The 72,089-nt window shown below is 32.8% G+C and overlaps 4 protein-coding genes across 4 annotated transcripts; 1 reads left to right on the top strand and 3 right to left on the bottom strand.

Moving 5' to 3' along the window:
* Positions 1 to 32,700: 32,700 nt before the first annotated feature.
* On the bottom strand, positions 32,701 to 36,483 carry LOC108780556 (uncharacterized). Its single transcript, XM_018548312.1, has 4 exons — positions 36,438 to 36,483; positions 33,209 to 34,789; positions 32,978 to 33,107; positions 32,701 to 32,857 (listed from the first exon to the last, which is right to left on the bottom strand). The coding sequence occupies exons 2-4, from the start codon at positions 34,779 to 34,781 to the stop codon at positions 32,701 to 32,703; spliced, it is 1,860 nt and encodes a 619-aa protein (XP_018403814.1). The 5' UTR covers positions 34,782 to 34,789; positions 36,438 to 36,483.
* A 1,949-nt stretch (positions 36,484 to 38,432) lies between these two features.
* viaf (viral IAP-associated factor) lies at positions 38,433 to 39,865 on the bottom strand. Its single transcript, XM_018548407.1, has 5 exons — positions 39,658 to 39,865; positions 39,256 to 39,397; positions 38,939 to 39,167; positions 38,653 to 38,861; positions 38,433 to 38,583 (listed from the first exon to the last, which is right to left on the bottom strand). The coding sequence occupies exons 1-5, from the start codon at positions 39,658 to 39,660 to the stop codon at positions 38,450 to 38,452; spliced, it is 717 nt and encodes a 238-aa protein (XP_018403909.1). The 5' UTR covers positions 39,661 to 39,865; the 3' UTR covers positions 38,433 to 38,449.
* Positions 39,866 to 41,440: 1,575 nt separating this feature from the next.
* LOC108780645 (synaptic vesicle 2-related protein) lies at positions 41,441 to 43,989 on the bottom strand. The gene is made up of 7 exons (XM_018548419.1): positions 43,824 to 43,989; positions 43,152 to 43,336; positions 42,874 to 43,070; positions 42,726 to 42,789; positions 42,507 to 42,632; positions 42,211 to 42,419; positions 41,441 to 42,077 (listed from the first exon to the last, which is right to left on the bottom strand). Exons 1-7 carry the CDS (start codon positions 43,987 to 43,989, stop codon positions 41,465 to 41,467), a joined length of 1,560 nt encoding a protein of 519 aa, XP_018403921.1. The 3' UTR covers positions 41,441 to 41,464.
* Positions 43,990 to 45,512: 1,523 nt separating this feature from the next.
* Positions 45,513 to 52,348, top strand: LOC108780555 (ATP-dependent RNA helicase DHX36). The gene is made up of 14 exons (XM_018548311.1): positions 45,513 to 45,718; positions 46,884 to 47,411; positions 48,072 to 48,261; positions 48,371 to 48,545; positions 48,800 to 48,948; positions 49,636 to 49,768; positions 49,848 to 50,043; positions 50,326 to 50,590; positions 50,697 to 50,989; positions 51,058 to 51,484; positions 51,567 to 51,775; positions 51,861 to 51,943; positions 52,027 to 52,118; positions 52,258 to 52,348. Exons 1-14 carry the CDS (start codon positions 45,658 to 45,660, stop codon positions 52,346 to 52,348), a joined length of 2,892 nt encoding a protein of 963 aa, XP_018403813.1. The 5' UTR covers positions 45,513 to 45,657.
* Positions 52,349 to 72,089: the final 19,741 nt, after the last annotated feature.

The following is a 72,089-nucleotide window of genomic DNA, read 5'->3' as shown; positions in this document are numbered from 1 at the left end:
AATTTACATATTTCAGGTTTCCGATGCGTCAATTCGATAGCACGAATATCAATAGCTCAAAAAACTAACAGCATTTCGCAGCATTAATTTGAATAATTCAGATTAATTTTGTTGTAAAAAAATATACAAATATTAAAATCAATATTAAAAATAAGGGAATCGATGTGATGTGTTTAAATATTTTGACATGATCTAAAAACTTTTTATTTGGATTACTTTATCTCTTCAATTTTTTCCTTAAATTATCGCCTCTCTTATTTAGATTAATTAATAATAATATGTAAAAAAATTGAAAAATTCCACAAATTATTGAGATGCTTCCATTATATAATTCACAGAATATCGGAATATTTTCAAGATAGACTATCTACCACACGCTATTTCTTTCGCGCAGAGGTACTATATAACAAAATCATATCTAGATGTGTTATCTTGTGGACAAGAAGAAAGAAGGGAAAATATTCTTCTATTGTCATAGTCCCCCTTGTCCATTTATGGATTGTTCACTATGGATTTGAAGGGGATGTGTTGTCAATATGCAGCTATGTATATTGACAACAATCTCTCATTATAGATAAATAAGGCTGTACGTAAATGTCGCAAAATAACATGAAGTAGATATGTTTTGGAAAGTTCATATGAAGATTACTAATATGGCCATGTAAATAATTCAATTTTCCAGATCGATATTGACACGTGCCTAATTATTTATCTGCTACAACATAGATAAGGGTGTGGTTTTATTGGCGAATGACCACACCCGAATACATTCTTTGTAAATCATCCCTCTTTTATGTATATAAAAATGCAAGCGGTGCAAAACAAATATACATTAGATATGACGTAAAAATAAATCTTGTATTCCGCACGAAATTGTTAATAAACGTCAAACTTTCAATTATTTGTTCGTATTCTCTAAATTTTTATTTCTCACAAACGCTCAAACAAAAAAAAAAACCTGTGTAAATTTTAATTGAGTTTACCTATCTTTCGTTTGCATATCTGCCTTGCTTAATAGTTGCTGAAAATTTTGCGCGGAAACGCAAACTCGCGCTTTCGGTCGAACGGATCGAGTTTATCAATTTCTGAGAGCACGATCCAGATTAGAGATGCAGGCAAATATCTCGCTCGTTCACAGCGCAGATGAAAAACGCAGATGCAATTGTCGTGTGCATCCGCAAGGAAATAGCGACGAATAGCAAAAAAAGAAATACGAAAACAATTTAATTTCAAATTTATGAAAAACAAATTAACTAATTTTTATTTTTAAAAAAGATGATATCAAAATACTCTGGAAAGAGCTACGTGCGATGAAAAGGTGCGAAAAATCTTCTGCGCCCTTTTTGACTTTGAACAGTTTATCGGTGCAATTTGTCAATGTGTACCGATATTCCTACCCAGAAAGTCGCGAAATGTCGAGGATTTGGCAGATACGGAGAAAACGATGCGATATATCGTCAACTTATACTTGCCTCTAGAGTCGATATTTTCTATTCATGTAACGCGCTACAGTACGTGTTACGAACATATGCTCGGTGTTTCCCGCATACTTCCAACAGATTATCCGCACACAAAGGAAAACAAACTAGACTCGTCCGTTCTAAATTCCATAGAATTACATAAGGGATATTGAAAAAGCGATTAAGTGCGCGTAAAATTTGACTACCATCACGTGCATCTAACGTATCAAAATTTTTACGTAACAATTAAATCATCTGACAAAATAATTTTCAAAGATAATCTTCAAAAATCCTTGCAAGGCAATTTGATTACTTTAATACAATTTTAATCCAAGAATAATAAATTCACGACTTATGTACAAAAGAGGAAATAGTAAAAAAACTTACATGAGAAAAAAAAACAGATAAAAATAAGATTTTCGCTAACAATAGATTAATCTTGAATCAATAAAAAAATTTGCAGTTTAATTGCAACTACATAAAAAAAGATTTCTTTAAAATTCAATAAATACAGTTGTCATTGAAATAGTACAAACAAATCAATTTTTTAAGTTAAGAAATGTAATTGATTATATTCAAACTAAATTTAATCAAAATTAAATCGTTTCAATGCAATAAACGTAAATAGAAGCTTTGAGTCCAAATAAGTAAACTCATTTTCTCTGCGTAAAGATAATTTTAAGACACTATATATATATATATATGTGTGTGTGTGTGTGTGTGTGTGTGTGTGTGTGTGTGTGTGACAAAAATGTCAAATATTCTAAGTATATGTAAAATTAATTCTATCACTTGCAATCTGATGAAATATATTTTTTATAGACACAGAAGTTAAGACATGAAATATATTTTATTCTAATATAAAAATGTAAGAGTAGATCAGGTTTACAAAATATAGATACAGAATATAAAATATAGGATTTTTCCAACATATATATATTAAAATTTGAAACTTTAATAGAAAAATAATCCCTCTTATTTCTCTTTCAGATTACGAGTAAGAATAAATATATCATTGGATCTTATATAATAATATATTATAAATATTATATATATATATATGTGTATATAAAACAAATCGAATAAAAAATAGGTATTTATATAGTTGATAATGCATGGTTCATAAGAGCTTAAGTTTTCTTTCAAAAAGTTAAGTTAACAATATTTCCTTCAAGAGTTTACTCAGAAAACTGACAACTTTAAGTGAAGATTATTCAATTTTTGTTAGAATCACATACCCGTGAACAAACGTAAGCATCTTTGTAATTAAGTTACGTTGATATTAGGTTAACTAATTCTAGATTAGCGGTACGCTATCCTTGTCTAGAGGATTAATCTTACCTACCTATCTATTGCGGAGAGAGTGACGAGGAAAATTTAGTTAAACAGGTTTACCGCTAACTCGTGTTAGTACGATTCGTGTGACTCCAAATGCGATTTTGTGCAACGTTATTATGTATATATAATATTATTACTGGATAATGTACACAGTGTACACCGCCTCTTCAGGTATCGTACATTGTTTGAGAACATCTCGAGCATTACAGAAGAGATTATTAGCCCAACTCTTTGATACATTTTGTCTTATATGTCTCTCAGAAAAATAAAATAAACATCGCTAACTTTATAAATAAATGTGAATTGTGAACAGAAAAATCAAATACAATTATTCGTGGTTAATAAGTTACAACAAACTGGAAAAAAAGATTTTGCCTAAAGTATAATTTTGTTAAATCATCCAAATAGTTATGATTCTCAAGCTAGTAGCTAGAACGTCAAAACTTTTTGTAGCATTTTTCATTATACTTTAATATTTAATATATATAATTTTAATAGTCCAATAAAATTATTTTCAAGTTTGTATCTAATTAAAAATTTTTAGATACTTTAGTAAAATTTTGTTCTTTCTGTGATAAATAAAATAAACATAGAGATTAGAAAAAAAAGGAAAAACATCACATTTTTATAATTACTGCTATAATTATTGTTATAATCAATAAAAACAGCGCTATTAAAATTGAAATAAAGTACATGATTGATAAATAATTGTGTATCAAGTGTTATGATAGCATGCTAACAATCAAATCTATATAATAACAAATACGCTCATTACATAGAAAACATCGAAAAGATCTAGACATAATGATGTATCCGTCATTTAGGGTAAATTGTTTCATCGAAAGCCGTTTTTCCGATGATATAAAGATTAGTGCTCGACAAATATTGCTCAAAAGATTATGTATCGATTTATAGACGTTTTTCACTTATTCTCAAAGAAATTAAAGATATTGCGGAAGTATTCGGAAATAAATTCAGAGAAAGAACAAATAAACAAATTAAAAACAATATTTTCACAAATTAACATATTTTTTCATATAGCAGTATACCGCAATACAAAATCATGAATAATCACACGGAAAGAAAGATTTTGTTGAAGTATTTAAAAAGAACGTAGCTCATAATACAGATATGAAAATAATTTTATTGAGCCATAAAAATAATTATATAGAAAATTCAAGCATATTGAAGCAAAAATAGCATAGTAAGTCATTTGATCGTTCTACATAATTTGGATGATTAAACAAAATTATTTTTAAGTCTATATCGAATTAAATTTATAGATATTTTTATAAAATAGTCCTTTTTTCGTGCAGTAAGACAGAATTCTATACCACTTAAAATTTATGTACTAACACAGTCAGTATTTTATTCATCTCTCCATATAGAAATTCTTTTTATTCTAATGATAACGGATCTTAATAATAATAACCATTCCAATCATAAACGCTTCTTTGTTTTTATAAGTAATTAGCTTTTGGATATATTGATTCATTAAATTGTTGATTGAATATTGAATAAAAAAATTTAATAAACAAAAAATCTTTGCAGAGGTGATAAATTAACATCCCCTATAACAAAGATCATCAGTGAGGAATTATTATACGTAAAAAGAGAAAGAGTGCGGTAATCTGAGCGGATCACTAAGCCGATAAATCTTCATCGCATTTCAACACACCGCGGCGTAATAAATAAATTGGATAAAGAAGAGATGTATGTATACCAGTTATTCAAATCTAGCATGAATCCATAAATTTTTCCGCACATCTATCGCATGTCTACACGCGATTATTTCACGTTCCTTTTTCTTTTCGACATCCACAATGAACAAACAACGATACTATATAACTATTTGTGCACTATATTCTGCGTTTTCTAATTCGCGACGTATTGTTTTTTATTTTCTGACCATTATAAAAATAATCTTATCAAAATTATAATAATTCGGCCATTTGTATTCGTGAATTTCCGTACAATTTCAAGACTTCTTTTCGCAGTTATATTTTTCGATCCATTCGAAAAGCCCAACGAGTCGGTTCAACTTGTAAAATAACATCAGCATTATTGATAAGCACATCAACTGCAAAATCACCACGAAAATTGATTTTTGTCATCTACTCTTCAATCGTATTGCACGTTATTAAAAAAAAGTGCAAACACTCAAGATGATAGCGCTCGTTAATCACCACACATATTAGACGGTCAACTATATTTCAAACCGAGTGATCCACAGCTAGAGAGAGGGGGAGGGGAAACAAAGAGAAAAAAGAAAAAACAGATAGAGGAAAGGGAAGGATAGAGAGAGATTGAGAGAGAGAGAGAGAAAGAGAGAGAGAGAGGAGGGAGCGGTTGGATAGGTCGAGTGGCAACCTACACCTAGACCTACAATTGCCAATATCGTTGTAAAAAGTAGAATGCTTTTAAGAGTACTTTGCGAGGACACCAGCACCTCAAGTAGTTTATGAGTTTACAAAGAGCGACGACATCCCTGACTATGATTAACAAGACGTTTCAGTGGTAATGCACGAGAAAGAGACAGATGTACCTAAGATTTGCAGGAGGCATATCTCCCTTGACAATCGATATAGACAATTGAATTTTCAATTTAAATTGATCTACGTCCAATTTCAAATTAAACGTGGATTTATGCAGTGGCTGTTCGTTTTCTAGATGAAAAATAATCAATGCCGCGACGGTCGATTATTAGAAATTTAGTCGATTAAATGTGGGAAATTACGAAATCGATAACAGGTGCAAATATAGAGCTTCCAGCAGAGATGATTGGAAGCCGAGTGTCGAGTAATCCTTCGATGGCGATTGGTTAATGTAAACGAGCCACGTATATAGCAAAAGTATGCGCATGAGGAAAGACGAAGGAGATATTTGTATTCTTTCGCGCTAAACCGCCGAGCCCGATGGACCTGGTAGGTCCCGGACGCGAGCGTGAAATTTTGAAACGAACAACATGACCTATCTCATCGTAACATAACTGGCGCACGCGATATTAATAAACTTATAAATCGAGACACGCTGTCCGTGGCATGCAGAAATAAGCAGTAACTACTAGCCTCCCTTCGGCGAGAGGTTATTGCTTAACCTTCGAACTTTAATATTAGCGGAGCAATGCTCGCGTCAGGTAGTAGCGTTAACGGGTCTCTAATCAAACAAGCTCGCGGTTAGACGCTCAGAAGCTGGAGCGAGGCAAAGCCTTGAACAGTGTTTGCCCCAGCGGGTGAGGCCTGTTGACATTCGTCCACTCCCTGCTCACTGATAGATAGGCAAAGGACATTTCCAGCCAAATAGCCTGTCGAATGGAACGTCTCCTCGCCGACAACAAACCAATTAATAGGAGAAACTTGTATTTATTAACAAAATTGGAACATTGATGTGTGAATACGTAATCATATTACGAATAGGAAAGAACACAGAGAGAAAGAAAAATGCTATAAATGTTAACGCTATGCCACAATGGCAAATTCTATACTTTATTCTTTTTGTACTCGCTACAAAAATTAGTTGCAACAAATATAACATATTTGTCAAATATGCAAATTTGTTTACTATAAACAGCAAACAAATTTTTAATTTTGAAAACCTTTTGCGTTTATAATAACATTATTTTTCTCCGTAAAAATAATTATAACGACTAAAATGCTTTACCACTGAAGTTGTTTAATCTTCTTATACCAAATATGAAGAACGTAAAACACATGACAAAGGTACCGCAGATGCAAGAAAGACAATGAATGAAAAAAATTCTTCTACTGAAATCTCTTTACTCTCACAAGTATAAATTATATCATCAATTCTGTGCACGAAAACGCGAAAGATATCGGGAATGATGGAAAAACTACGGCATAAATATGAACATACGTTTTCTTCAGAGGAAAATGTTATACTGAAAAAAGTCTGGTAATAGCTGCCAAATATTGAGTGAAATAATATCAATCAATTGTTCGGTTCACACATAATCAAAAATAATTTTATTTTCTTAAATATTCAGTAAGTATAACCAAACATAATAATATAACCATTTGATATTATAAATATGCAAAAAAGTAATACAATATTATTTTTGGTTACGTAAATCGAACACTCGATTGGCAATATTTCACTGAATATTTAGTAGCTATTACTTTATTTTCAGTAATGATGCTTTGAAATCTTTAAATCTCGATAAAATGAAGAAATGATATTTACAATATAATATTACTCTTTCCGCTTCGCTTACGAATAAAAAAAACTCTAATTTTTTACATTCGCTAATTAAATTATTTAGCAAAACTGTAACAAAATTATGAAATAGAAAAATATGCCAAGCACAAACTGGATTAAAATAATACAATATTATTAATAAAAATAGAAAGAAGAGTATAGAATATCTGTTTAACAGAAATAATAACAGAAATAATGTCAATTATTACAATTAAAAAAAAAAACAAAATTGAAATTTAAAAATATTAAAATATATATCTTAAAATGCTTTTAGAATTTTCCTGAAAAATTCTCTAGAATTCAAGATAGATGAGTTATCACAGTTTTAACATTACGGATAAAGCTTAAGAATATTTTTTATTAGATTAAGTTGTGAGATGCTATCAAGCAAGATGTACACAAAACAGAATTTTGTTTGCTTCGCTGCCATGTCGCTCGTCTTTTAAAGCTTTCAAACCGGGCGTGAGATGGGAATTTATGTCAGAATGAGCTGTCATGTGCGAAATGTATATACAATATTTAAATTATATTGTATATATAAAATATATGTATGTATGTATATGTACAATTCAAACTTTATATCTTATATTTTCGTTTGTGTAACTTTATTAACAGTGTTTCCAGGCGACGCTTCGAGAGACAAACTCGTTGACCTCCACGATCCGCCTAGACATTAAATGCGAACAAGAGTTCCATTTGTGCCGTAGGAACTTCCTAATTGTCGAGGTATAATCCGCGTCGTCGGCGTATTTAGCACCGTAAGTTTATCGACCGGGTCCAACTTTCCCGAGATACATCTGCCTTTTATTCGCCTTTGTTTAGCCAGTTTAATACGCGGTCTTCGGCCAAAGTTGCTGTCGGAAATGACGTTGTTGTCGAAATTTTGTTGCAGTTTGTGAACTTCACGTTTTACGTAAATTACTAACGATAAAATTCATTAACTCCTAGAACTTTTTTATGAGAAAAGACCGAAAATATAGTAACTTAAGTATTGTAAAAATTTTAAACATTAAGAGACTCTAAAGTGTAAATCTAATGTACACTTACATATAAAAAAAAAATATATATTTTTTTAAATTGTCATCTTTCAAATATTGGCCTTATGAAAGATATTATAAAAATAGATTATATATTAAATTTCGTGTAAATTTATAATTATTATATATTAACATATAATTGTAAAAAGTACGTAAGTAGTTAACTACAAATTAAAATCGCATAACAGAGCTATTAAATTACTTTGCAATTTACTCAATCATAGTTTATAAAATTTCTTATATGTGTGTATGAAACTATCGCAATTTATCGATTCTTACTCTTTATTTCATTGGTCACTAATAGCAAGCTCGATAATTCCAATTACCGTTTAACTCGGCGAGTGCTTATCATCGCGACTTTAGATCAGGAAACTCCTTCGTTTCCCGTCGTGCTTGCTATGATAATTGCCAACCAGATAACAGAAGCGATTCTCGGCGACCTTTCTTTTCTTCTTTCTAGCAATTATCCTTCTGCAGAAGGATTTATGGCCATCAATAAGAAAAAAATTCGCACCGAGTGTATCGCACGTATTATATATAATATATAGTCTATTTTTTGTAATATTTTACGTGTAGAACATTACTTAATTAAAATATTTTTGTTCCAATTTTATAAAGCCATCTTTCTACAAATTTTTCTCAAGTATGATAATACACAAAAAATTAAAAAATACACAAAAATTAAATTAAAACATTTACATTATAATATTTCTATAATAAAAGAAAAAGTACACACTGGAAAAGTGTAAATACGTATATTTCATTGTTAAATTTTCAGTTTTGATTAATATCCCTCAATAGTTTCTTTCTATTCTTATTATAATATCGATAATATTAGATATTTAATTCTATATTTTTCTTTATTTTGGCCTAGATAGTTTCAGCATGACCATCGTATCGTATTTCTATTGTTGCATGATTCATAAATTAAAACAATTATCAGACGCGAACACCTGCGGTTAATGAGTACCATCTTTATCTACGATATAGTTAACGATCGATGAAAAGTAACCGAAGTAACGGACTAAAATATCAGTAACTATAAAGTGATTCAGACAAGGGTATCTATAAAATATGCTTTTTAATAGGCTTGTAGCAAAAAAGAAAAAGAATCATTAATTCTTATTAGATACATTGTTATAAATTTTTCGATTATATTAATTATACTAATATTCGGATTTTATATTATATATACAATACATATATATGTATGTATATATATATTTTATTCTAATTTATATTTATCATAATTTTTGTACATACTGGTTATGTATGCATATTTTTATACGATATGTACATATTATTATATCTATTTTGATTTTGTATGTATGTGAATCTTATAATTTTATATAATCATTGCATTGTAGTGTATATTTCTTAAATTTAAATAATATATATTTTAATATTTCATGAAAATGTTTTTGTGCCTTTTTTCGAGAAATTTTAAATCTCAGATTCAAATAATATAGAATAAAAAATAGAAATATATATATATATATATATGTATGTATATTTCTAAACTGACGATAATTTTACATTTTCTTTATTCATTTATTCAAACAAAAGCAGCTTATCAATTTACATCAATATTCGTTAGGATATAAAATTAAACATCACACAATTCGTTTCACAGTCGCTTTCGTATAAAATTCCTTTTTAGATGGAATAAAAGGTATACCGAAAAAAGAGGAATCGTGTCTCAAATATCTGTCAAAGGGGGGCTTTAAGGGATTCGACGTTTCTTCCGGGTCGCACGGACAATAACGAGATATATATATATATATATATACGAAAAGGGAGAAAAAAAAGCATTTCACGCCAGTAGGGGAAAAAAAAGTAAGACACGTTCGACACAAACGTGCCCGTGCGTGACAATGCGTATCATGCCGGTCAGCGTGTCCACGCTGACGCACGCGAGTATGCAGATATCGAGAAACGATATCCAAAACCACCCCTCGGAGTCACGGCTATATGTTGATGACGTCACGGGAGGCGCGCACGCGCGAATCTCGGTACGTGTTGATCGTTACCCACCTTCTGCAGCCAGGCTGCTGAAGGTGCGTTCACACGCAAGATGCCATCGAGAATCGCACGGAGACTACGATATCTGGAATAATGCAGTGGTGCAAAGAGAGAAGGGAAAAAGATTATGCAGCATCCAGGACACGAATCTTGAAGGAGAAATGTAAACGTGTGACCGTACTTACATAAGACTAGTTAATTTACTAGGATTACAGTTTCTCGCTAATTATAAATTCGCACATGCTCGCGATTATGTATGTAAGAGGTTGAATGCAAAGGTCGAGAGTAAAGCTGGAGTCCTAGTGTTAAGGTACACACACTACCGGTTAATTTATTAAAGCCATAGTCTTTCAGCTATTGTAAACTTGCTTTCACAACAGCAAGTCTATATTGAAGCGGGGAAAGAGGTAGAGAGAAAAAAAAAATGAATATTTAAACTTATGACCACAATCTTGCAAGTATTTGCAAGTAAGTTGCTCGATGGTGCGACGTAAAACATTCTACAAAGCATTTACGAGTATTTCTTAGAAAGAACAAAAAATGTAGCAGAAGAACGTAATTAAATAACAAAATTGCCTTTAAAATTTAACTCAAATGAAGAATAATATCAGGGTAGAATGATTAAAATAAAACATGCTTACGCCGTGCCTAGAATCATTTATATATTTACGGCGTTATGATTAACAATGGTGATACACGAAAATGAAATTCAATTGCTACAGGTAAGGCTAACAATGAGATGAATAATTCCTCTAACGTTTCAGCTTTAATTAAGAGAGCCAACCGATTGCCATTCCATTCATTATTATTTTCGATTGTGCTTAAAAATAAGTTACATGCTTTTCAATGTTTTCTGACATTTTAAAGTTTGTACTAAAGAATTAATATAGGTCAACAGTTTTGAGGGCCGGACTCCGGAAAATTCAAAGATGGATTTTTTAGGAAAAAGGTCATAGGATGCAAGAAGATAGAACAATTCTTATAATAGAAAAAAAAGACCAGTACGAGCAACTCTAACGAGTGTTGGTCAGAAATTTGTAAACTTTATATAATATTAAAGGGACAGTGTTTCGAATGTAGAACCATTCGATGTCTATTCTGTATAATTAATTTTTTTTGTAAATACATAATCAGAATTGAGAACATATCTATTGTCCCCAATTACACATTGTTCTAATAAATTGAGTTACATATAATAATAACTAATATAATTAAAAATTTAAATATAGGTAATAAATTTAAAAAAATTTATTCTACCTTATTATTTAAAGAAGACAGAAGCTTATAAATGTCACCTAGAGCTTCATTATTTAAGCTAAATTGCACTTGGCAGCTCAAGGATATTGATTACAAGTTTATTTAGTATCGGTATTATCAAGTAATAGTAGCACCTCTTAATAGCAATACCCAGTACTATTATTACATGAGATGTAGAATAATACCTACTATTTAAAAATGATAAATATATATATATAATTATTTTATGAGATATAAAATAATGTAACTTAAATGATAAACATATGCTATTGTATTATATCGCGTGAGAAATAAAATAATATCTATTACTAAAATAATAAACATATGTACTCAACATGCGTATCACGTCTTTTAGACGTTAAAAATGCTAATTGTCTGATATCGTGTATCGAGAAACGACGCGTTCCACCGAACTGACACTTAAACAGACGCTTAAGGACATCGCGAATCGGATCGCTCCATCGCTTGGAAATTTCCGCGGAAAATTTTGCCGGTCCCTGCAAGTCACTCGCTGACGCTCGGCTAGATTCCGATTTTGCGCGAGGTAGACAAGGGTGCCCGTTGATGCAGTTAAATTTGCATCCTGTATACATTATGTAAATCGTTGGTCGCTCGAACGTGGATATCTTGGAACCGTATTTCGGCTTCCTCGGTTTAATCTCAAGCATCACGATTCTCTTGATCAGCCGAAACCGGAGGTGAACACCCCCAAATCCGCGTTACGTTTCACCGGCTAAGATCACTTTTCCGCGCTGATAATATCGAGCGTAATGTACTATTGCGACAGTAACGATTAATTGGATGTCAATATGCATCGCATCGGTATGTTTATCGTCGAGCATTCCGATTTGAAAGCAAATAACGATACGCGCAGAACAAATTATATTAAAATATGTTCACGTATTCATGTAAATACACGTTTGTTTAAGTTAATTTACATTCTAGATATGCAAACCGATATTATCGATGCAGCGCGTAAAAAAGTCGCAATCCAACTGTTTGCAATCCCGCTGTTGACGAGTGCGCATGGCAGTCGCAGTTCTATTTGCTCGAACAATTGCATACCGAGCGAAATATCTGTAACGCGAAAGGGCTAAACTTATTCCCCAGGAGCAATGAAACTGTGACGTTTACCCGATTCGCCGTTTGTCTCGCTAAATGACGACAGTTAGTTTAGTCCAGTTGGGTCACCGAACGAGAGACCGGGAAAAGTGTAAACGGAAAAAATGTTCGGTTAGGATGCGGAAAGAGAGTCGTCCTCTCTCGAAGGTAATGGCGTGCAATTTATCAAGGATATCGTACTATCAACTATCCTGAATTCTACTATAGCCTTTCATCCATTTTGGATCGATAATCCTGATATAGATCATATAAAAATCAGTAATTTTATTTTTCGAACTGTCGTAATAATGATATATCTGTAATAAACTTTTTTTCTTTTTCGAGAGCAAATATAAGTTTACCATCTTACTTCGAAAAATATGTGGTATAAGTAATTCAGTAATTTAGTCAGAAAACAAGAGAAAATTGGCATTTTAAAACTCGTGTCTCGCTTATAAAAGTAAGAAACATGCACTAATTATTTTCAGGAAAACAATTTTCCGAAAAAGAAAACAAATTGTATAAATTTTGTGCAAAATTTGCACATGACAAGTTTTTTAAAATTTGAATCACTTTATACTTTAATAAGTACAAATTAATTTAAAGTTTAATTTCAAATATATGCAATGTACATTGAACTGAATTATATCGATATAAAGCTTGATCTTTGTATTAAAACGAAGAAATCTAATAAAATCTTGTATAAGAAGCAATATATAATGTTTTTATTAAGGATTCCGAAATTGATTTTAATTTAATAGTTTATTATTAAAGCAACTTTAAATGCCACATAATAGCATGGTGAGAAATTCAATTATAATTTAAAATAACGAATTTTATGTATATAGCTTAACAACAATTATTGAAAATAATACTTTATTTCAATCCACACATATACAAAATTGTAGAACTATTTAGACAGAAACTGTTTCTCTTTCTAATCACACAACAGTGAACATTATTATCAGCAAAATTTTTATTAAGTATCATAAAAAAACATTTAATACTTATTAAATATTGAGAGCGAACTCAATCTACCGAACGCCTTTCTAAACATTGATTTCTTGCCAAATGTAATATCGATTTTTCTCTACTAAAAATAATGAAAGCCACGTTTATCTCTACATTTCCAATTTCCAATATTAAATATTCCAATAATTAAACCTTTAAACGATATTTCTGTTAATCTGGAATCAACTTGAAGTTAAAAGAAATGAAATTTATATCAGCTACTTATCTTTAAAATTTAAGGATCCAAAAGTCAATTACCATTTATTAATAAATTTCGTAAATATCAGTAATCTTTAATATACTTTGAAACGTTAAGTTTTCTTTTACGTTGAAAGAGTATCTGATAAGTTTAACAAACTCTAAGTATATTAAATATGTACATAAATTAGAGAAATAAATGTTGGCGCCTGTTAACACACGTTAACTTTTGTAGCTGTCGCGAACACATCATGATTGATTTGTTATATCAACGACAGCATCGATTTATTTTCTATTCTTCGAGAAGATTTCCGATCATGCACCCTCACTATTCCTCAGATCGTAAAGCTTCATCAAACTGTTAATCGCCTGCGGATAATTTTTACGTAGGATTTAATTTTCGTTCGCTCGCATCGATAGATCTTACGTAGATTGACCCGGAAACCGCACAAAGCTACAATATTCATCTGTATATAAGAATTAATATCAAAATAAATAAATAAATAATCTTTAAACGCGCGTATTTCTAAGTCATATACATCATAAGATGTGATTCAACCCGTTTATCTTGTATCATATTGTCTTGTATTGTCTTGTACGATTATTTCTCCGGGTTGCATGAGTTTACGGAGTCATAGAAATATCCTTACGCACTTTAATGTAAATTAACATATAACATCAAGGTTCTTTGATCATTGCGATGAAGGAGACAAAACTTTATCTTGTTATATTTAATGAATAGACGGAAGAAAAAGAGAAAGAAGAATGTAAAAGGTTGAAACTCTGAACCACTACCGCAAAAGTGGATTATGACGTCAAAAGCGAGAAAGCGCAAGTAATATTCTCATACAATATATGTCAAATAGAACAATTTTTCCATTATTTACCATCGATAAAAAAAATATATAATAAATTATATATCGATTCTTCCGCGTGAATAAATAGACGTATATTTATTTTGCATGTACTCCCGTGATTTTCTAACTACGATTAATTAATTTTACAGCCGTTTATTAATTCACAAACACAATTTGTAGGAAAAAGCAGAATTTGTATGTGATTTTTTGACTCTGACGTCATATAATCCAGTACACCTATATGTCTAGTTCCGCAAGCTGACTCCAGAGTTTTAATCGAAGCGCATCAAAGATAGATTTCATTACCTAATGTAAACTCAGGCGGTCCCTTCTTGCACATCCTTTCACCACCCAAGCATTATATTAAATTTCATTTCGCCATTTTTATCAGATCGAATCACCGTTATTACTGGCGAGCTTCCAACTCTCTCAACCACAGCGAATCATCTTTTCACATAGAATAGGAAAGTTAGAAAACGGAAGAATACTTAAAAATTTTCCAATAATGCGACGGAAAAATTTATAACCAGATACCGATGCCACTTATGCAATCATAGATTTCAAAGCTTCTCGTTGTACTACAATAAATTTGAAATATGCACACCAAAATATGCGTATAAATTTCAAACATAGTTCAATATAAGAAACAAATGATGCATGTATTTACAGAACATCCGTGTAGATAGTTGTAAAAATACTATGTAGATACATTTGAAATGTTCCATATACGAATTGAAGAAAATAAAACTACTTGTTTTTATTTCCTATTCCGATTCTATCTCGGCTACATGTATCCTGTCTTAAGTAGACAGAAACCAGGAAAGTGTGATATTAAGAGGAAGAGTAAATTTTGCATCATAATGGTGAACAGCGAAGAACAATTTCTTTTGCATCGATCTGTACGTGAGTTGCGGCATCAAGCGCATACAAGAAAATGCACTCAGAAAGTAAGTGGTTGGAAAATCATTCGACATAAAGTTGATGTAAACCATTTAACGCTATAATGTAAACATCTCCACGATTATCTTCTCTAAATAGTAAATATTCTCGCGAAATTACGATAAATCTAATATATTTTATTATATATATCGTGATCAGTTATAAAAAATATTTTGGATAGATTTCTAGCATTAACATTTGATGAATAACATAATCAGATTTGAATACTCAGAAAAGGTGAAAAGAGAATATAGGTAAATGTCAGTACCGTTTTCTCCATAATTTAAAATCAATAAGCAAAACAAAAGTTAATTAATAAAATTTAACTTTTGCTCAATGTATATGTATGATATAACAATCAATATTTTTTTTAAGTTTTTTCGTTGGCATTAATGTTTCTTCTTTGAAATAAATATGATAAATGCACGCGAAAAGTTTCAAAAGCAAACATCAGCGAGAAAATGGACATCTAAAAATGTAAACCCGTTAGTCCGCAATATCATGAAAATTGCAGAACAGTCTTTGTTCGAATGACAAATTGATGCGTAAATTTATTGAAAACTATTGCAACTTCTAAGAATCTAAGATTACCGGAACTTAACTTATTTCATTTGCTCGCAATACTTTAGTAAAGTAACTAATTAAAATTCACGCTTTTAAATAGAAGAAATAGTTAATAAATCATTGTATCTAATTTTTATATATAGAGGTAAAAAATATTATTTCACGCACGTTACAACAAAAACAATATGATTAAACATGCATATTTTATGCTCGTTGTATAAGAAACAAGTTACAACGTTCGTTAGAATTTACTTTTGCACAGTGTCGAGAGTATATTTTAAAAACATGAAGTAGTCGACGCTGAATCGCATTAATTCTCTCTTGCATTCGTGAGCTGTCCTTGTTACGGAGATTCGTCTCTTATATTTGCTGTGGAAAGTTCCAATCCGAGCAAAATGAGAAACTTAATTGACAAATTACGAACTTCTGACCGTTTCGGACGACTAGCTCGCGGCGCATTGCCGTCGTTAGCGAATTGCAAAAAATGCATGCCATAGTATGCCTCGATCAGTCGTGAAACGAACAAAATCTACAAAATAATCGAACAAATAAAACAACAGAAATCTGCTTTTTATGTACTTAAGAATATTAACAACCTTAGGAATATCGCGATAAAAATTAATAATTATTTTTTCATACCTATGAAACACAACTTGTGTAAGAAACAATATCTTGTGTCGATTTAATTATCTACAATCAAAATAATGAAAATTTACTTGTAATACTATAAAAACACAAGTAACTCAACACAAAGTAAGTCTAAAAATATAAAAATGTAGACAAATTAAAGTCTATTGTCTAAGCACACCTCATTTTCTTAATACAAACATGAATATTAATATCGATAGAGTATACTACTATTACGCAATTAAAATTAGCTAGAGAGAAAATAACCACAATTTCTCATTATTCAATGCTATAGTACCGCAACAAGCAGGTTCTCTGCTCAGTAGCATCAAAGCTGATTCCTGCCTACCACAATAATTTATTAAGTGATTACATTGCACTACGTGTTTATCCATCTTTATTACATCTATCATGCAACATTCTAGAACGGATGTACTATCCTTATTGTATTAAGTCTTTTACACCTACGCAAGAATTATTTAATCAAAATTAATAGTTAATAAAGCAACGATATACATCAAAAATATCACACGGATTTCTGTCATGATTAATAACGAGGATAAAGAAATAATATGTAAACAGACATTTCAAAATGTAAATGGAAGAAATACGAACGGAATGTCGTTGATGTAAAAATAACGTTTCATCATTTGTAATTTTTATTTGAAATGCTGTATTATATATTTAGTGCCTATCAGTACGCAAAATATTTTACGAGACTGTAGTTTAGATAATTATATAAAAATATAATGAAATAATTAAGCAAATTTTAAATAAAAATACGAGACGTATGATGTTCGCACTCTATCATCATTATGAAATTGATTTCCATTCGTCGAAAAGAATTACGTATGTATATATATATATATATAAAATAAAAGAAAGCAATATTGATGGAAAAACAAATAATGAATTTACGTACTTAGATAAACATTAATTATAAAGCTGTCTCTATATGTAGACGTACAGCTATAATAATAAACTTAGTGTACCTTGATACAATATATTATGCCCTGAGCTTTTTGCTACGTGTAGCAAGGACGGCAAAAAGCGAACAGAGAAGTGGCTTGATACGCAGCGCGGTCTCTTTTGACGTTCGGTATAAATGACTAGATATAGAATTCCCTTCTTATATTATAGAATAATAAATAATATTATAGGTTATTAAAATCAAATGCAGAAACGATTTCCAATAAAGTCTTTCAAGTGTTTCGACATATAGGATTGCGCAAGCATATTCTCTTCGAGCACGATTATAAAAATATCACACAGATTTTTTGCTAATAACAATTAACGAAGAAAATTGCTAAAATAAGAAAGGCAAGGGGATAAAAAAGATCATCGATGCGAGTAAACTCGGTCGAATGCACAGGAACGAGTGGAGGATGGGACATCAGGAACAGACATAAAAATAATAATATTAAAGAATTAAAGTATTCTTCGTATCTGAATTGATTTCGATAATGCTTAAAGATAGAAATAATCTCGTTATTTGACAAGATACAACATACGCGCGACAATTTTTCTTTAAGATGTAATGCTCGAATATGTAGTTTTTGGGCAACAGATTGGGCTTGTTGAGAACAATCTCTATATAAAGAATCAAGAGATTAACTTTATATCTTCTCGATACAATAAGAATGTACAATAAGAAAGGCACTGTCGATTGATTATATCATATTAAATAGATAAGTTTAAAAAGCTGAAGTTGTTATAAATAATGAAACTTTATATGAAATATAAATATCGTCATTCAGTCAGTCACACACACACAAATCCTGTCAGAAATTAAGATAGATATTAAAAACCGAAATAAACAAAAAATACAGAACGTTTCAATATATTCATAATGCTACGGCGTCATGAAACATTAAAGATTAAAAAATTATTCATAAAAATATCGCAAAACGATTATATAATTTACACCCAATTTTCCTCAAAAATAAATTCGTCTACACGGCCGACAAAAAACGTCTTTTTACGTATGTACATTGTACCTATTACATTTAGGTTTATCATCCTCATATTTTATTATATATCCATACGCCATAAAGAGAAAGAGAGAGAGAGCGAGAGAGGAAACAAAAAGAATAGTTCAAGCGCGAGTATCATGTGGGTATACACAGCGTTTCGTAATGCGAGTTTAAATTCCGATAGAACAGGCCAGTGATGGGATTACAGTTTTAGCGTAGCAACGTATATGCTTTACATGCATTATCAACGTCGCTGACAAAGGCACCGAGCCGAGTATAACGATAATATGGCTAGAGAGTAAAGATGTGAGCACGCATCCGATTTGGGACGCGGTCGCAAATACGACCGACCGAGTATCGTTTAGCCGGTATTCAACTCTCGATGAATTAGCCGCGCTTGTAGATCGCGGCTGGAAACACATTTCGCGATGCCGCGTCCCGGAAAAATACCGACGACGATACGGCTATGCAATTTTCCGTTGCATCGCCAGACGGACGCGGGGCGCCGTCTGGACGCCCATAATCATCCCACCTCCTCAGCATCCACGCGCTTTTTCGCGGCGTGCCTCACGCATGGATGCGCGGGAATGCACACGTGCAGTTCACAGATGCAAATTTATAAAATCGCCCCATATGTGAAAGTTTCACCGCGGAAATTTTCCTATAGAAATTGTGCGACAGTGGTGCGAGATTTTTTCACATGTAATTTCTGCGCGCTTGTTGAAATACGATTTCAAGGATTAATCACAGAACTGGGTAGTCTTGAAGCAAGATAAGACCGTGCTTCAATGCAAGCTAACGAAATAGACGTGCGCTATACATAAATGTACGTGCGCTGAATTTCTATTATTAATGCCAGGTTAATTCGGGATCAATTTGAGCCAGGTAACGTTGAAAATCAGACGTATCTATTATGACAAGTGAAAATCTGAGTTTCATTTCAGAGAAATTCAATTTACGCTGATATCTCAATAAACGCAATTTACTTCCGATTAGTTTTCGTAGTGGAATAACGCGGATTAAAATCGGCCAATCTGAAAGCGACGAAGAATATCATAAAATCTGAACAAAATTATGAAACCGGTTAAAATTATGTTCGTTTTACTGCACAATTTGCAGCAGCACAAATCTCAGTTTTTTTATTTAACGTTGCACAACAAGAGAATTCTAAAGAAGCGTTTACGAGCGTCGCGCATGCTATAGAAATAATAATAACCTATAACCGCAGAGAATTTAATATAGAAAGCAAAAATTGAATTGCAGTTCTTATCCATTGTGGAATCTCTATCATGCTTCAATATCTTTTAAAGTACTTATCTAAGTCACCACTAATAAACAATAGCAATAACGCTAACAAATCAAAAATATCAGGCAAAATCTTACTTCAAACAAATAAAAATCTAACAATTCGTGTAAAATTGTTAAGCGCAATTTTCTTAAATTTTGTAAAAGAAATTAATAAAATCCGCGTAAAATATAAATATCATTTTAAATAAAATTCAAATTCCTTTCTTCATGCTACTATTTCAAAAACCTATGTCTAAAATTTAACTGTAAATGAAAAAAATTTATTATTACATAACTTCGACAACTACATATTCATCAACTGTTCCAAAGCCACTTGATATACAGATATCGTTTCATAACAAGGTTGTTCTTCATAATCACTAATTTTATGAAACTACAAGTAAAGTCTAATTTGTTCTTTAATCAAACACAATATCTTCCATTCTATCTAAATAACGCATAAGCACAAATCTAAATAGAGATATCACAATAAGCTTAACACAGGATTGATTTGCGTCACATCGTGTTATTTTGTGTTTATGTGTGTGCAAAGAGAATATTTATAATAATAAAGACTGCTACGTTCGTTGAAATAAATACATTTAACGCAAAGAAATACAAAATTTATATGACGTCTATTTCGTAAATACCTACAAGTTTTATAAAATTCTATCAGTATTTGACAATCATTTAACTGATAATTTATATAAACTTTTATATTCATAAAAAATATTATTTTAAATACTGATTAAAAATAAAAACAATATTCCGTTAAATATATTATATCATTACTGCAACGAATTTATAAAATATATAACTCGATTATTAAATTATTATATTTGTTATTGTTGGTCTATTTTATAAAAACTGCAATATATTATACAAAAATACACAAAATTAAAAAAAAAAGTAAAAAGTTTTGTTTGAAAAACTTTAAAATCTCCTCTTTGTAATGCCACCCCCAATAAAATAGATACATATACATACATATTGCGTGATGTTTTCCTCGAAACCCTTCAACTTTGCATATCATATTTACATGAATTGATTAAAATGGGAAACCCTGTATAATGGACCGAATATAAATAAAGAAATTTATTTCTGCAAAAATCAAGCCTGTAGTTCAGTCCTTCAATTTTGCAATATAAAACCGACGAATTGTCAGCAATGAAAAAATATACGAATAAATATTTCTAAACTTAATTTCCTTCGTGCCGTATGATTAGACATTGTTTACCACGTAAAAATGACAAGAACGTCAGATTCGTAAGAGAGATTATACCTAAGAAGATATCGATCAGCGTCACATGTGATCTTCGCCTATATGCCACGTTTACATCGAAGTATTCTCGTTTATCGAGTCTCGGCCCTTTCCTATCAACAACCCCTCGTCGAGATAAATAAGTTCTTCTTTCCTCATAAATAATACGGTAACGAAGCACTCTTCCTTTTTTTTATCGTTGCGCGGTAGAGGCTGACAGTAAAGGTGAAATTTGCTGACTATGCGGGTGCTAGTCGTAAATTTTATCCGCGAAATTAAGCATTTTTTTAGGTAGTAGGATGTGTAGGAAGATGTATGGGCGGGCATTTATATTTCGCAGAAATGCCCATACTTCCCTTATTTTGATAATGCATCAAAGGAAGAACTCTATAGTCGTTTTTTACTGTCACATTTAGAAATCACAAGATATAACATATACAATCTAATCTCTATAAGGAAATAGATAATAGAGAATATAAAAATTTTATTCTTTTCGCAGCAGATATTGTGCGTCACAGTTTTGTAATCTTATATATCTTGCTTTAAAAAGAGCTAAAGAATGTTTAATCATCATACGAATAATTTGAAATTGATTAATTTAAAAAAGTATCGCATACGCGCAATTTAATTCGACAGATTTCTTTGATAAGCGGAGATTAACGCGAATCGTGTGTTAAAATCATATTGCTATTATAAAAACAACACGAAATTTATAGGTAATTGTCATAGGAATGTGTCACCGTGACGATTCAATTGTACGAAACTTTTCGTTTCACTATATTTCTCACATTAATCCTATACAGTTTAAAAGTAAAGATTACATAAGAAGTTCATAAAAGTCAAGTTAGTCAAGTATTCTTTGTTCTAAAATTTCTTTTATTCAAAATAAGAATAATAAACGTTTTAACCCTTTAGTTTAGGATTCTCCTCGGTATACAAACTACTAATAAATAAAACGTTCGTAAACCTACCTGTTATTACAAAAGTTAGTTATAATATAAAAATTAGTTATACAGGAATTTAAGAAATTATGCTTATTGTTAGTCGATCATTTATTGAAAAAAATAAAATAAATATTTTTATTCAATAAATGCAATCGCAATTGTAGTGAATATAACTATTTCGTTAAATATTTATTTATTATTTATGTGATAGCAATAATAAAAAAAATTTGTTTAAAAACTAAAGATTTTCAAGCTTTGTGTGTGTGTGTGAGATTGTTATTAATAGTACAAGTGATTATATTTGCGTGGTTAAAAACTATATATTGCTATGATTAGTAATATATATAGTTGTCCTCAAAAAATAACTATAAATTATAATTCCAATCATATTTTCTCTCTAGCGTTGATTCGCGTTAATAAATGATGTCATATCAATTTTGTCGTACGCCAGATGGATAAACCGGGCAAGAAGCAATATTTCAGTTAGATAAACTACTCCTTCTTGACCAGCTTATCCATCTGGCGTATGACAAAACTGAGATATGAGATCATTCATTTATGCGAACCAACATTGAGAGAAAAAAAATAATTAAAATTATCATAATTTAACTATATCATTTTTATATTCCTGTACTCTAGTTTTATATTATCAGGTTGTGATAATAAATTTACAAAGGTTTTATCTATTATAAGCGACTTGCATATCGAGGAGAACTCTGAAAGATCAAAACGTTTATTATTGTTAATAATATTGAGAGAAGGCTCGACAATAATATATAAAAATTAATAAAGTGTAACGAGCAACAAGTCGAAATAAAAAATAAATTTCAAAAGACATAAATATAATATTATTAAATGTACAATAAATAAGAAAAACAAACGTTTCGACACCAATCGGGTCATTCTCAATATTAACAACGATTAAATTCTTAATGGAAATTTTATTTATCATTATACTTAACGGAAAGTTTATTATTGTCATTTTGAACAAAAGAACACTTGATCAGCTTTCGTATTCTTTGATTAATTTTCTCATTACAGCTTAAATTCTATATCAATTGTATAAATAAAGGAAAGATTTCAAATAATAATAAAAAGTTTGACAATGCAATTTCTAATACTTTGGAGAATTAATTTTGATAGATCGTGTGAATGCGACCGCTAAGCAGTTTGTTAGCGCAGCCAATGCTTGTTAGAGCCCGAACTTACAGCCATCAGTGATAACAGCACGCGTCGCGTCAGACGCGCACGCGACAGGACGCACCGCGCGGTACGGAGCGGCGCGGCACGGCGTCGCGACGCGTCGCAACGCTATGTATCATCGCGCCGGTCGAGCCGATGAACACCGTCGCAAATCGGAGCCGATTTGGAACGTGAACTAAATTTGGCATTGCCGGCTAGACACGACCGGACGAGTCTCCGATGACCGTTTCGGAGCGGCGCGTGACGAAAGGGGGATAAAATTGCTTTTATTTTGCAATGGGAAGGAGAGAAGAAAGAAAAGGAGAAATGCGTTAGGCAAGCGCTCTCTTACCTTCCCACGTCACGGCGAGATACACGCAAAATCCGTCCACGCCATTCTCTCTCTCGAGCACAGCACCGCACTGCATCATACACAGAGCACTACTTGAGCAACACCTCTTCCACCGGTCGGTCTCTATCTTGTTCTGTATCCCTCGTTCCTTTCCTGCAGTCTATCTTTCTGCCTTTATCTTGGTCTACCTGTCCGTTCGTCTCTCCCTCTTTCTATCTCGGTCTATCTCTCTCTCTCTTCCCCTCTCTTCCTCTGTGTCTCTCTCTCTCTTTCTCTCTCCCTCTCTTCTCCTTGGTCACGCCGGCAGGCGAATCCTTCGTCGTCGACCTCCCTTTTCTACGGCACCTTCTCCTTACTCCCGGGGGCGACGATCGGGCCGTGTCAATGAGCGCGACGTCGCGATCGGAATCGACGACGGTGACGGTGACGACGGCAACGACGACGTCGCCGCCGATGGCGAGGGCGACGCGAGACGTGATTAGGAGGAAGAGGAAGAAGAAAAGGAAGCGCCTCCCTGCAGCACGCGCGCGCGCGAGAGAGAGAGACGATCCAGCATCCAGCTACGCCCGTGACAGCGTCTGGGCAACTACTGAGGAGAGGATCTGCGCGGTTCCGGCGCAAGCTTTCGTTCCCGTTTTGACCAGACACGGCGCCACCGTGGACCACCCTTTTCGACGAGGGAGAATGCGAGGATCCGGGGTGACACGCGGACCACGAGGGTGAAGACACGCGCGCGCGTCTACGCGTACCTACCTACCCCGATACGAGATAAAGGTGATCCCAATGATATTATGATATTAGAAAATATTTCTTTCCTTCTCACTTTCATATCTTCGCGTCGACGTTTACTTGCCGATACTGCAGGTGATATCGATATTTTTATGAGAATATCACTATCAATATGTCCTGCGCTAAGACTATCATCTTTTCTTATTATTTCTAAGTCTTTTCAGAGTGACAAGCTATCATCTATAAGTTGTTTGTTGCAATTTGTAACGTGACTTCCTTACTTTATAATCACAAATTACACATATTTGGAGATAAAATATAGTTTAACAGCATTATTCTTTTTATCACAGAAGATACTCTCTCAACGCGTTTGATATTTAAAAATATTCCGCAGTTTTTTTATGCTTATATAGATAAGAATTGATACGTTTCTTTTATTTGCATACAAATAATAAAATCTCTAAATTATTATAACATTATTGTTTAATTATACATGTATTCACTGTTTTACGTTATAAGAAAAAGTAATTCATTAACTTTTACAAAAGCAACTTCTTCATTTATTTCGACTAAGTTGTCTCAAATGAATTCCGGAAATTTAACTTTCGCGTTCCCATTTCTCTTACCAAAGAAATGACACAGATATCGTGAAATGTATCTTTCCAAAATACTTCCAATACATTATGATTCATGATATTATTACAGTCTAAATTTAAGCTTCGAGGACGAAAGTAAACGACCGGGTTCCACTGCACTAAAATTCAAATTTATCGCGATCGTATAAATTGTACTAGCACGGATATACGAAATGTGTTAACACCCGGCTTAAAATTTCATTTAATTAAAGTTTGTCAAGTTCTGCGCGCTTAAAGATACAATGCCGATCGGGGTCGCAAAGATTACACCGCTGAGATAACACGGCATCTTGGCGAGATGAGTTCCGCACGGTCGATACTGCTGCGTTACAATATCGGAGGCGACGTACTAACGGGCCACCGTACTGATATCGTACGTCGTTAAAAAGGCAAGACCGTCTTTTACCCGTCGCGGCACGATTATCAATAAATTCAAAGAGCTACACGATGGGGCCTCGTTACAATTTACGGCTGAAAACCTGATGTGCAAGTAGCTACGAACAGACAATATTTTCGTTATAGAACGATGTAGTTGTGATCGGAATCACGAATTAATCAGGCAATCTCTGTCTGCCTTCCTATGTAACGACATAATTTACATCAGATGCAATTAATTGTTTCAAGAATGAAAGACGCAGCCGCGCAGATTGCAGATTATTTCGTTGTCTGATAAAAGAAACAATATATGTAATGCATAGACATACACATATTTCAGTTTTTAAATATAAAAATTTTCATGTAAAATCTCATTATATAAAAATTATCAGTTTGAAAAAACATCAAATGTCGATGATAGAAATCAGAGTGATTATTGTGAATATTGCAAGTACTACGCACGCAGTATAATCTGTTTTTTTTTTGTTTTTTAGTTATGTATAATATTTTAAAAAATTATGAAGTTTATATAAAATATGTACATATATTATGTATTATATTGAATATATGTACACATAAAATATATTTATAAATGCAAAGAAATATACATTTAAATGTATATTTTTTAGATTCGTACATTTCGTATACCTATTCATGTTTTATATTTTTACATTAATATGAGAAAAATTGCAAAATCAGTAAAATAAAATTATATTATTCTAAATAACTAATATCAATTTTCTACTAATATTTAAGTTTCTAAAACAAAGAGAATAAACTACAATTGAAAAAATGCAAGAAAATGTGACTAAAAAAAGAACAAATTGTAAAATTAATTGACACACTCAACATTTCGCATATCTCAACGTTCAAATGTATTCATTGATGCATATTCCACTGCAATTGCATCTGTAAGTACATCCGGAAATTGTCTAGTAGTAATAGTCTCTTATTCCACACTGATTACATTTCAGTTTACTTTACACTATATAAGATATTGTAAGATTTACTTTATATATTATATATACCATTTACCACTTCACATGCAAATAGATGGGTGATACAAAATCCACAATTTAACATTGAATTTTTTTTTACTGTTTATAACGAAAATAATATTAAAAATTTTTAAATAATAATCTATAGCAAAATATTCGTAAATCAAATTTAAAACACATTTATGTATTCATAAAGTAAATTTCTGGATTCTTGTAATGTAAATTTTAGTCATTTCTCTCTTTTCATGTTAACTTTTTAAATCTCAAATATAGGAATTCTAGTATGATATAAAAAGTCAATTTGTAATAAACCGAATTGAAAAGAGAGTATATTATAATAAAATATTTCATCTTTAAGCATAACATTACTTTAACAAATATATTTTCCAAAGCACAAAGTGTAACGTACTCCACTTTTTAGTTCAACTTTTCTTATGCCAATTTATACATCTAGGTACATATATAACATGCGAAAAGCTGTACATGAATAAATTATCCTGATTTCGTATGAGCTGTGAAACTTTATCCGAATGCCCAATGTATCGTTCTATCTTTATTGCTCATTAGTAAAATAAAATGATATTCAGGCACTCTGAAGTTTCTAAATGTAGCCAATTAGCTATAATGATATTGGGAGGAGGGGGGGGGGCGAGGGCGCGAAGAAAAAAATCATCTCCAATATCCTAAATTCTACTAAAACTTCCAGGACCGATCTCGCATTCAGAAATGGATTTATAAGAAATACAATGTTGCTGATTAGATTTTAATTGAACATGTTTAATATAATAGTTTTTTTTCTATAATAACAAAATACAATTTCCATATCCCCGCAAAAATTAAGTAATTACTATGAGAAAAACTATAAAATATTTATTATAAAATATTAATTACCAATTTTAATTCAGGAAAACATTTTTTTAAATGTACTCATATTAATAATTATTAAGTTAAAAAATAAAATAAAATTTCAATGTATATATTAAAATAAGATAAATATAAAATTTAGAGAAATTTTTTATTAAATATTTTTTTCAAGAGAAAAACTGCTATATGGTTATATAATGATATTAATTATAATATATTAATAATAATTAATAAATCTCGTTTTTTGTAATCAAATTAAATAATTAAACGGTCTAAATCGAGCTTAAATGGATTAATAATAATAATTATTGTGTTCTTAAATTTTACAATATAAGAAATTAACAAAAACTAACAAAAATGTACGTTTCGGAACTCACAGGTCCTTCAGTAATTCTTACAATCTACGTTCAATTCGATCGGACGAATTTGTAATGATGGTACTGTCTCACATGTATTTACAATACACTCGCATTGAGAAGGAAAATCAATCCGAACTATGATTGCAATATCAGCAAGTCTATAACACTTTATCACACATTACAAGAATATTATCAATCCAACGCAACATCTGTAAAAATTGCTGAAGGACCTGTGAATGCCGAAACGTACATTTTTTTGTTAGTTTTTTTTATATTGTAAAATTTAAGAACAATAATTATTATTACATTAAATCCATTTAGCTCGATTTAGACCGTTTAATTATTTAATTAATACTAATCTTTTACGCCAAAATGTGGCTCATTAAGTAATGAATGCTTCTATATCATATTTCCCATTGTGGAAACATAATAAACTATACTCAATTCATTCAAATATCTCACTATTTATCAATTAAACACTACACATATTATACACAGGCACGCATACATGTATGTACTTTTATTAGAATGTATAGAAACATCATTATACATTAGAATATTTATATTGAACTAGGATATTTCAATTAATACATATTAAACGAAAACACAAAAAAAAAAAAACAGAATTGTTACAACTAAACTGTCGTTTTCGTGAAGAAACTATTTTTTTACACCTTGAAAGCAAAAAGCGTCTCCTGTCGTAAGCTTACCTGAACCGAAATAAATAGACCAAACGTGTGTATTTTTTATACGTATGGACCCTCTTTCCTCTGCGTAACATGACGAGAGAAATTCGGAATGTAATGAATTTGTAATGAATGTGTGTATAAAAGATGAATTTTTTACATGGAACGGTTCTGCTGAAGTTATAAATTTAGCTAAATATATGACTTGATACAGATCTGAAAATAATTTTGTTTGAACCATCAAAAATTGCGTTCCAATTATATTTACTGTCAGTACTGAAAATCTATAGCAAGCGTTAAGGAAAATATTCCCCAGTGATAAGACATATACTTTGGTCCAAACACATTTATTATTATTAATCTCGAATAGATGAGAACAAGCCGTAGCGGTCTAAGCTGCATGGATCTCAGGTGCTTCTATATAATTGTGTGTGAATATTATATGAATATTATTTATATACCACGTATGTAGATTTTTTGTTGCGCGCTGAAATTTTTTCAGTCTTGAAACGCAACACTACGCAAAACTACTGCAGTAATATCACGAATTAAATTGATTATAACAATTCAACGATTGTTGATGCTGTTTGCACATCTTATATCAATCTTGATAATGTTGAATGACTTATTAAAATCTGTAAATAATTAATTTTCCATTGCGAAAAATATTACCTCGGAAATCGAACCCGGATCCCGGATCTCTGGCACTCCATGCGAGCGTCCTAAGCCTTTAGACTATCGAGGCAAGCTATTTTTCGCAGGCCATTCAACATTATCAAAGCCAATATAAGATGCGCAAACAGCATCACCAATCGTTAAATTGTTAGTCAATTTAACTCGATTACTGCGATAGTTTTATTAGTGTTGCGTTTCAAGTCTGAAAAAATTTCAGCATTCAATCTACATACGTGGTATATAAATAATATTCACACACAATTATATAGAAGCACCCGAGATTCAGAGTTTAGACCGCTACGGCTTGTTCTCGTCGGTTTGAATTTTCGCGCTCCAATAAGAATTGATATCGTTTATTCTCAAATACTTTTTACATGACAATATTATAATTTGATTATAATATTAGTATTTGAATATTACAATCAAATTACAATAATAATTAATTGTAATAAAAAAGAATTTGAGATTAATAATAATATAAACAAATGTATAAAGTTTTGTGTAAATGTTCGGACAATAGATACACAGTCACTAGGACGTTTATCTTATATACTAGATTTTCAATGCAATTAACCACAATTGATCGTCTCACAATTTTATCGTAGGAAGCCAAGTTTTTAATAGAGGAAATACTTCCTCTATTACAAAATGGAGAAACTATTTCGTAAGATTTGCTAAATCCTGAAGTACGTTCCATTTCACGCCTGATGTACGAATTTATCTTTCTTTAAAACCGCTTTCGGGGATACACACATACAGGGTTTCGTTCCAAAAAAAATTCAACTTTATCAACCCCGAACATTATTTTATCCTTGTAGTTCATCGAATGAACAATAAGGATAAAATGATACATTATGCATATCGTGCGTGGAATAAAACGTACTCTAAATTTTTACGAGAATTTCAGAACTTCTCTTATTCCCTCATCGTACACACTTTTAAGACAGTTTCGCTCAAATAAACAATATCAAATCTTATCACTCCAATAATATATTTTTTTCGAAATACGAAATTGCACTTACCTGTTTGCCACAAAACAACGTTAGAAAAGATGAAAAGGACACGATCGGCGATGCGACGCGCGACGAGGCCATGTTGCTTCTGAGTTACATGACGTCACAGTGACGTCGCGGTTAACGGCTGAATTCAAAAATTTCACTAGAGTGCATTCAAGTATCATTTTCATTTAACATTTGATAAACAAGGATAAAAAGAAACCAGGTGAAACTTCTGAACGTGGCTCAACATGAGAATATTGATCGTAGCGTATTTGAATTTGTTACAATAATATAAACTTGTTCATAAATTCATAAACTTAAATATAATAATAGTAACACACACAATACCGTGTTTTGATTCTATTAGAAAATCAAATCGTGTATTCCAAATAAAACAATTGTCTATAAATTGCAAATTATATTTGAAAAATTTTGTTTCGCTTATTAAATTTGATGTTTTATACATCATAACCCAAAAATAATTTATTATTATTCCGAACAATAATTTGTCTATTTAGATTTTGGCAAATATCACGTTATAACAAATTATAGAAAATTAAAATAAAACTTTCCAATAGTTATACAATGATTGTTTATTAAACATTTTAATTTATTTTAAGTTAAACCAATAATAGTAAGATGCATATTTTAATTTTAAAACAATAATATTTTTATGTAAGTATAAATGCGATTATTAATTTCAAATAAATAATATTATTTATACTTATAAAAATAATATTGTTGAAATCAAAAAAAATATAAAACACTTATCACGATTTTATGTTTTTATGGATATCGCAAAAATATTTCCTATTTATTAAAAAAATGCAAATTACTGTACTCAACAGGAAAAAAATTTTTTTGTAAATATATAGCAACATTGTATTAACACAAATATATTATAAAAAATTCTTATGATAAACAAAGTTTTTATCATGAATCATTTTATTTGTTATATAGCTAATTAATTTACTAGACATTTTTCAAAATTCGTGAATCAAAATTCCATTTTTTAAGTTTTACGTAAGAAAGTATTAAACAATAAGTGTAATTAATTAGATGATAAATAAATTTCAAGGTTTATCAATAAATTTCTTCTTAACTTGACTTTATAACGCCTAAAGAGTTTGCAAGAATCAGTTACTATTTAAATTTTGCAAATAAAATAAAATATATTAAAATTTAAACAATATTTTACGAATAAAATTTCACTAGTAAATTCATTAATAACGTACATCTTGTACGACATTAATACTAATGTCTGTTATAAATATGTAATTTCGCGACCTCGCTTGAAACATAATAATTAATAATTTGTTCTATAATTAGAAATGATTTTATCCTTTTTCTTTAAAAGACGTATCCATTTGAGATATTCTGTCACACATTCAATCGTAAGATAATCATGTTTCACGCATGCAGTGAATTCAATTATTCGTTACTTTGAAATGATATTGTAATGCCATCAAATACGATTATATGAAAGATTATTGTATACCTGTGTTTTCATTTCATGTCTTATCAAGTGACAAATATACGTATCCCAAAATAAACAGCCAAATGTTTTATTTCTTTGTGAAATTATTTTTCATATGCATAAAAAAAATTACATGTTAAAGATGTTGTAATATTTCTTTTTTCTTTCTCTTTTTATTTGATAATAACAATTCTTCTTATCAATTTTCATCATATAAAATGTCACGTAGAAAACCATTAACAATTTGGTCTTACAAATACTGTTTCTTTAGCTCTTCAGGAATATGAATTTATCACAATAATAGATATTTGTTGCCTACATAACATGTTTAGCACAGTAATATACTTAGTATTAAATGAATACACATACAAATACTAAACTTTGGATGTATCGTTAGAATGTATAAAAAATATAAAATACCTATCATTTTATATGCTAAATGAAATTAGTTACTAAACATACATATATTCCCGAAATAAATTGCCAAATTCTGAATTTATGATTTTTTCTCATTCTTAAAACGAAAGAATGCAGTTATAGTAAAACAGACTTTGGCGATGTATTTCAGGAAGTAAAAATAGATATAAAGGAACAAAATATTAGTCAAATATTAGTAAAATGTTATACTCAACTTATATGCTTTAGAGACTTTCCATATAAAAATAGATATAAATAAAAGTTTTCGATTTATTTAATTAACATTTATTACCACTGTGTTTCCATGCATATATTCTTTGAAAATTTTTAATTACAAAAATTTAAATTTTTCCATTTATATTGCTTCATATTTCTTTGCTTTTTAATATTAAATATCTTCTTTTATTTTTAAATTTCTAATATTTCATTAAAATAAAGTTCATGTAAAATTAACTATATGATAAAAATGTTATCATTTACGTAATTTAAAGTGGGAGTGAGAGAAGAATCTGTAATGCATTGGAGATACAGTTGTAATGAGACTCGTTGTAGTACACCACACAAACTAAAAAAACCTTTAGTAGAAAACACCAATAAGAAAATCTAAACAAAGAGGAACATTTCTAAAGAATTTACAACAAAAATGATAACAAAAACATGAAAGATTAAGTATGAAGTACGTATCAAAATATAAAATTAGTCGTAAAACTAGGCGTTACTTGTCAAATTGTAAATACACATCGAATGAATAGTTACTACATTATACTTCTGTAACGTTCACGTCATATATAATTTTCGCAACTTTTTAATAGCAATCTCAGTTCTAGAACGTCATGTTAGAAACCAAATGAGATCAGACTTACTAATCGTCATGAAGAAGCATGTGTCTTTGAAAAGCGCGAAATCTGACATATGATTTTGAACACTTTTTACAAGTATAAAACTTCTCGTGTTTCTCTCGGAAACTATGTAATACTTTATGTACTAACCGTACATGCTGAGCTAACGATGATTTATGTCTGTAAATGTGTTAAAATAATATCTGTACATAAATCACATATTCAATACGTGTTTATAACATATTTGTAACTATCAAACAGCAAGTAAGAAGCTTTCGTTATTTATCTCTACATTCTTACCTGTACATTTTATTGCAGATTTGACATTGAAAATTTTCCTTGTAAAAGTCACAGTGGCTAAAATGTTTCCATAATTGATGCTTTCTACTAAAGAGTTTTCCACATCGAGCACACTGAATAACACATAAATCTGAAATAAAAATATTATAGATATTTATTAAGTAACCAATTCAGATAATAAAAACTTGAAGTAATAAGTTGTAATTATTTTTTCCTATATATTATATTTACCTGTCTGGTTTGCCGGTGTCTGATATGTAGAATTGGAAATATCAAACGAGACGTTTTGAATCAGTATTTCATCTTGAGAAATTATTTTATTTTTCTTTTCCGAAAAACTGTCCAAATTTAAATAATTAGGGTTATCTTTTCTTTCTTCATCAAAACCTTTTGAATTTTCCATTGTTACTATTTTATCAGGATGTATGACAAATGCTGTAGGATATGATTCTGTACAAATATCTTTTCTATCAATATAGGAAGACTGTAAATTTTGTGATTCGTTTTGGTTTATAGATGACATGTTTGCACCGCTTAGTTCTGTTATACTATTATCATTACTACATGCATTTTCTTTCGTTGAAATGTTCTCGTCAAACTCTTCATAAAAATTATTTTCAACGTCCATTAAATTATCAAATATATGAAAGTAATTATTAATGTAAAAGTCATAAATACTTGTATGCAAATCACATGCGAAAAGTTCGGCTTCCATGTCGTCACTGCTTGTTGAAGTTGAAACTGGATCTTCATAAAATATAATGTCTTTATCATGTGACATACAATTTGCACAAGTACAAGAATACAATATATTGGATCCACATAAAAAATTAGAACCAATATAACTGTCCATCGACTTTCCTTGCAAATTATTCTCTGTTATTGGAATATCATAATTAGTAATATCTTTTTGGATAGTTTCAAACGGCGTTGCGTTGATTTCTGTCGGTTTATAAGAAATAACATCATTTAGATTTATATCGCATTCTTTTTCGAAATTGTAAATCTCGTTGTCACAGTAGAAAATATTAGATGACTCAATCCGTTTTGTTGCAACGTCATTTAAATCGTGTACATTTATATTTGGAAAATTAGGATTGTAAACGGGCTGAGAAAGTATATCATTCATCAAAAAATTATTAGCATCTTGCATAGCGTTATTCATATTTATATCTGGAATAGTAGCTGAAGTGTTTGGCTTTTTACGTGATGTATGTGTTTTGCTGTTAGCTGATATTTTTTTCAAGTTTTTATTAAACGAACTTTTCTTCTGCTTCTTCTTATACTTTAATTTCTTCATTGGTATATTTTTCTTGCAACTTGGTGACACATTTAATGTTTTTAACTGACTAACTTCTTGCAGATTTTTATTTTTGTTATTGTTGCAATCAGGGATATCGTATTGTATGTCCAATGGAATGTGCACTTGCTTCCTTTGATGATGCGATTTTGGTGATATAATTTTATTATAATTAGCTTCCACATCTAAATCAATGCTGGATGACGTATCTAATTCCCAAGAAGAATTTCCGTCTTCTGCACTGGAGGTATTTGCATCAGTCTTGTTCAATAGTTTATGATTTCTAGATATTTTTGTATTATTGCTTCTTAAAATATTAGGTAGATTCCGTAGAAGTTGCACATTGTGCAATGAAGCTTGGTTTGCGATAGTTTTTTCATTAGAGATATTTGAATCTTCCATAAAAATGGTTTTGAAGGACTTCATAGAAGATAAACCTATTTCACTATTCATCTTTTTCCTGGTATTGTCACAGTTCTGTGCCTGCATACTCTGCTGCGACATATACGAACCTTTGGCCAGTAAACAAAATAATTGATAGAATATTAAATAAATATTTGCCTATTCTAATATATGAAATATAAAATATTTCAAATATAGAAAATAAAATAGTATACCGAAATCGAGACTGAAATATTTGTCCAGTTATAGTTATATTTATGATCTTTTTCTCCATTATCTAATCAAAACGAATACTTTACGATCAACATTTCAAAGAACTTTGCTATGTATATAATTAAATACAATTTCTTAATTCTCAGTTTACTTAAAATCATAATAAAGGTCCAAGTAATAGTTGAAGGTATCACGGATTTATTATTATATCATTTATTTGTAAATAATAGTGTGTTCACATAAAGATTATTTAAAGAATTTAAACGATCATTTTATATATAATTATTAAAAATTTGTAAATTGTATTTATTTAAAGAATGTAAGTTTAAGATTTATATAAATTTTATCAAGTTCGATATTTTATCGAGTTAGTACATCAAATTTTAATATACATAAATTATGTAATTATAAGGTTTCTTTCTCACTTCTTTGATTTTATTTACAATAACAATTGTGTACTATACAAAAAAAATAAAAAATTTAATAATTTTATTTAATAATTCGTATATAAAGAAATATAAATAAAAAACATACTTGATTACATTTTAATTTTAACTTTAGAATAATACAAAAAACAATGTTAAAGATTACCTTTGCGAAAAAAATCGCAAACTTTTAGTTTCTCAAATCTTATGGATAAAAATCTGTCAATTTACAGCTTCACTATAAAACTCGAGATATATCCTCGATAAAAAACAAGATCTATCGTCTGATTGTTTAATTATTGTCGAATCAAAAGAATAAAAAATATTCCGAAGTTTTATCAACGTTTCAAAGAGAGAATTAACGTCTAGCTTATTTAAGATCGTAATAAATATTCTCATATAACAGTCAAGCTTATCATGTTTATTTAATGTACAACGCCGACAATCGAAACATAAAGAGGGCAAGATCAGTCACTATTCCTAAAATTTCGAGCGATCATAAAAAGCACTGGACCGAACAAAGAGCACCAATTTAATCAGGAATACACTAGAAAGAAATTCTGCATGCACACCGCATACCTTCCGAGAAATTGAAAATTGTCAATTAAAAACTTTTTTCGAAGATCCAATAATAGAGTAAGGAGAAGGAGGGAGGACGGGTGAGCGTCAAATCCACTGTCAAACAGGCTTTGTTCTTCCGGTCTCGCTCCCAGGACGATGATGAAAATGCGTCGTAACCGCGAGTGTGTACGAGACGCGTAGTCCAAGTCCGTCTTTCATTCGCGCGCGACTGACAGGGAGATGTGAGATTTGTGGCGAGAGAGACACACACACGAAAGCCACTCGCTCTCAGCCGCTAAACAAAAAGCGAAACCTGAGAAGTCCTTGAGAGGAACGACTCAGCGAGCGATAATCTCGCATGGAAAGATATCCTATGGGCGCTCGCGAATGTAAACAAAGTCGCCCCATAGCCCGGCAGCCTTTTTTTCTAAACGTACGCTATGTTCAGACGGCAGTACCGGCACTTAAGGAAGTATAGAATATGTGTATTATATATATAAAAGCACTAACCAAACAGTACGTATTAGGGCTAACACAATGCTTGCTTTTTTTTCCATACCTCAGGATTGAGATTCTTACGAATTCATTTTTCTTCTTTTTCTTTTCACATTGGAGAGTATTTGAGAGAGAAAGAGATATCAACCATGCAAGAAAGTCAGTCCTAGAATATGTATGAAAGAACAGGACTATACAAATACGATTCAAAAACTACTATATGACGTAAAACGTAAATCGACACAATCGTACATATCACAGCTAAAATATGTGGTGGTAAACTATATATCATTGTAAATAAATATAAAACATCACATCTTCCCGAACTACTGAATTATTACACATTTAATTTTTACTTATTAATTTGTCTATGATACTCTGATAAGAGTATTTCAAGATTACGTTCGAATGTTAATTTTATCCTAGATATACGAGACTTTTTTTCTTCACTCTAACAGTGAAATAAAAAAGCTAAACATTTCAACTGTCGACATGTATTACTTAATGATTTACTGTGTAGAACATTATAACATTATAGTATAACTGTATTTTATTTATTGTTGAAAACCACCTAATACATACCTACATATTTGTATCGTACATACATAAGTACATGATTTCCAAACCAATGTTCCGAGAGAGAGATGAGACTTCTAGTCTCTATGCACGTGAATTTTGGTGATGCTGGACATTTCTTGTAGTCTCAAGAAATGATCCATTCAGACCGAAGTAATCTGTCTTGTCTTCGCGCTACGCGACGGCCGACGGCTTTAAGCCCGCCTAAACTGACCTAAACGATCTACATACGTATATTTAATTCGCGATCAGAATTCAAGACATTGCCGCTTGCAAGTCTTGTAACTACTCGTGACTTATGAACGTTCAGGTTCAGAATCGTGCGTCGCGTAATCGTAAACTGCGCGAATCCGGCCGGCGAATCGCGTGAGCCACGACGCACGATCGGCACGACACGAAAAACATCTGAGCTTTGAAGACTCGGAACGTGCACGTGGCGCACGTCACACATGCATGTACTACATACAAGGATGCGTTCCGAATTATGCACAAGCGCATGATATATCGTTTGTTCTTGTTGTTTACTGAAGACCAAAGAAGGATAAAATGATATCTCACTCATGCGCCTCATGCGATAATTATTCGGAACGCACTCCAAGCGTGCGTTTCACGCGTGATTGCATGATATATTTTCATCATTTTTTTTTAATATTCGGTGAACAAGGATAAAGACTCTATAAAATTATTCGTTGCTTTTTTCGACAATGTTTCGACGAAAAATTAATACGCAACTTAATATAAATTTTTTAATACCTTTTTTTTAAAACTATTATTTAGAAATCACTCGTTTTTTCTTAAATTCGTGAAAGAAGAATCCGTGCACTATGCGGTGTTTAAATTAGAATCTTATTTTATAATTGTAATAATATGTAAGAAAACAAAAAGAGAATTTAATTAACAAATTAAACATCAATCCCTAAATGTCAATTAAATTTTATTAATTTATATAACGAAGAATTGATATATGTATATATAAATATAATGTATATATAATTTCGACAATTTTCTCATTCACAAAGCTCATTCACAAAGACATAAAAATAATGTTTACGTTATTTTTAAAATCGAGAGTACATTGTTTTCATATCTATAACTTTAAAAGTAAATAAATAATATACATATATATATAATAACTTACATAAGCTTTAAATACAATTTCAAAAGCTTGCTGATTCTAGTTGTAATAAATCCCTCCCTTTTACATATTTGTATTTCTAACAGTATACATATACTAATATATATATATAAAATTTCTATTTAAATTATTAAATAGATTTCTTATATAAACAGTTTATAGGAAAAACAGCATAAATATAAAAAAGTGAGATAACATTGTAATAAAATATTTTATTAAAATGAAATATAGCAGTTTCGAAAAATATTACTTTTATAAATGATCAGTTTATTTCTAGATATAATAAAATAAATAAAATGTGAAATGCCACACATTAATTTGATAATACTTATTATACATCAATCTCTTAATGACTGTAAGTAAAATTACCAATCGTTACCATCATCAAGATTATTTTCGTTTTTTAAACTTGAAAATAAAACATCATTGATCTTGGGTCGAGGATCCTCTTTAATCTTCGTTGGTATTGCTTCTGCCTGTCCTAACATCCATTCTAATTCTATGTAACAAAGTAAACAGCACAATTATTTTCTTGTACATTTTCTTTATACAATCAAGCAAGTATTACCTGCTTCAGACAGTTTCATGCCACGGAATTCGAGAGGCCCAATAATTTGTTTCACCATATTTCCATCACGATAAATGAATATTGTAGGAAGATTACTGTCGGGCCAATTTGGGATGCAAGTGGTAGAGATACTTTTCAAAAACTTAGTGGCAGGAAACTTTTTTGCTAGACTGGCAAGATGCTGATTGATTAGAGTACAGAGTGGAATGCTGAAAATATATATATTATGAATTAGTTTCATGATCGTGTTTACTATGAAGGTTTGTTCTGCTTTGTTTTATCATACCCAGATTTGTAAAGATATAAAATAACCCAAACATCTTCACCAGCATTGTTAACTTCCTTAACGTAATCTTCTGCAGATATTTCTTGCACCTCCCCGTATTTACATTTGTTTGCAAACTCCTTCATTTCTGCTATTCTTTTTCGTCGATATTCCTCTAGAACTCGTTCATCCTCTTCATCTTCCAGCTCATCCAACTCATCCAAAGTCTTCTCTTCTAAATTGTTACGATCTGTAAAAATTAGGTTTATATGAGTCTACAATAACACATTGATAAACACTAAAGAGCAATTTAATTGGATATTAAGAAACATAATTACCACGTCCGGTTTTCTCATCTATTGTATTCTCCAAGAGATTTACTATCTGATCCTCAGTAATTTCCTGTTCCTTTTCCTTCTCAGGTATGATACCTTTCCTCCTAAGAATATCATTCCATTCGGTGTCTTCATTTGGATCTTGCTAAAATTGAGAAATTAGCTTGAAAAGCTATCTGCTTGGATAATGTAAAACGCAAAAATTATTAAATATTTTCTTTTTTATATCATAAAATAATATATTAAAAAATTTAAATTAAAAATATATTTAAAAATTTATTTAAATATAATAATATGTGTATGTATGTATAAATATTTTTGTACCTAAAGTCATGCTACCATATAAGGAATCACGTGATTAACCTCCGCTTAACCTCTTAGCCTCAAATTTTTATTAATACTCACCATTTTGAAATACTGTTATTATTACACTTCTATTTTTTATTTACTAGAAACTAATTCCGTTTTTGGTATTCTTTACACAAAAAACCTTTTGAATATATACAAATTATTGCAACATAAGAGAAACTGATAGCGACAACTGAGCTATTCTCCACTGATTGACTACATGCTGCTACACGCCACTTATGCCTGATCGCCTGATGTAGCTACATACATGCATGTGTTAGACTATTATTACTGTTGTTTTGTACGTAGAAATTGTATGCTACAATGTATGAGAAATACGTATTCAACATTTAAAAAAAAAAAAGTAACAATGATTCTTATACAAGACTAACTTGTAGTAACACACTGTCTGTGTTTAAGAACTATAACTTATTAAGTACATGATTATTCATGATTTTATTGGTATCATATAAATACAATTTAGATATTTTTTATTAATTTGATACACATAACTAAAAACACCACAAGAAAAACAAGATATTATAGGTATTTGAACATTATAAAGTTTTATTACATTTATGATACAATAATAAAAATTGATACATTAAATTTTACTACATAAAATGATAATATATCTTAGAATATTTGTAAAAATAGTCTTTCTTATGCAAATAATCATAATAATTGCAGTATATAATTAAATTTATTATATTATATGTGTATAAAAATGTTAATATATACAAATTGAATTTAAGACCAACACAAACATTAAATATAGATAAAATAATAGTTTGGGACTTAAGTTTTTTTTTCAATTTAATTCATCATGCATACATATTAGATCCTTCTCTTGGATATTGATTTCAATGTTTATCATAATTCTCATCAATATTGGAATTAAATTCAATTTATAATGGTATATATTAAAAAGACAATCATATTAAGTTAATTTTGTTCATTTATTCCATTAGTTACTACAATCATTATCTTTAAAAATAGATTCAGAGTTGTGAATATGACCAAATTCGTAGCATTCATGATTAATATTTGCTTTTTTGGCACTTTTCTTGAAAGTTGCACATATGTCAGTCTTTATGTTTATATCAAGGTTTATATACTGTGTAATTTAAAATCAATATTTTTTTTTATAATAAAGTCTTATGCAAATCGAGACAAATTCCCTTGTTAACAGTATATATGTATACTACAATAAATAGATAAAATTAAAAAATATACATATATTATAGATAACTTACAATAAAGATATGTCCATTTGATTAAATAATAAATTGAAAATATTAATAATGACTAAAGTTCACATATATGGTCATGTATAAATACACAAGATGAGTTCTCAATCAATTAAGAATTCTCTATATAAATGTATCTGTTATTAATAATAATAGGGTTGGGAAAGTTACCTTATGAGTTATTTATAAGTTACTTTTTATTATAGAAATTGAGTATAATTAATTCGGGTATTTCATTTTTCATATCATATCTTATCATTTGCTTCAATTTTGTATTACTTTTTGTATGTAAAGTTATTGCCAATGTGAGCCAACACTAGTTCTTTTATGAATTATAAGTATAACTTTATTAAAAATTATACAATAATATAAATAAACATTTCAACTTTTTGTTTAGGTCCTCATCAATATAAGTTTAATCAAAGTAATAATAAAATTTCTATAATAAACACATAATGCAACAAAAAAGTAACTTAAAAAGTAATTTTTCCAATCCTGGCTCATTACACATCGTAATATATAATAAGAATAAAAATATCTCGAAGTATCTCTTAAATAATGCAACAGAGTAGTAACTTTCGGTTAATATACCAAGATGCTTTGTTACGAGATATTTATCTCGTATTTTCATGACATGTATCATTTGATTGTTGATTTTTGGTCTCCACGGGAAGTACAAGCGTAGCAATTGCAGCACACAAAGCGGTTGTTGCATAAGTAATCATGGCTCCCGTGATGGACCATTGTAAAAATACTTGCGCTATGTATGGAGTGATCATAGCACCGATTCGTGCCATAGCGCTACACGCACTTACACCTATGCTTCGTAAATGCGTAGGGTACACTTCCGGCGTGTATACGTACGCAGCTTGAAACACACCAGCAATTAGGCCTCTGGCTAGGAAAATGGCAATGGTCAACACCGCTCTACTCAACAAACAGGTCCTGCTTAAGAAACAAACTACTATAGCGAACATGACTAACTGGCAGGCCATTGTCTTTCGCCTGCCTATTTTTTCGATAGCGAAAACAGTAGAAAATATGCCAGGAAATTCCGCTAATGTTGTCCAAAGTAAATCGATGTAGTCGCTACGCCGCAATCGGCAGTCAAGTTGGCATGTACCTTCATTGTTGTTCGTACTCCATGTACTACATTGCTCTGAGGATGTATGAAAAAGTTCAGTTGTCATTAATACCACTCCATAGTAGCAGAATGCTGTACTCATCCTGCAAAATATGTACAATAACACATATTTACAATATAAATATTGCTAATATATTCTATTTGTTATAGTTATACTAAATAATTATAAAAATATTGGAATAAAGTTAATATTTTTGTATTCAATTTGTTATTTACCATACAAGCCAAAGTAAAGCAGACGTTCTGTACATTTCTTTACTTAAAACATCTTTAAATCGACCATGATGACCTTGATAAAATCTATCCATAACTAGTCTTCCTACTGGCAATGATTTTTTATTTTCTCTAGCTACACGTTCTAATGTTGAAATTGCACGATCTATTCTTCCAGTTGTCATATCAAATACTGTAGACTCTGGCAGCCACTGCAAATATATGAAATTATTTAATATAATTTCTAAAGTATTTTTAACTAAATGAGATACTTGCAAATATCTAAATTTATTACAAACCGGTGTTATTACTGCAAATATAAATAATGGAATGGACGATAATATAAGAAGCCATCTCCATCCAAAATTGGGCATAACGATTAATGCAATTGCCACTTCAAAACAAGCTCCAAGAGCCCAAAAACACTAATACATATAACATATATATATATATATTTTGTATACTGTGCTTAATACTATTATGCATATTAATACCATGTACTTATAATGTAAACTTACATCCAGTAAAATAACACATCTTGCTCGTTGTTTTGCTGGCAAAAACTCTGCATACAATGTCACTCTGCAGAAAAAAAGTATGCATCAATAGCACCAAGTTTCAAAGTAAATTAGTTGTTCATTTTTAAGAAACTTACCAAATACTTACGATTGTGGTACACAACCAATAGCAAATCCTACAACTCCTCTAAGCAAGAGAATCCAGAGAAAATTTGGTGCAAATGAACTTAGAAATGCATAATAGGCCAACAATACTGCGCACAAAGTTAAAGCTTGCTTACGACCGTATCTGTCGCTTAAATTATTCCAAAAAGTAGAGCTTAACATCATACCAAGAAATACTACCTAAAAATTCAATTTCCATAATAACAAACTTGAACATTGTCATGTATTTTACAAAAATAACCATGCAAATCCAAAAAATACCGTTGTGGTCAGTGCTTGTTGGTATCTAGAAATACCCCAATCACAATGTAAGGACGGACTTAGGATACTCAGTATTGTAATCTCCATACTATCTACCATCCAACAAAGACCCGTGAATAAAGACAATTTTACTTGAAATTTTCCAAAGCCTAATGCATTGATAGCCTGTACCACAGTAAAGGTATCTGTCAACAAAATGTAATTCAATTTAATACAATTTATTACAATTATTACATTTTTTTTGTTAATATACTACTGCATAATTTTATGTTTGTATTTATTTCATGATATAATACTTCATATTTGTATGTATATCTAAAAGCATATTGCTCCACTTTAAATACCAGATAATACATTTTATTATCGTACGAAGTTTATAAAAAATATACACACCTAATTCCTTGTACACATGCATGTCTAATACACTGTTGTTAAGATACTTTATAGCGTTCCATGTTACCACAACTTAACATAGTCATTAGTAAAACCAGTTTTCCCAGTGTTATATTATCATGCGGTATTAAATATTTACAGCATACATGGTCTTCTTTTGTATTAAAGTTAGGTAAACCCTTCTGTACAATTAGAACACGGCATATAATTAAACACTGTAATATATTACTTATATACTATTTACATATTTATAAGAGATGACTATTTGATGTAACATACCATCTGGTATAACTACAACAGAGGAAAGTTCCATTGATCGTTCAGTGCCATTCTCCAAACTCGTAGGACAGCTTGACGTACTTTGTGCGCCAACATTTAGCTCGGCGCCATGTGATTCTTCTAATTGACGATACGGTTCATTAGATTTTTTATCTGGCTCCGACATGGTTATGCTCTTATATGCTTTTCAACGTAATCACAACATATGATATATTCCCAAGCAGTCACGGACTATTAACCACTGACGAAAATGAGCAAATCGAAATCAGCTCTTGAGAAACATTCATTAATTTTATCAAATTCTGCATATATAAATACAACTTGGGAAATCAAATTTTGTATGCAGCACGCATCATATGAAATGTCAACTGCTTTGTGGGTTAACCTTTTCTTCGCACCATTTAATTTCTAACTAATCGTGCCATTTTTTTATTGATAATGATAAATTTGTTTAATGTATGATAAGAAAAATTAAATAAACTGAAGTAAGAATAAGTAAAATGTAAAACACAAAATCTGTAAGCTCTCAAATACAGAAGCACACAAAATGTTATCCAATATTTTCATTCAATAATACGAATTTTAACAAACTCCATGATGGATTAGTGGAAGAACCGGTTTTCTTAGATTATAGGTGCGTTCCGAGTGTGCGTGAATCCTACATATTGCTGGATTCACAACTGGCTGCGTTCAGCAGACTCAACAGTTTTTGCAACCGTTTTATGATTCATCTCGCTGATTGGATTGTAATTTTAGATCTAAAGGAATAGTCCTATCTCAGCAAAGAATCATAAAACTGTTGAGTCTGCTGAACTGCATCCGATGTGCGTCGTACCGACTCTGCAACCAATCAGAAAAATCGTATTATTGGTACGAAGCAAAATCCTGTTTTCTGATTGGTTGCAGATTCGTTGTACGACGAAAATCGGATTGCAGTGTGAATGGTGTGAATCCAACATATTTAAAAAATATTTTTGCTGATTGGGTAGCACGGCGCTAGTGCTGCACCAGTTTTCCCAGTGGAAAACGCTATCAATCGCAACAGAGCGCGCAACCCGTAGTGTGATTACGGCTTAAGCGGCCGTTTACGGCCTTAAGCGGGGAGCACAGACTTTTGCATAACGCATAAACCATATACATAAAGAATTTGATTGGTCCATTGACTCATGCATAAGAAAATGGACCAATGAAATTCCTTATGCACATGCTTTATGCGTTATGCAAAAGTCTGTGCTCCCCGCTTTACGTTTTTCTGTGCCCTGGCTTTAAAGCCGGTTGTGCTTTTCTGATATCTAGGGCCGGTATTCATAGTCAGTTCATATATTCAAGACCGTCTTAAGTTCAGTCTAGAGGAGTTACGAACCAATCAGAGGGCCGCTTTAGCATCTTAAGACATTATGCCTGGTTTATGCTTCGGTCTTAATCCTAAAATTCAGCCAATAGAGTTCAAATTTCGGTTAGAACTGGCAGCTTTATTGGTTGAATTTTAGGATCTTGGGATTAAGACTTGAAGCATAAACCAGGCATTAACATTCTTGAAATAAGAACCGACTATGAATACCGGCCTAGGACTCTAGTAATAGCAAGTAAGTGTATGTAGTTTTGCGACTCGCCGCCTGTGGCGGTAGTTCTTTAATACTGACCGTATCGACTGGTATCGACTCATGATAGGGCATGATAGGGGCCATTTTACCAAGCTAAACTAAATGTAGAATGATATAGAAAAGTCTTTTCTCAAGCTCTTGTTGAAAGTTGAAACATTGTGGCATTGCGAGTAATCTGGAATAATCTAAGGATTGAGGTGGATGTCCCATTAAAAGTTTTATTTTTCAAAATGTCACATCAACGTGGTTTTAAAGGCATGTTTAACTCTTATGCGCGATATAATAGAGACGGTAAGATCGAAATTCTTTGAATAAAAAATTCTTTTTTTAATTCATTTATCTTTTTCTGTATGAATACTTTCTCTTTTTATCGGTTTTGTTTTCATTTTTAGTACGAATCATTAAACACATTCTACAATGTGCTTTTTGTTTCCTGTTTTTTGTTGTTTGTTTCTGTTTGTCTCTTGACTTTTTGATCAAGAAGGCAAGAGACAAACAGCAAGAAACAGGAAACAAAAAGCACATTGTAGAATTAGCCTTATACTTTGGAGAAACAATCAGCAAGGATTTGATTCATAAACACTCACATGTATTTTGATTTAAACTTTCTGTTAATTTCTTGTGATTAACAATCTTTATTAAGAATAACTTTGATTATTTCAATGATTGTAATTTAATTCTTACAAAATAATGTAGTAATCTAAATTATATTTAGTTATAGTTTGAAATGGATATTTAATTTTTCAAAAGATTTTTTATTTTGATGTAATTAACCAAATTAATGAAGAAATTGTATTTCATGAAATATTTTCATAATAATTGCTATTCATAGATATTAATAAACGATATTATCTTTTATTACATATGTAATATTTTAGATCTCCAAAATAAGCATTAGGAAAATATCTTTTTAATTACTCTGTAATGTTAACTGTTAAGGCTGGAATCAGATTATGCATTGAAGATTGAGATTGAAGATTGAAAAATTGAAATTTGGCCAATCAAAATAATAGGAGTCAAAATTTCTTTATCTTCATTGGTCAAATTTCAATCTCAATCTTCAATGCGTTATCTGATTCCAGCCTTAAGATGTTCAGTTGTTTGAAAAATAATTTAAAAAATATAAATATATTATTTTGTGCTTTTGTTTTTTCACTGTTTTATCACATACTATGCTAATCAAAATGCAAACAAAACTTGAATACTTTGTATTCATTTTTAACCTTAATTTTCCAAAGTCTATTAATTTTTAAATACTTTTATTTTGAGTAGATTGATATTTTAGCTTTATAATAATTGTTTTTTTTTTTGTTAGAGTATGTATTGTTAAGTAATAGATAAAATTTATCAAGGAAAAAATTTAAATGTATCCATAATTTGGTCGAAGATCATACAATCTCTCCAAAGTTAACTTTGGAGAGAAAAAATTTAGTCCTCAAATTTATGAATTTTTTAGAACAAACACAATCTACATCTGGATACAAAAGAACATACTCACAAGCACGAAGACCTCCTGGATTAAAGGGAAAAGAAATTGGAATGTATTATAAAAACAAGAATAAAGGGAGACAGAAAACAAAGGCTTCAGAAGTTCTTAAATTATCATTGAATATACAGCAACCAATTAGGATTATGTTAGATAATGCAGAGAGATTTTACAATCCATTTTTTTGTCCAAATTCTAAATCTGATAAGGATGACAAGGATTATCAATTTCATGATACTCAATTTAAAAGAAAATTTTTTGAAATTGTACATGGTGATATACAGCAAAATCTTGCCAAAGCTATGAATGTAAGTTCAAAGTTGCGAAGAAATAGTGATATAGACAGAATATTACAAAATGATAACAGAGAGAAGCATAATCAACATGCTTATAATAATATGTTGAAGTTTCGATTAAAATTACCAGCGTATAAAAAAAGATCAGAAATATTACAATTGATTGAAGATAATCAAGTTGTTGTTATTAGTGGAGAAACTGGTAAGTAGTAAAAGTTATTTGTTAATATATAATAAAAGAATTTTTCGTTGAAAAATTACCATTGTTCAGTCCACGAATGTCTTTCGTATCGTGCACACTGATTTATACATATTTGATTCCTCCATATAGAAGAAATCATTTTTAATATTATACACACCAATTGACTTGTTTTTTTTATATATACAAATTCTCTGTTTGAACCAATGATAATGAAGGATTGCATTCAGTCGACCAACTACATTAGAACAGTTGATTTGTCGAAGTTTTATTCATCGGAGAATTCTTAACTGGAACATCCACTGCGTATCTATTTTATTTTTATATTTTTGATGTTGAAGATCTGAAGATGGCTCAATATAGAAGCCAAAACATGTAATTCTAATGTCAATATCATATTATATTAAGAACATCAATCTTCCATTTTATCTTCGTAATACAAATTTTTTTTTTAATTTGACATAAGATTAGTTTTAATTTTTGACTCTTATGCCCTTTTTTCATTTTTAAATATATAATGAAATGTTTTTATGATTATTTTTTTTATTTATATGTACTTGTTGGAGCAATGCATTAAACATGTGCAGGAACAATTTTCAAATTTTCAGTTCTAGTTAATAATTAATAAACTATCTTTTAAATGATTTTTTGAAAAAATTTTAGGATGTGGCAAAACGACACAAATTGCACAATTTATATTGGATGATGAATTAGAAGCTGGAAATGGCAGCGTTACTCGAATAATTTGCACGCAGCCTAGAAGGATTTCAGCCATTTCTGTTGCTGAACGTGTAGCTATGGAAAGAGCAGAAAATCTTGGAAATTCTGTTGGCTATCAGATACGACTTGAAAAGTAAATTCTTTTAAAATGTGTATACTACTATATATATAATAGTTTATAGAAGTATAATTCTTTCTCTATAGAAGTATAGTTCTTTCACCTTGTATACTATTATCTATAGACAGCCATCACGAGATCATGGAAGTATATTGTTTTGTACTACTGGTATATTACTGCAAATTATGAAACATGATCCAGCATTAAAAGGTTTCTCTCATGTGATACTGGATGAAATTCACGAACGTACCACAGAAAGTGATTTCGTTATTACATTATTAAAGCAAATTATTCCAAAAGTAAGTTTTAATGATATTATGTTATTACAATAATGTTACTGCATAGTGAATGTATATATGCTAATACACATAACACACGCACACATCTTAACATTATTTAGACTATCTTACTGTTTTATGTTATTTTGTTCAAGGAATTTAAATATATATTTTATTATTTTTGTTATTTTTATAACATTTTTGTAATATATATTTTTATCAACAAATCATGTGTTTTATATATTAATTTATATTTTTTTAAATGTATTTTCTAGAGAATAGACTTAAAAGTTCTCTTAATGAGTGCAACATTGAATGCTGAAAGCTTTTCGAAATATTATAACGATTGTCCCATGATACATATACCAGGTTTTACTTATCCTGTACAGGAGTTTTATTTAGAAGATGTTTTATCAGTTGTAAAGTAAGTATATGTTATTGAAATTGTATGTATATATTAGTGGAAAATGAATATATGCATTACTTGTAACATCGTTATTTTTTATCGTTACTTTGTTATAATGACGAATCTGTTATGACGGTAATGATAAAAATACCAGAGTTGGAAAAATCAATTGTTACTTGTGTAACGAATAAAATACGTGTCATGATGCGTTACAAGTAACAAATTGTTTTTTTTCCAATAAATAACGCGTAATGGTGACCCTTTTCAAAGTGACTTTCCCAGTCTTATTAGTATAACTTAATCTTAGCATTTAGTTATCATTACAGAATTGCAATGTTATTATCAAATCGTTATTAGAAAAGGTAACGCCAATACTATACGTCCATTCTCTATATATTAGTAATAACTGTTCCTGGATTATGATTTCATGCTATAATGATCTGATAATTTTTTACTCAAAATTTTTCTGTTTTAATTAGCTTCTTACAAACTGAGGCATATATAAAGTTATATCAAAATTGAATACAAAATTTGCTGACTAAATTGATGAATTTTGATTTGTCTTTCCATGTTATTGAAATATTATTATATTCGCGATAACATTTTTAAATAATCATTAAATAAATTTTTGGATAGTTTTAGGTTCTGTATATGCATGAGAGATTTTAATACGAATTGTTATATCTTTTTTTAACTTATTATTAGTCATAAATTTCCCGAGGCGCCACCTGAACCTACAGGTCACAAAAAACATCTAAAAAGGTATAAAGAGCAGCGATGTAAGAAAGAAGAATTTTTGGACGTATTACAACCTTATATTAGACAAATTATGGCTGAGGTAAATAATAATAAATATATGTATAATTATCGATTACGTTATTTATCTATATACATTAAAATATTTTACATAATTACAGAAAAAATATGAGAGGCATGTTATTGATCAATTGCGGAATGTAAATAGTGAAGATCTTTCTTTGGAGCTCATAGAAAAATTAGTTAGATATATCTGTAATACAAAAGGTCCTGGAGCTATTCTTATTTTTTTACCTGGTATGATGGATATATCGAAATTAAATAGAATGATGTTAGACTCTAAATGTTATCCAAGTCGTAAGTATATGTCTGTATTACTATAATGCTATAATAAAAGACTATAAATACATGTAACTTTTATATTTAAATCTAATATAAATTAGATTTATATATTACAAGATTTTTAATTGTCAAATTATTTTATTTATTATTTTAACGAACTTATTTTACAAATCAGACAAAACACATTTTCTGCTTCATTCTGATAATTAATTGCATTATTGAATTTATAACTATTTTGATACCATTTAATATTTATTTAAAATCACGTTTCTTATAAAAGATTTCTTTTTCTTATAGACAAATACGTCATCTATCCTCTTCATTCACGTATGCCGACAGTCGATCAGAAACTTATATTTAAAGAACCACCTCATGGCGTGCGTAAAATAATTATTGCGACTTCAATCGCTGAAACATCGATAACTATAGAAGATGTTGTGTACGTAATAGATTGCGGGAAAACAAAATTTGGAAAATTTGATGTAAATAAGAATATTCAAACTTTAGAGCCTGAGTGGGTATCTATAGCTAATGCTAAGCAAAGACGCGGTAGAGCTGGCAGGTAATACTTTATATATTGCTACAGTTTTATATTAGAAAAAAAATAGTGCATTTAATCAAATTTGTTTAATATAAATTAAAATCAAATATATGTATTTTCTATGTAGGGTTAAAAGTGGTGAATGTTATCATATGTATACAAGAGCACGAGAAATGACATTTGATCAATATCCATTGCCAGAAATGCTAAGAACACGCTTAGAAGAGGTAATTTTGCAAATAAAAGTCTTGCAATTAGGAAGAGTCAAACAGTTCCTAGCTACCGTCATGGATCCACCAGATTTAAAAGCTATTGATCTGTCTGTCGAGTTACTCGAGACACTTAATGCCCTCGATGAAAACGAGAATTTGACTCCTTTGGGTTATCATTTAGCACATTTACCACTTGATCCTAGAACTGGTATATATTATTGCTATTGTTGTAAACAGAATTATAACTTTAATGTAACATATTTCGTTTTATTACAGGGAAAATGATTTTGTGGGGTGCATTGTTCTCTTGTGTTGAGCCAATATTTGCTATTGCTGCTAGTCTTACATTTAAAGACGCTTTCTATTGTCCACTAGGACAAGAGGAAAAGGCTAATAAAAAAAAGTTAGAACTCAGTATGGAACAATGTAGTGATCATATTGCTCTTGCGGAAGCTCTAAGAAGATATGAAGTTGCATTTCGAAGAGGAAATGTTCGCCAGTTTTGTCGAGAATATTTCCTCTCATTTAACACATTGAAACTTCTCTCCGAAATGAAAGCTCAATTTGCACAGTATTTATATGACATGAAATTTCTGGATAGTGAAAATCCAAGCCATGTAAACTCTAACAGAAATTCAAATAACATATCGTTGATAAAAACTATTGTCTGTGCAGGATTATATCCTAACATCGCTATTGCCAAGTATAGACATTGATTTATATTAATTAATTCTCAACTATTTTATTTAAGTACAATTATCTTAATGTATATAATTCTGTTTTAGGCGAGTTACTAAAAATGGGGTAATTAGTTGGACACCGGAAGATGGTAGTGTGCGTATACATCCATCGAGTGTAAACAATAGAGTTTCCCACTTACCTAGTCGATACTTGACATATTTCACGAAACAACGCTCCACTGCTATATTTTTACATGATACTACATGTATAAGTGTACCGATTTTATTATTCGCCGGATCAAATATATCGATAAGTAAATATAATTCTTTTCTATTTAAATACACTAATCGTTTAAAATAATAATTGTATACACATACACATGTGATAACATATTTTAGAATTAGAAAAAGGACAGTATATAATCAGCATCAATCATTCGGAAAACGTCATTTGTGAACAAGAATCCGCAGAATTGATACAGGTTTACAAATTAATATGATTAATATAGTATATGTACTCTTAAAGGAAGAAAATTGTTTTGAAATACTTTCTCATTATATACAGAAACTTCAACAAGGTCTGAACAGTTTATTGGAATATAAAGTTACAAATCCAGCAACAGTATCTTGGTCGACCTTTGAAGGGGACTTGTTAAAGTATATCCATTTTTATATACATTTTATTTATGATTTTATATACATATTTATGATTGTTTCTTTGAAACATGTTAAGAATAATAATTATTCTTATGAAATTATAATTATCTAAATATGTGTCTATTTTATTATGTTACAGTGCGATTATTAACCTAGTCTCTCAAACAGATCAAGAATTGGGTTTTGATAATATACGCGAAAATGTAAATTGTGGCGAAGAATTCTACTAATGGTATTAATTCATTAATTGTAAACATAAATTTATTTAATTGTTTCAATATGGTCGAAAAACATCATTATTGAAATATGTATCATAAAATAATTTGTAAAATAAATGAAATACATTTTTGTCGTCAATTTTTATTTTCTGTTATTGTAACAAATATTTATATATATATATATATACATATATATACACAATATGCGATAATTATTGACGTATAAATAATAATTATTCGTGTCTAAATTATTATCATATTCTGTAGTCTCAATCTTAACGTTAAGATGAATCCAAACGACAGTATACGCTGATATTACATACGCACGCATGCGCATAATTATCCGTATAAATGCAAATCAATATTTAGCTGATATGCGTAAAATTGGCACACATTGACCAAAATATTCGCAATACTTAATAATTCTCTTTTCCCCAAAAAATATTTTCTGATTCATATATTTAAAATTATGTTTGAATGATATGTAAAACCAAAAAAACATTTCGTTTTGTGATATAGAAAATAGTGGAATTATATATCCTATTATTTTTATATACGTATATGTATATATCGAACATTCCTCTCATTATAAGGATATTTAAATATATGAAAAGTTTGGACTATTACAATTTTCAAAATAAAATTATAATTAAATGCAATTAAATATGTAGTTAGCATTTGCAGACAATTTCTCAGTATTTATGAATGAATGTATCATTAGTGGGATGTTTAGAACGTTTAATTTATTAAATCAGAAATACAAATATACCATATATATATATATATGTGTGTGTGTGTGTGTGTATTTAAATAAAACTATATTAAAATTAAAGATTTGAAAAAACCATTCAAGTATCAATCGTACATATTTTATACTTTATTAAATAATTACATTTCAGAACGACACAAGAGAAATAACCAGATAGATTATTTATCTTTAGTAAGAGACGAAAAATAAAGACTCGTGAATCTCAAGAAGGACGGAAAACACCGATTGACTATTGGTCTTTTATATATAAGATATAAACAATAGTGTTTCAGAATGTTTATAACCGCGCTTAGATTGCTGACCACTTTTCGTTGTCCGTCTGCGTCAAGTGACGATTTATACCGGATTGTATGAAATGGGGATCGTTCGAAGGAGAAGTCGAGAACAACGTGATGCGCGATTCCTTAACGAAACGTACACGAACTTTTGACTTCATATACTTCACGAGAGAGCGCCCGTCAATAAAACGTTGCATCCAATTTCTCCTTGACGCCACTTCGTGCCGGTTTTCGTTATTCATGAACGTAGAACGTACTGCCGTCTTCTTGGCGTTCGCCGCGCCTTCCACCAAGTGGCAGAGAAATGCGAGAAAGAAGAGGCCTTCGCCGATCGTATACCGTGCTCTTTATCGCGCGACTAAAAATGCACGATATAATTGATGAAGGCAGTTAATATCTCGGATGCAACGCGATTCGACGTTGACCGGAGATGTCGCTTGTAAAGTACGCTAAATATCGTACAGCGCCTTTCAATACACGGTGCGAATTGTTCGCGCGCGCCGCGTTCTTTATCTAATCCGCCGCCACAATAATGCAGAATGACTTCGCAATCCCAGAATTATTATCTTTTTCTTTGAGGAAAACGAATTTTTTGTTATTTACTCACAGACCCGCGCGCGCGCGCACACACACACACTCACACAAACATTGTTTCTTTTCTTTCTTTTTTTCCTACATTCACAATCTTGCGTGCTAGTAATTGGCATTTATTACGCTTGCACATACATCTATATTATCATCTTTCTTTACGCGTTTCGAAATTTCCTTTATTTTTTAAAATATTTTTTTATCATATCTTTGATTTAATCGTTGAACATATAGGTCGATTTTAAGTAGGACTCGTAACTTAAGTTCTCGTAAAACTTGTATAGGAATTTATGAATAGAGTGTACATAATTTTATGCAATATATATATATATATCATTACAAACAGCTTCAATTGTTAGCCGCAAGATTTACAGATTTCGCAAGAGGAATCGTAAACATATTTACGAATGATTGTAGTATGTCTTATGGCACGCATAGAAGTACAACTCTAGCCATATATAAGTTCTTATAAGTCTTACGAGAACAAGTTACGATTCTCTGCTTCTCTAGAACTAATCCATTAGTAGATATCCTATACTGAAAACAATGTATAATGTTTCAGCGCTTGAGAGAATTCTATCTTAAAACGTTTAATAAACAGCGATTTCTCTCTCTCTCTCTCTCTCTCTCTCTCTCTCTCTCTCTCTCTCTCTCTCTCTCTCTCTCTCTCTCTCTCTTTCTCTCTCTCCTGCTTTTCGTTTATTTTAGTGTATTTTCGTATTCTGCCTTACAACCTTGGCCAAAAATATTAAGCTTTTTATTAAACATTTAAGTTTTAGTGAAAAAATAGATTTATGGCATTTTCTGTAAATTATCCTCTCTTTGTTTCAAGTATCATTTAAACTTACATGTACAATTCCAATAATCAATTGATAACAGTGTAGATAAAAGAATTCCAGATAAATGAAAAAAATATAAGTAATATTTTTGGCCAAGGCTGTATATCTCTATATCTGAATTCTCTTTTAACACTCACTATTTCTCGCTTTATGATTATAATTGTAAGATATTTTTAGCGTTTGAGATGTTCCTTCCTAGGGTGCGTAATAAATAATAATTTATCTCTATCTATCAATCTATTTATAATTTACTTTCTCAAGATGTTTTTTTTCCGTCGATATAAAAAACTAAAAATATCAAATAGACGCAGTCTCTTTTCCGCATTTTGAATGTTACTTCCGCATTCATGGAAGGCCGATTGAAGATCGCATATCTAGATAGAATATTAATGTAGCTGCGCTCAAAGACGAGGCTTTAGGTCATTTTTTTTTTTTTTTGCGCGCGACCGTGCGCTCTTTCCAATTTTCTCATAGATGCGCGGCGTGATCGCGGTGCGTAATAAAAAAAACAAAAAAAAACAAGAAAAAAAAAACGAGCTCGAGGACTGTGTGGTCTGGCACGAGCTGATAGCCCCGTCGCGAGAATGGTAAGAGGAGCGAGAGAAAGAGCGGTAGCTCGACGAGGGGGTGGCGGCGGGGCGCAGAGTGGCCGGGGGAGGCAGGCGGCGGAGGGAGATCCGCGGATACGTTCAGGCCGATACATGGAGTACGGCGTGTAGCGTCTGATTCAGTCTACATTCGACCGTCGCGCGCGTCGTGTGTCGCGAAAGCCGTGTGGCCGAGCCGGGTCGGATTGTAAGTCGAGTTGAGTCACCCGACGTCATCGAAACGAGAACGTGAGGAACGCTCGGGATTGCGGGGGACGGTGGTGTATACATATAATAATAACAATACGACCGGCCGACGCGAATCGCGCCGTCTTATCGGACTTGACGGTACGAAAAAAAAAAAAAGAAAAAAGAAACAAGAAAAAACGAGAGGATGTGAGAAGTTAGCCGCGGATTGGAGGGACAAGAATAATCCTTTTTCCTCGTTGCGAATTAGAGGTGCGTAGGCGGGACCGGCGATCGTCGCGGAGTAAAATGAAAAATCGTAACGCGTGTCGCAAGTAGGGACACGAGGATAGATAATTCCCGTACATCTCGTGAAAAAGGAAATAGATATAAAAAAAAAGCGGGAGTGCGCAACAGCGAGAGCGGCGTGAAGTGAGCGACGAAGAAAAGGGAAGTCGAGCGCGAGCCATAAGTATATCGAGTCGCACGGTGCCGGGAAAGTATATAGCAACGACACCCCGGCGAACGCGGCGAAAGGGTGGCGGAAGCGGAGTAAATAGAACGCGAGAGAGGTGAATAGATTTGGAGGGATCGAACCGCCGGTTTTCGCGCGGTATGCGCGCGGAGGGATAAGAACCGTCGGCGGATCGCGTACACGACCGAGAGCGCGGGGGCGGCGGACAATTCCGGCCGCGAGAGGAGTCCGTATAATATGGTATTAACCGGCGCGCGGCGCGCGGTGATGTTTATGCTCGAGGTGGTGGTGCGCGGAGTGCAGGAAGCTGGTAGCGGACTGGACGCGGGCAACTCGCGGCGGCAACTTCACGCGGCTCTTGCGACAGGTGCGGGTTATTACGGCGCCGTCGGCACCTCGCACGGCGATAATAACGCGCGCGATTGTCGTGAGCGCGCCGTCGCCGCCGTCGCCCCGAAACGTCACCCTCGTATCGTCGTCGTCGACGTGTAAGGGGACGTGTGTTTCGCAAGACGTGTGTGCTCCATCGAGAGGTGTGCTGCATCGATATACCTTGTCCACCACCTCGGCGCTTTGCGTGGACCGAAGAGACCGGACGAGGAAGAGGAGGAAACACGAAGGAGGAAACGTAAGAATTTTCACTCTTTACTTTGTTTTTTTTCTTTTTTTTCCCCCTTTCCGTTGCCGACAGGGAGCCGGTTGTTTTGCGTTCGGTGCATTTCGCTCGTCTCGTTACCGCTCTCGTGCATTCGAGAACAAGAGAAAGACTCGCGAGGCAAAACGAGCGGAGAGAGAGAGAGAGAGCGCGCGCGGTCTCGGCTACGACGACGGAACGAAGAGACGGACAGGCCTGCTCTCGTTTCTCCCGACGGGAAAAATTGCATCGGAAAATCGAATCGACACGCGGGCGGGCGCGCGCGTGTGTGTGTGTATGGCGCGCGCGCGCGCGCGACGAGAGCTCGTGTCGGTGAGAGCGGGTCAGTGAACGATTGCGCGCCGCCGTCGTCGTCGCGAGAGAAACGAGGAGAGAGGGTCTCTCTCTCTCTCCCGCCCTCTCTTTCTCTCTCATTTTGCCCCGACGTACGTATATGCACGTGCGAAAGCGAGGAGAAACGTGAAACGCGCGCGTGCGCCGGTTTCCCGTGTGGTACTCGGGCGCCCTAACACACGAAACGTGACACGCACACGCGCGCGCATACACAGCCCTGCAGGTGCGCGAGTATGCGCGCGCGATAGAAACGACGGGCGCGTATAGCCGAGAGGGAGAAGCGAAGGAGGAAAAGGAGAGGAGGAGGAGGTGGAGAGGCGCAGAAGAAGAAGAAGCCAGTGACACCGGGAGGGTCGGTTGTTCCTGGTGTATAAAGCGGCCACCGGGATACACCACACACCGATATATATATATATACGTGTGCGCGCGAGAGAAGGACCGCCGCGTGTCGGGAGATCCACGGATATAAGCGATACGGTGCGCGCGTGGTTCTCCTCCCTTTCGTTTTCTCTCTCGCTCTCGCTCGCTCGCTCTTTTTCTCCCCCGTTCTCCCTCGCACACTCTCGCGTCGAGCGGGAGAAAGAAAAAAGGGGAAAACAAAAGTTCGGGCGAAAAGAAATGCGGGTTCGTTGACTGCGCGCTGCCGCCGCGCCGCTGCCGCGCGCGATGGCCGCAAGCTCGTGCCCGGTGCTGCTGGTACATAGTGTACGCGTGACAGGAGCGACGACGACGGCGTTCAGGTTATCGCCGGCACGGTGACGACGTCGGCGACGACAAGGACGACCTCGACGGCAGAGAGAAGTGGTGCGGTGCTGCCGGCTGCTGCGCGCCGCGCCGGCCGCTCTCGACCAGAAGCGGGGTATAAGTCTATACGCACGCTCCGCTCGGGATTCGACGTCCCGCATTCACCACCGGTATACCGCCGGGCGGCGACTGCGGGGCCAACGGCCGCCGCGCCGGTAAATCCGTCGACGAGATTCACGAGGTACGTGTGCCGCACCGCCCCCGTTGAATTTGATAATTGCTCGCACGGCCCCGGACGTCGTCGGATCTCTGTGAAGAGGCGACGTCACGGAAAGAGAAAAAAGGAATCGGGTCAGTCGTCTTTTCCGCATCGAATCAACGACCGCGGTATCGGACTGACTGGATCAGCCGGTCGACGGGCTGAGCTCCAAGAAGAAGGGAGTTAAAGGTTATTGTAAGGAATAGCGATAATAAAATTTATATTTGTATGTTTATTTTGTATCTGCAAGTATATTATAGACGTTTGTAGTGTAGGATTAAGGGGATGCTGGACCTACGAAATTGTGGGTACTTTACAGTCTTATGAAAATTTCCGAAACGACTGAACGGAATGAGAAATCCTTTTACAGGATTAATATAGACATAAAATTAGTGGTGTGATGAATTATATGCTAAAATCGAAAAAAAGTTAAAAACTTACATTTTTTCAACTCGTAGATGTGTCACACCTGACGAACATATTTCCTTGATAAACAAGTTTTACTGCTTGTATGGACTAAATGAGGTCTCATCACCCGGCGTATTACGTGAATAAACAACACTGACTTTACAGAATTGAGATTGAAAGCACCAAACAAGATATTTTCATTGAACTGCAAAAATGGTAAATTACCGATAACGAAACTGTAAATTTTTAATTTTTTTCCGTTTTTCGTATTGAAATGTAGCTAGCACCCTCCGTTTTTGTCGATACTTTAGTTATGCAGAAGGATTTTTCCATCCGTAAATGCAATTAAGAGAAACGAGTCTTTAACTAACAATAAGTAATGATAAAACAGGACACTCCAGCATCGCCTTAAGAAGAATTGCGAATAACAATTGCTAAGCATCGAAAAGAGTGTCAGTCCATTCATCACTTGTCAAAAGATCCGTGACACTTTATATTAAATATGTTAGGTTTGTACAGTTATTTTGTAATTTTTACTGATGAAGAATGACTTGAGAATAATTTTAATAATCATCCATTTTTTTTAAATACTTATTTTTTCTTTGTCATTTTTTTAAGTAAAATCTACAGCTCTAAGTTTTTTTTATCAAAAAGGAAATATATGTATTCTTATTTGGAAAGAGAGAAACAGATAAAAATTACATTAGAAACATTGATTTAGAAATAATTATCGGATACGTAGAACGAAAACGAAGTCAGAAATTTTTACTTTAATTCCTTGTAGTAAAAGGAAAATTTTATTTATTACATACAAACATTTTTGTTTTCTAAAAACCAAAAGTATTATACATTTTTTATAATTACACGTATCTCAAAGTGATCTGTATTTTTTGTGTAGGTTTAATTGCCAAGCTGTTTCAATTTATTATAAAAAATATCCGTGTGTACGCGAGACACAAAAATATAGAAATCAACAAGATATAGAAATTTCTGAAATAAAGGAAATACACGTTTGCTTAGAAATGTATGTCATTGGGTAAACTAAAATAGTGCGTGTATAAAATCATACCTGTATGATAAATATGTAACGTATCTCAGAAATTCCACCATTTTTATGTGGTAATATTTTCATCATTCCGATTGCTCGAAAGAACTCCTCTCAGTTTTGTAACGAGAATTTATTGTATATACCTGACAAACATGTTGCAGGTCAGGGAAATAAATGTCCTTGTTGCCTATGTCAAACGAGTTACACTTACCAACGTTGGAACTTGTATCGCGCGTTAATACCCCTAGAATTATCATTTCCTCGCGGTGTAACGTAAAATTACGCGACATTCAATGAGACGATCAAGGTCGCGCTCGCTGTTCCCACGATACGTCGACCTTCGTCATCGCGAAATCATCAAAATTAATGTCGTCGCGATGCTAATCGCAAATCGATTAATTTTCCGGACGCTGACGCGTTGAAGTCTTTAACGCAACTACTAACGTTATCTGCAAAACTCATTTAATTTACGTTAATTAAAAAGGCACTAATTAACTTGAAAGGAATCGAAATGACGTGGTTTGTACAAAAAAATAACATTAGTATATTTTAATAAGCATAATCTAAATTTGTTGATATAACGTAAGGTAAATTTAATCGTTTGACATTTTGGACAAAGAGATTTATATGTACAATTGAGTGAATCCAATAAATCCATCGTCAATTCCGAGGGTTAATGCAAGTCGTCGCGTGTCTAGCGTTTTTTCGCGTCGAAGAGTATAGTCTCTCGTCTCGACAACTTCGAATTTGCATCGGTATCGCTCGATTACTTTGCGAATGCCGCCAGTAACGTGACATGATCTTTTGTCATTCAGTTGCCGCGACCGTTGACTGACACGTACAATTTCGTAATATGTTTGTCCGCACGCGACCAACTACCCTAAACGCGACCGAGAAGGTTCTCGCATAAATCATCGCGTCCATAATCTAAGTGTGACTTCGCAAAACGAGACCGTGACAGCCCTGAACCTTGATCTTATCATCGTGCATGTTTCATCGCGTCTGTTAATGATCGTTGTCGGCATAAGTTTCAAGTTACGAGAGCGAACAATTAGACGCGCCGACTTTAGCGTCGAAAGGAACAAATTGACTTTGGAACGATTCCAATAGCGCGAGTCGTACATTCTAATCGGGCGGATTGGGACGGGTTTATACGCGATTTTTCTCACGTCCTCAAGTCCAAGGAAATTGTATAACACAACGTTGAAAATTTATGATCTCATGACTATATCTTCTCAAATTCTTCCCGACGAAATATTAGGGATGTCGCTGAAATAAAACGCACCTGCTCGCCAGAATCATCACGAATAACGCTCAACAAATCCCATTACGCTATTGTGAAAGAATATCGTTAATTGAGTCATCGAAAGAAACTTTACTTCGTGCAACTTATAAGGAGAACAATAACAGCACTAATGTTTATGTTAAAATTGTATAATTTTATTGATTATTTATGATTTTGCATGATATAATCACAGTTGCACTGGTATAATATTTAATCAAATGTTCTATACAAGAGATAATTGTTGGATAAGCCCGAAGTGACTTTATCGTGTTAAGCGCATATGTATCACGCTATACGTTATAGTTATATATATGTACATAATTAAAACTTGGGATTGTAAGATTTATTATTACGACCGTTGTAATTTCATACTACATAAGTATAACAGAACATTGTGTTGTAGGAAATATTAAAATTAATTTAATAATTGCACCTTATCTATATTTTGTTTATATTATGGGAATAGTACCTAAGTATTATATTAGAGTATCATTTGGGTTATGAAGAATATTTTATTTTTTACAGTGTATGAATTAATATTGTAAAAGAAAATAATCTTAAGAATTTTTCCAAAGAGAGAAATGTACTTATTTATAATCATTTAGTTGTAATAATCCTCTCTGTAGAAGGAGAAGAATAACAAAAATTGTTAAAATCAATGTTTATCAAAGAATTCAATTAGACGTATACTGTATTTCTGTCTAGATATTCGTAACTCTGTAAACCCGATTTACGTTGAAGGTGAAAATGTTTTGTGATCTACGCACGGACGTTACGTTTGTAATGTCATAATTAAAGCATATTACGCGTCTCGTGCTGTAGAGTAATTAAATTGCGTGGAAAAGCGGCATGATCGACGAAACGAACGCATTTCAACTGAATCATGGTTTCCAAACCGCTGCGATTTTCGATTGCTGAACAAGGTACTAGAATACTAGATCACACTTGTCAAAACCTTGGTTAATACTCGAATTCGAGCGACTCGTTCACCCGTGACTAATACTAGTTGGCATGCGAAAATTAATGCAAATATAAAATAAGTTCTCTTGCAAGCGATACTTCGAGTGTGAAACGGTGTAGGTCGGTGACATCGTGTTCTATTTTTCAAATGATCTTTGGCCGGATTTAATTAATACGAGCGTTGTTAGCAGTAAATTAAACGATATATATATATATAGTATTCTATCGTGCGTGACTATGTCCGACAAAATGCAACGTGATTTCTTTATATCACCATTTCTTATAAAACGCAAATATGTCTTTTATTAGTAAATTATATAATAAATTTTCGATTATTTCAGTGCAGTACTTTCAATTTAATGCGATGTTTGGAAGGAAGTAAAATAATAAAGGTCTATTTTCACATTTATAATCGTTTTAAATAATTTTAAAGTAAATTTAAACGCAAAAATACATATATGAGCATTTAAAATCCAGAAATTATTTTATATTTGTTACGATTTTGAGGAAGATTTATTATACAAATATATAAATGAATTTTTAAAAATGCATTTGTGCATTTTTATCTAATTTATCTTATTACTTTGTTATTACATATTATATTATTACATATTTTTTAGAAACAAAAATATTATTTTTGCTTCTAAAAAATGTGCAAAGTAATATTGAATTATTCATAAATCATGAATGTAATATAATTTATTTACTTATTGCATATTTTTTTAATTGTCAGTTCAAATCGCGATCTTATTAATAATTGGTTTAATTAAAAATTATAGTAAATATAAAATTAATATAAGATATATCAAGATTAACTTTGCAAAGTTAAATAACTCACACGCAAATTTGTTTTTCAATGATAAACCTTATATCGCAAATCGTGGATTGGGAATTTAGTAACAACGAATTTTAGTTGTAACAAATACACAAATACATACATAACATTTGTAATCTTTAAACCAAATGAATATCGATGAGGACATGCCGTAACGAAGAAAATTCAGCGTACAATTAAGAATCTACAAACGTAGTATATAAATTCACACGCAATTATATAGAGGCACCTGAGATCTACGTTGATCGTTACGGCATGTTCCCATCGGTATTCATTTGGTTTAAATCCTCACGGTCCAATAAGATTTGATGTTTATTTGTATCCTTTATACAGACAAAGTTTAATGTATATATTTCCTACTTTATGTTCCAGAAGAAAACAACGTCCATTTATGATTGCATTGAACAAAGAAAGGTAGCAAGTTGAGAAAAATATATTTCTCGATCTGTGCTCTCGAAACTTTGCGACCCATATTCGCTCGAACACATTCGTTCTCTCCAGAAGCTCGACATCGAAAAACCGTCGCATCGATCCTTTAATGTATATCCACGGAATCCAGCGTGCGATGTAACACGTTGTACGACGAAAAGGAGTTGGACTTAAAGTTCTGATCTCCGAAGACCGATCGGCTCTGTCAGAGCCGACTCAAGAGCTTTCTCGATCCGGCCGCGAAAAGACCCCTTCTCGAAGAGACTATCGCGATCCAACGAAACGATCGCACGAACGTTCTCAGTGCCCAGAATCCCGCGATCCGTGCTCCTCGAGCGATCGAACTCGGTCATCGTGCCTCAGCTCTGTGGAAAGGAAAACGCACAATCACGAAGAATTGCACACGTTAAATCGACGATAGGACATCATAGTTCAAGATCCAATCGCAGTCACTAGATCACTCTTTGGATTTCGTTTCGTCCATCTCTGGCGTTCTCGTGTAACGTGTGAGATTTTGTCGTCGCGACGGTTTCTGTAAATCACTCCATTACCGCGAAGTTCGCGAGGATGCTAACGTCGGCGTCGAGTGCGCGTCCGTACCGAGTAGTAGGTCCCTTCTGATCATCGATGAATGTGACTTGCGGTGCCGGGAAAGTGAGACTCTAATTAACTCGCGTGTGACGATCGCAACGTCTACGTGTCCAAGCGGCGGATCGCCCAGTTAGGAGATCGAACCGGAGAGGCGGCCAGCTGTTAATCAGCAGCCACCGCGGTGGACATGATTATTTCAAAGGATCTGTTCCTCCTTGGCGACCAGGATTATCTGCGCCTCCCCGTCAACGAGAAGCGCCAGCAACGGGCAATGGGCCGGCCGATCATCAATGCTCCTAGGTAAGAAAAGCTACTTGATTCACCTTCTATCTATTGTCACTCTCATTTCTACGTCAAATATTTGAAAAAGTAACACTGAAAGATTTCGGTTCTTTTGAGAAGAAACTTTCTGTATTATGATAAATTAAATATCTTTACAAAAGTCAGTTCAATTTTAGATAAATACGTGTTCTGTCAAAAAGTATTATTGCATTTAAAACGATTCTGATTGAAATAAAAAAAAATTATTGACAATTTTATGTATGACACAAACAGTAAAATTAGTATTACGTATTGTCTTTAATTTCGTTTATTTAATTGTCAGAATTTTTTAAAGAATGTATCGAGATTCTCTAGACTCTTAAAGCTCAGTTATATCGAAATTCTAAAAATAAACACTGATTTCCTTATACAACATGTCTTGTTTGCATCGCGCAAACTTTCACGGTACTTTTAAATATAAAAACGGAGGATTTTATAGTTTATGAGAGAGAATTGGTAATTTTAAAGTCTAGAATTAGATATTTGTAAAATATGAAAATTAAGTGGTGTAAGCTCTAATTATATTTGGCTAAATTAATTTAAGTGAAAGCTTTTTCTACAAAATTGTTTTTAAAAATATTCCTAACATTTTTTTTGAGTTATCGCGAATTAAATAAAGAAGCATTTTAACTTTGATTGCTTATAATTAATAAAAAAAAAGTTACGGTACTGCAATACAATTAAAGAAACAGATTTTTTAAGTTGAAACTTTACTCTATCGAGTATTATAATTACCAAATATTAAAAAAATATTGTAGATTTTTATGATATAGATGAAGTAGCGCTACGAAGTTTTGTTCCAAACTAATATACAGTAGATCTAGGACGCTTGGTATTGCGCGTAAGAAAGATACAGTAAGTTCCGAATTTAAGTGACATAGTTTTACGCGAATTTAAATATAGGCGAGCGATAGATATTGTCTCTGGGCGACGATTTCGGATAATAACTTTAGCCGAACGTAATTATATGAACGCACTTTGTGTTCTTTTTTAAACATTCTTATAGTTAATGTTTTTTTAAAACAAATTGAAAACGAATGTTTTGACTACAAAGTAGACTGCTCTCTTTGTTTCCTATTTTTATATATGTATATCGTGTAATTGTTCCATATCTGATAGATTTGAGAAAATCTAGGCTAAATTAGAGACTACATTTAAATTCGAATATCAAACAGCTGTGGCTTTTTAAAAATAAAGTTTCCGAATAAGCTGACACGCCAGTATAAATCACCTAATATATGTGCGAAGAATAAAAGCTCGCTGCTGATGCGAGAGAAATAGCGTTTTTTCTACAATTAAAAGTCTCGATGTGTTGAAACAGCAGGTTTATCGCTCGGTATACAGGATAACCCATGCACTTTGAGCGCACAGTTATCGCTTCGCGGGACGACCGTCGGTTTCTATTAAGCGGTTTCTTTTTCCGCCGCGCGGAATGTCACTCGTATAGCGTTAAGGGAGTCGACTGCTCACGCAGGTAGGGGCGTTTGGCTATGCGAGTATACGCGTTTCAAGCGGCGTGTTTGCGCGGTGTGTCGAGATCGGGAGATTTATGCCGGAACTAATCGATTCGCCGCGCTATTATGAGCTTTATGATTTTTACGAGAAAAGTGTGCTGACCGCGCTACAAGTCGCACCTTCGTCATTTCCTCTCCGTTTCTCTCTCGCTCCGTTTCCTCTCGCCATTGATATGATTTCGTCGTTGTTACTTTTACATATTAACTGATAACAGCGAGACTTATCGCGGCTGCGTTCCTTCGGATCGATCATACGAAATTTCACTGACAATCGGTGAATCTTTTACAAAAGGCTCGATCGCGAGATAATATATGCATGTTATCTGAAAAATACTCAGGTCCGCGCATCATTCAGAGATATTTTTGGCGTAAAAACTCGTGCGACTGTTACCGCGAGCGCGTCATATCCGTATTTCGAATGTGACACAACGACGATAAAGCGCTTAATCTTCTCTGTAGCGATGAATTTTCGCGTTCGTGAATAATTCGTAAACGTAAAAACAAAACGTGTAAAAGCTACGAAACGATCGTTCTAACATTCGATTATTCATCTATACGTTTGAATAATTACTGTACTTGTTGTATATTTAAGTATTCGGAGTATGTATTGAGGCGCATTTCTTTTTCTTCCAAGGAAATTCATATCAGATCGAAAAGAAGAAAAACACATTTCGTACAGTATAACAGACTTTTCCTTTTCCCTTTTTTTTTTTCTTCCTCTCTGTTGCACTCGGAGAACGAAATAAGAAACGTGAAGATTCGCGGCACCACCGCTCGCCTCGTCGTCGGCGAAAATTATGTCGCGGAGCGAAAATAGGGAGACCGTTCCTTAGCGCGACGCACGCGAGCGGCGCGCTCTTATTTACTTGTAACCTAGAAACGCTCGATCGAAAGAAAAATCGGTAGTTTCTCCCGTGGAGAAAAATCGAGTCTTCCGCCTGGAGATGAAACCGTTCCAGTTTCCCATGCGTGACCCACTCACTGGCTAGGGTGCACTCTCGTGCGCCTCTCTCGCGGTACCGCTCTCTATGCAATCGGCAATCGCATTCGCCGCCTCTCAAACCGGCAGAGATCCCTTCCTTCCCCCCCTCTCTCCCCCTCGCCCGACGGAGAGACGGGCGTTTTCTTATTCCTCTCGTGCCGATTTTCTAATCTTGGCCTATTAGCGCTGTACTCTCGAGTGTTTCTTATATGCCGACGTGATTCCTTCTGGGTCGAGACGCTTCGCATTAAAAAGAATGCAAGATCGGCACTCTGGGACCCCTTACTCGTGACATGAATCAGGTGTGTCGTTATCGTAAACTCGTAAACGACTGCCGTATACGCAATATTTGCTAATATTCGACGTTTAATACTTATTTGATTACACTACACTGTTAAGTATTAACGGCAACTCAGTCCCTGTCTTACTTAAGGAAACTTATGGTACTATTCTATTTGTGTGATTAAGTTAGAAGATTTAGTGCCGTTGCGATGAAAAGCAAAGCCTATTTGAGTATTTACTTTAAGTTTATACGATACACTATATGAATTGTGAACAAGCGAAGCCTCTGCTTTCCGAGGAGGTGGATTTATTTCTTTATCGCATAGTAGAAGAAGAGAAAGAACTTTCATGCATGTCAAAATGTAAATCAATTCATTTCTGTAGTTAGTTTCGGAGTATAAATAACATCCACATTGATGTATGTACTTAGTAAATAATGAAATTAATTTGAGTCAAATTTAATTTTTTCTCCAGTTAAATCATTTAACTTTTTGTTTTAATTAAATCAACTGAATGGGAGCACAGTAATGCGACCTATATGAATGATGAGAAACAATTCAAATTAGGTATAATTTGACATTATGAATTTGACAGTATGTATTTGAAAAATCAAAGATATGACATTGAATATATATTCAGACTTGAATATCATCACTTGCGAGGTCGCATAACGAACGTCGCAAAGGTCAAATTAAAAATATTAAGAAAAACGAAGAGAGTGCAACGATTTAAGATAGAATAACAGTCGGTATTTCAAGAGAGTGTATATTACGTTTATATATTATAGAATAAACTCAAAGAGTAAAAGACTGTGCGAAAGACTTTTAGGAAGCTAGGTAAAGGTAAAAGAGTTTTCTTTTTTTATATATATATTTATGGCAGACGCACGCACACTTACTTCTCTCCGTAAAGTAATCGAGCTCGCATATTGCGGTTCGTGCGAGAGCGAGAAATTCGCATAGCTACTTCGAAATCTACGGCGTTTCGCTGCAGACGTAGCATCGCCATAAAAGTCTCCCGATAAGTGGATTTCTCCCGATGTTGCTTTTACAATGTTGCAGTTGCATTCAAAACACGATCTCCTTTCTTTCTATTCATGGAGATGATCGTTGATCTGCTCCGTTCGAAAGGAGGAAAGACTTTTCCGTGTGGATGCCTTTTACTTCCACGACGTCTCGCGAATCGTTTCAATAATTCGATTAAATCTAATTCTAATTTATACACAGATTGCAATAATATTCTTTTTACAACTGCAAGCTATTTTATTTCGATACTTTGTCCGCGATTGAAGAGTTTTCGTTTTCTTGGAAAAGGATGACGGCAAACGCGCAAGTAACGTCAGCGTAAGCCGGTTATCGGGAGGTTGTAGTTTCTTGGCACACTGAGGAGACGGGTTCACTCCTGCGTAAAGAACAATGAGAGTATTTTGCTTAAGTGCAGAAGTGGAACGAGGAGGAAAAAAAAAGGAAGGAGGAAAAAAGGGAAACGGTCTACTGTATCTCACCGTCACCGTGCATGACGGTAAGATGAAATCGAGGACGGTGCAGGCCGCGTCATTAAGCAGATTGAATATTACCCTATATTCGGTAGAGATGCAATCAATAGACTAGAAAAATGCCGCTATTCGCCTTCGCGGCTGTACGTGTATCCTTGAATGACCTATCAGCTTCGTATGTAATTTGCCGCGGAATGATGACGCGTATATACGTGCTCTATCGTGTCGCGTTCCAAAGAAATCGTGACCTCCCTTATTGTAATAATCGTTGTTCTCTTGTAATAATCTCTCGTGTCTTGAAAACGAATCGCAGATTTCGTCGATTAAAAAGTAACCTGATTTGCCACGGACGATATTTTTATCCTGAATTATTTACAACGGAGTGCTATTTTTTTTAATCTTCTCTCCCGTTAAGTTTTTTTTTTATTCTTTCTGTTTCTTTTTTAACTTTTTTTTTGCGATATTTTTATATTAATAAAAAATTTTTTTTTCTTTATTTGCATGTAGCGTCAGCTATTTCCATGCTTTTAAATTAAAATTAAATTTTTAGTCTTATGATGAGTTATATTTATTCATACGTAAATTGTGCAGGATTTTTTAATTGTCATTCGTAAAAGATTTCTCATGTTTTTAGTCACCATGGCAAGGAGCGCTACATGTATGATGTTTTATGTTTATGCTATTTATTTTAATAATGAAAATTACCAGTTCTAAGAATGTTCTACTATTACAATTGAAACATTGCAAGTGTTATATACGTATATAGGAGCTATGCATTTTTACAACAGATCAAGTATATAAATGCTGTCCGTATTCTTGATAGGTACTGTAGGTGTATTCTGTAACTTTTAACAACAGTTCGGTATCGTTATACTATCATTGCGCAGCTTTTTCACCATGTGAAATACCTACGCAACGATATCCCTATCTAGTAAAATTGTCGTTAAAAAGTTCAGAATAGGCCTACTGGGTGCTCTTAGTGGTACAAGTCGATATTAACATCATTCTCGCTTTCTAAGCATTCAGTAAATAGCGAAGATAGAACGATACTCGCGTTAACTCGTCAAATGGAATGTGGAATGCACTTACTGATACTGTTGATCTGTTTTTTTCTTTTTTTTTTATTTCTGTACTAGATAGTACGTGAATTATTTGTTTTTTGTTTTCACCGAATATCAAATATGTCTCTAAGTTCTAAAAGTGTACATTAGTTAACATAGCCAGGATTTTGTGTAGAGAGGCTCAAATTAAAGTTGAGACCTTCGATCCTGGAGGTGCGAGAGTAGTCGATGGTGTAGACCACTGGACTTATTTTGTTTTATATTAGTTCCGATTAATTACGAACAGGTAAATTACAAAATATATATATATATAAACTGATTCTTTATAAATTGGAAAGACTTAAATTTATAACACTAGCCGTCTGCGGGATTCTCAGAACATTTTTCTATAACTCTTTACCTCCAATTTTTGTCTTCTTTTCGAAGACTCATTAAGCATAATTATTATTTAAGATTTCAGGAGGGACTACAGCCCCTTCTGCCTTCCCCTGGCTACGCCCATGCTACTTAAGTTACAGAAAACAAACCTCACGTTGTCATCGACGCTGAAGTGTCTCGATAGTAAAAAGTAAAGTGCATACCGATGTATATTTGGAATAAAATATTAGAAACATTTTGTACAGGGAACAAAGTGTACCCGATACTAAATCAGTGTTGAGTAAGCATCCCTATTTCGCCGCCTACTGCAGCGTAGGCCTTAACGCGCTTATATCAGGCTCGTTCAGTACGAGGTGTACCGCCGCATCGTCCCTCACCGCACCGCGTCGCGTCGCGTCGCATCGCGTCGCACGGACACGAAGGACGAATCTGCCAGGCAGGCGGCGGGCGAGGCGAACGTATGAACTACGAGGAATGCGAATGGCTTGATCAAGCCCGTTTAAAACGAAGCGCTCCCCTCGTCGCTCGCGAGCCGACGTCGCTGACCTGCCTCACGCGACTCGCTCTACTGTACGTCTCTCGTTCTGGGTATACTCGTTCTTCCGTAGAAAGGCAGCGGGCGCGAGGCGTTCCCTTCCTAAATCGGCTGCTCTTAGAGGGAGATAGAAAAAGAGACAGCTGGATTGGGACGGGCGAAATGGGGATGGTATCAAGGCCGACGATGATGAATAGGCGGCGATTTTGGTGCATTAGGCAATTAAAGGAAGTGACAATTGCGTTATACACATTTAAATCTCCTTTTAAATAAACGATTTCAATCGAGGGATTCTATAATTGCGAACGGTCTGAACCAGTTTTCTGAGAATTTGATTATCTCGATCGAACAAGATTAAATTTTTATAAAGATTAATAATGGAACCATTCTTGCACAGTTATTTACGTATTTATGACTGACGGGATTGTACATTATGCATATATATATATATATATTTTTTTTTAAGGACGTAAATAAAAAACGGTTGAACAGCACGATTTAATTTAATTTTGTTTTATTTACGATCCCAAAATGAAAAAATTATATTAAAACTCTCTATTCTGTTTATATATTAGATAATAATTCTTCAATATTATATTAGCTGCCGGAGGCTTTATTAAAAAATGCGCGCAGTACTTCCTAATAAATAGCAATATTATTTCCTCTTGTAACAACAATTATGACTCGATAATATTAATTCGCGGTAAAACTTAAATAGATATTTAAGTTATTCTAACCGCACGACATTGCGTGATTTATCATAGCGCGACTGCGAATTCACTCCTCTGCTCCAAGATTGTTATCACTTTCGCGAAAATTATGGAACGTACAAAAAGTGCAAAAACCGTACAAAAAGCAAACGTAATCTCTGTATCGCGTATCCTTGACATATCTATAATATATCTCTCTCTCGACAATGTATATAAGAATGAATGCAGACCATACAGGCCGTGCCTGTTATCGAGAACTATCTGCGATGAGCGCGATAGGGAGAATAGCCGTTTTGACCTTGCCTGCGGAGCACACGAATGTCTAAGGTCGACACCGAGAGGAATGCAAATGTGCCACGGTTTAAGACAAGCCGCATGACCCCATGCTGTACGAAGTGGAGCGGGGGGGCGAGCCGGAGGTTGCCTCTCTTCTGCCCCCGAATGTGCTTCTTATTTGGAGGGACGCCCGAGTGGTACGAATTTATGGTTAATAATTCGTCCTCGGTAGGGTCACGCGAGTGATAGGGTGTACCCTATTATCACCGTATACTCACAGCATCGCGAAATCGCATTGCGAGGTTGTACACTGTAATGTGAGAAATTCCGATGAGATTCATTATGCCGCTGCGCCGGTATTTAGACGCAATACGTCACCTTGACGTGCGTAACGAGAAAGATGGTGAAACACATCTGGTTTTTTTCTTTTTCTTTTAGAAGTAGTAAGAACAGCGTCGCGTAGGACTTAGCGTCAACTGCGAATCGTATATTTTCTTTAACTTAGTCATTAACTTGTCTTTCTTATGCAAAGTACAGAAAAAAACTCACGTGGGTTGGTACACACACAACTACAGAAAAAGAAGAAATATTTATTTAAAATTGTTAAGGGGACGGGGAATATGTTGCATTATTATATACGCAACTATCTTAGAATAATTACAGGAGAGAAATGGATATTTTTTATTACAACTGGAATATATAAAAGTAATATAAATCAAAGAGATAACAGCTTTTTACCCACAATAGGATTAATTGATAATGAATTATGTATTATTATTATGGCGGATTTCTGCATGGATCAAAACAACTATATTATTAAACCAATCTATATTTATAAAAGTCGTGATAATACGTTCCTGATACATCTTTCATCTATTCCAATTGTCAATGCAGTCCCGTTCTTGAAGACTTTGCTCCAGTAAAATCCGA

Source organism: Cyphomyrmex costatus, unplaced genomic scaffold (assembly GCF_001594065.2).
Source record: "Cyphomyrmex costatus isolate MS0001 unplaced genomic scaffold, Ccosl1.0 scaffold72, whole genome shotgun sequence".
In the NCBI taxonomy this organism is placed as follows: domain Eukaryota; kingdom Metazoa; phylum Arthropoda; class Insecta; order Hymenoptera; family Formicidae; genus Cyphomyrmex; species Cyphomyrmex costatus.
This window is presented reverse-complemented; position numbering and strand designations above follow the sequence as displayed.

Excerpts from the sequence above, each read along its gene's own strand:
- LOC108780556 (XM_018548312.1), bottom strand. The coding sequence starts at position 34,781 with ATGTCGCAGCAGAGTATGCAGGCACAGAACTGTGACAATACCAGGAAA. Across the intron at positions 33,108-33,208 it reads GACACCGGCAAACCAGACAG|ATTTATGTGTTATTCAGTGT; the intron begins GTAAATATAATA and ends TTTTTATTTCAG. Across the intron at positions 32,858-32,977 it reads ATCTGCAATAAAATGTACAG|ACATAAATCATCGTTAGCTC; the intron begins GTAAGAATGTAG and ends ACACATTTACAG.
- viaf (XM_018548407.1), bottom strand. Across the intron at positions 39,168-39,255 it reads AGATGAGAAAACCGGACGTG|ATCGTAACAATTTAGAAGAG; the intron begins GTAATTATGTTT and ends TAATTTTTACAG. Across the intron at positions 38,584-38,652 it reads CATGAAACTGTCTGAAGCAG|AATTAGAATGGATGTTAGGA; the intron begins GTAATACTTGCT and ends TTTGTTACATAG.
- LOC108780645 (XM_018548419.1), bottom strand. The coding sequence starts at position 43,989 with ATGTCGGAGCCAGATAAAAAATCTAATGAACCGTATCGTCAATTAGAA. Across the intron at positions 43,071-43,151 it reads AACAAGCACTGACCACAACG|GTAGTATTTCTTGGTATGAT; the intron begins GTATTTTTTGGA and ends TTGAATTTTTAG. Across the intron at positions 42,420-42,506 it reads TATTTGCAGTAATAACACCG|TGGCTGCCAGAGTCTACAGT; the intron begins GTTTGTAATAAA and ends ATATATTTGCAG.
- LOC108780555 (XM_018548311.1), top strand. The coding sequence starts at position 45,658 with ATGTCACATCAACGTGGTTTTAAAGGCATGTTTAACTCTTATGCGCGA. Across the intron at positions 48,262-48,370 it reads TATCAGATACGACTTGAAAA|ACAGCCATCACGAGATCATG; the intron begins GTAAATTCTTTT and ends TATTATCTATAG. Across the intron at positions 51,776-51,860 it reads CGGATCAAATATATCGATAA|AATTAGAAAAAGGACAGTAT; the intron begins GTAAATATAATT and ends AACATATTTTAG.